At 44.0% G+C, this 70,768-nt stretch overlaps 1 protein-coding gene across 2 annotated transcripts; it reads right to left on the bottom strand.

The window, feature by feature from the left end:
* Window positions 1–17,644: 17,644 nt before the first annotated feature.
* On the bottom strand, window positions 17,645–50,953 carry CFAP206 (cilia and flagella associated protein 206). Of its 2 annotated transcripts, XM_056566066.1 has the most exons (12): window positions 50,708–50,951; window positions 48,392–48,475; window positions 47,726–47,816; window positions 46,078–46,266; window positions 45,406–45,564; window positions 41,887–42,095; window positions 35,972–36,091; window positions 33,703–33,901; window positions 26,190–26,330; window positions 25,093–25,286; window positions 21,657–21,800; window positions 17,645–18,034 (listed from the first exon to the last, which is right to left on the bottom strand). In XM_056566066.1, exons 1-12 carry the CDS (start codon window positions 50,813–50,815, stop codon window positions 17,801–17,803), a joined length of 1,872 nt encoding a protein of 623 aa, XP_056422041.1. In that variant the 5' UTR covers window positions 50,816–50,951; the 3' UTR covers window positions 17,645–17,800. The 2 variants fall into 2 exon arrangements, with proteins under 2 accessions (XP_056422041.1, XP_056422042.1); XM_056566067.1 differs by lacking the exon at window positions 45,406–45,564 and having other exon boundaries at window positions 50,708–50,953.
* Between the last annotated feature and the right edge of the window lie 19,815 nt (window positions 50,954–70,768).

Genomic DNA, 70,768 nt, shown 5'->3' with positions numbered 1-70,768 from the left:
TCGGGGGGCCATGTGCATTTACAAAGCCCCCCGTGGTGCCAGAACAGTGGACCCCCCCACATGTGACCCCATTTTGGAAACTACACCCCTCACGGAATGTAATAAGGGGTACAGTGAGTATTTACACCCTACTGGCGTTTGACAGATCTTTGGAACAGTGGGCTGTGCAAACAAAATTTTTTTTAATTTTTCAAAAAATTTTCATTTTCACTGACCAAGGTTCCAAAAATCTGTCAGACACCTGTGGGGCGTAAATGCTCACTGTACCCCTTGTTACATTCCGTGAGGGGTGCAGTTTCCAAAATGGGGTCACATGTGGGTATTTATTTTTTTGGGTTTATGTCAGAACCGCTGTAAAATCAGCCACCCCTGCGCAAATCACCAATTTAGGCCTCAAATGTACATGGTGCACTCTCACTCCTGAGCCTTGTTGTGCGCCCGCAGAGCATTTTATGCCCACATATGGGGTATTTCTGTACTCAGGAGAAATTGTGTTACAAATTTTGGGGGTCTTTTTTCCTTTTACCTCTTGTGAAAATAAAAAGTAAAGGGCAACACCAGCATGTTAGTGTAAAAAAATTTTTTTTTACACTAACAGGCTGGTGTAGACCCCAACTTTTCTTTTTCATAAGGGGTAAAAGGAGAAAAAGCCCCCCAAAATTTGTAGTGCAATTTCTCTTGAGTACGGAAATACCCCATATGTGGCCTTAAACTGTTTCCTTGAAATAAGACAGGGCTCCGAAGTGAGAGAGCACCATGCGCATTTGAGGACTAAATTAGGGATTGCATAGGGGTGGACATAGGGGTATTCTAAGCCAGTGATTCCCAAACAGGGTGCCTCCAGCTGTTACTAAACTCCCAGCATGCCTGGACAGTCAGTGGCTGTCCAGAAATGCGTGGAGTTGTTGTTTTGCAAGAGCTGGAGGCTCCGTTTTGGAAACACTGCCGTACAATATGTTTTTTCATTTTTATTGGGGGGGGACAGTGTAAGGGGGTGTATATGTAGTGTTTTACTCTTTATTAGGTGTTAATGTAGTGTTTTTAGGTTACATTCGCACTGGCGTGTTACGGTGAGTTTCCCGCTAGGAATTTGCGCTGTGGCGAAAAATTTGCCGCAGCTCATACTTGAAGCAGGAAACTTACTGTAAACCCGCCCATGTGACTGTACCCTGTACGTTCACATGGGGGGGCAAACCTCCAGCTGTTTCAAAACTACAACTCCCAGCATGTACTGACAGACCATGCATGCTGGGAGTTGTAGTTTTGCAACAGCTGGAGACACACTGGTTGGAAAACCTTCAGTTAGGTTCTGTTACCTAACTCAGTATTTTCCAACCAGTGTTCCTCCAGCTGTTGCAAAACTACAACTCCCAGCATGCACGGTCTGTCAGTACATGCTGGAAGTTGTAGTTATGCAACAGCTGGAGGTACGCAACTACAACTCCCAGCATGCCGAGACAGCTATTTGCTGTTTGGGCATGCTGCGATTTGCAGTTTTGCAACATCTGGAGTGCTACAATTTAGAGACCACTGAACAGTGATCTCCAAACTGTGGACCTCCAGATGTTGAAAAACTACAACTCCCAGCATGCGCAAACAGCTGTGTGGGCATGCTAGGAGTTGTAGTTTTGCAAGATCTAGAGGGTAGTATAGAGATCACTGTCCAATGGTCTCTAAACTGTAGACCTCCAGCTGTTGCAAAACTACAACTCCCAGCATGCCCAGACAGCAAACAGCTGTGTGGGCATGCTGGGAGTTGTGGTTTTGCAACATCTGGAGGGCTACAGTCTAGAGACCACTATAGTGGTCTCAGACTGTAGCCCTCTAGATGTTGCTAGGCAACTCACCGGCTTCCGTCGCATCCAGGGAGCCGTCCTCTTCTGCCGCACGCCGCCTGCAGATCTCCGTCGCTGCCGCCGATCAGTCGCTCCGTTGCCTCCGGACGGGTTAGTGATCTTCGGCGCCGTTCCTTTTCGTTTTCCCCATTCTGGCCCGCCTATTGTGGGTGGGCAGGACAGGGAAAACAAAAGTAACCCCCCGCCCCCGATCTGCTATTGGTGGTCGCGTCTAGACCACCAATAGGAGGGGTGGCACCCCTGCCACCTCACTCCTATCGCTTCAGGGGATCATGGGTGTCTTAGACACCCGCGATCCCCCTTATATTCTGGGTCACCATAGACCCGTAATGACCCGGAATCGGCGCAAATCGCAAGTGTGAATTCACTTGCGATTTGCGCCGATCGCCGACATGGGGGGGGGGGGGGGGGTCTAATGACCCCCCGGGGCATTTGCACGGGGTGCCTGCTGATAGATATCAGCAGTCACCCCGGTCCATACGCCCGTGGGAAATTCCCACAGGCGTATGGATACGTCCTTAAGTACCAGGACGCAAGGGCGTATGCATATGCCCTTCATCCCCAACAGGTTAAAGGGGTACTCCAGTGGAAAACTATTTTTTTTAAATCAACTGGTGCCAGTAAGTTAAAGGGTAGCTCCCACCATCCTATTTTATTTATTTATTTATTTTTTTTGCTAGCCCGTTTCACCCAAACCCCAAGCTGCGGCACTAGCCCGTTCCCTCAACCCCGCATACCCCGTTCCTTCATTACACTTGCTGTTACTGCAGAGTCCGGCAGCGGGCGTGCAGGGACAGCGGCGGCGATGTGCGGGAGGAGTGGCCGGGGAGCCAATGCGCTCGCTCCCGCCTGTCTGATTGACAGGCAGTGAGCGAGTGCAGCCTAACTGAAAAAGGACTGATTGCCACTCCAAAATCATAAGTACTACAACATATCAAAAAATAAAGTTAGTGACAGTGCCCATTTAAACAGATTTGTAAATTACTTTAAAAAAAAAAAATCTTTATCCTTCCAGTACTTTTTAGCAGCTGTATGCTACAGAGCAAATTCTTTTCTTTCTGAATTTCTTTTTTTGTCTTGTCCACAGTTCTCTCTGCTGACACCTGATGCCCATATCAGGAACTGTCCAGAGCAATATAGGTTTGCTATGGGGATTTTCTCCTGCTCTGGACAGTTCCTGATACGGGCATCAGGTGTCAGCAGAGAGCACTGTGGACAAGACAAAAAAGAAATTCAAAAAGAAAAGAATTAAAGGGGTACTCCGCCCCTAGACATCTTATCCCCTATCCAAAGGATAGGGGAAAAGATGTCTGATGGTGGGGGTCTGCCGCTGGGGACCCCCGGGATCTCGGCTGCGGCACCCCGCTGTCATTACTGCACAGAGCAAACTCGCTCCGTGCGTAATGACAAGCAATACAGGTGTCGGAGCATCGTCACGTCATGGCTCCGCCCCTTGTGATGTCAGGGTCCGCCCCCTTAATGCAAGTCTATGGGAGGGGGCGTGACAGCCGCCATGCCCCCTCCCATAGACTTGTATTGAGGGGGCGGACCGTGATGTCACAAGGGGCAGAGCCGTGACGTCACGATGCTCCGGCCCCTGTATCGCCCATCATTACGCACATAGCGAGTTTACTCTGTGCAGTAATGACAGCGGGGTGCCGCAGCCGAGATCCCGGGGGTCCCCAGCGGCTGGACCCCCGCGATCAGACATCTTATCCCCTATCCTTTAGAAAGAAGATAAGATGTCTAGGGGCAGAGTACCCCTTTAACCTTTCTGGCACCAGTTGATTTACAAAAAAAAAAAAAGTGTTCCACCAGAGTACCCCTTTAAGGATTGCTTCAGGGAGTATCATTTCCATGGAGCACTACATTTTTAATCATTTCCCTAATTTTAATTCCCCTGAATTTGACTCCAATGTACATTGTCAAAATTTTAAAACCAACCCCCCCCCTTCAAAAAAAAAAAAAATAATTAAGTATTTCCCAATACCCCTGATAATCACTTTTTTTTTTTTTTGTTTCCCCGCAAAAATGGGTCATGGGACACAAGAGTCAACAGCATTGGGGGTTTGCAGTTGCCTCCAATGCGCAGCGCTCTCTCTTCCCCACGAGCGGTGTGCGCATTTGAGGTAACAGAATAAGGACGGCCCCACACAGACGGCCCCTTCCCAGAATGATGATTCAGAGCATAGGGTTTGGGGCGGGCATCATTTTTACTTCTGGTTATAGTCTGTGTCATCATTCTGGGAACATAATTGGTATATCAGTACTAAAATTGCAATTTTCATTTTCCCCAAAATACCCTTCATCTATTCCTGGAAAATAAATTTAGGAAACACCCGTGCGTTTAAAATGTCCTCTTTAGCCGTATACCCATTCCTCAGGGTGGGTAGTTTCTGTAATTGTCTCACATGTGGGTGTTTAATTTTTGTATTTTCTTCTGAATGTATGTAACCGTCAGCTACTGATATGCCATAGACCTCAAATGCAAACAGACCTCTATGACTTCTGAGCCTTGTTGTGCACCTGCCCAGCACATTACCCCATATGTGGATGTATTTCCATAGTCAGGAGAAAAAGCCCTCCAAAATTTGTAACCCAATTTTTCCCATTACCCCTTGTGAAAATGTAAAAAATTGGTTAACCCCAGCATTTGTGTGAAATTTATGGCCCACTGTTCAAAAAAAACCTGTGAGGTGTAAGTACTCACTGTACCCCTTGTTACCTTCCTTGAGGGGTGTAGTTTCAAAATTGTGGTCACTTGCCGGGGTTTTTAATTTTTATTTTTTAGATTTTATGGCAGAACCTCAACCATTGCAGTGCAAAGCACCACTTTTGGCCTCAAATCTCATCGGTGCTGTCTCACTCCTAAGCCCTGTTTTGCACCCGCATAGTTCTTTACCGCCATATATGGGGGTATATTCTTATTTTGGAGAAATTGGGATACAAGTTTGTGGAGCTTTTTTTTTTTTTTTCTCTTACTACTTGTGAAACTAAAAAAAAATTTGGTTAATACCAGCAATTCAGTGTTAAAAATCAAATTTTTGGTGTTAAACATATCAAGTTTATTAAGGAAGCAAGAAGCACATGAGCTTAAAGCATAAAAAAACTTTTCGGGATGCAACCCGAAGCAGGTAAAGGTCAAATAAGAACATCAAAAGTAAAATACATACAAACTAGAACAGTCATTGGTCATTAAGCAATGTCTAAGTTCCCAGCTGCAGAGCAATAAGGACGAGTAAGTCAAAGGCTCAGTACGGTAGCACGGCTATGATAAGGACAACAAGTATTGCACATCAGGGCAATATAAGGAGGACTGCCAGGGGGACCACACATGATTATAGCTGTCGACGGTATCTGATCTCATAGCGTTAATTTTCTCTAGAACCATCATGGAGTTGACCCTCTCTACAACCCTATCTATAGACAGCATTGGGGTCTTCCAACTCGAGGCTATGTGGACACGAGCTGCTAGTAAGATGAATTGGCAAGGTATATTGACAACATCATTTTTGTATGGAAGGGATCAGCTGATGAACTTCAGACATTCATTGATGCTCTAAATGTTAATGAGCGTAATATCAAACTCACATACAAATTTGGCAGGCAAAACATGGAATTTTTGGATATCTTATTCCATGTTGATGACCAAGGTGTTCTCCATTCTGATCTCTACAGAAAACCAACTTCTACAAATGCCCTCCTTCATGCCAACTCTTCCCATCCAGCCAAACTAATACAGAGTATTCCGACCGGGCAGTTCCTACGAATTCGCCGAATCTGCTCCACCATGGAAACATTTGAATGTAGAGCCAAAGAATTAAGTATGAGATTTAGAGAGCGAGGCTACAACGAAAGATGCATCAGGAAGGCATACAAACGGGCCAAATATACGAATCGTGACCTTCTCCTCCAGACCAAACCCCCAAAAGGACGGGATAACCAGGTGAGGTTCATTACTATGTACCACTCACAATCAGATCAAGTTCGCAACATCTTGGCAAAGCACTGGGACATCCTATGCCTAGACCCCACACTGTCACTGTATCTGCAACCACATCCCTCCATTACGTATAAGAGGGCACCGAACCTCAGGGATATGCTCGTCCATAGCCATTATGGGGGCAAACAACCACCTAAACTGTTTGGATCCAAAGGTCCACAGTGGGGATGTAAACCATGTGGATCCTGTGTGGCATGCCCGAATATTCTCTTAAGCAATAGCTTTCTTGATTCTAGTGGGACAAAAGAATATAAGATCACACATGCAATCACATGCAGTACAGTCGGTGTCATATATTATGCTACCTGTCCCTGTAATTTGGTTTACATAGGCCTCACTTCACGAGAATTGAAGAGAAGGGTGCGTGAGCATGTCTTGGGGATTATATCAGCCAAGGAAGAAGAAGATCTATCCAGACTTACCACAATTCCACGCCATTTCAAACTTCAGCATTCATGTGACCCCACAAATCTACAGGTAAGAGGCATAGACAGAATTTTTTTAAGCCCACGTGGAGGAAACTGGAAAAAACTTTTAGCCCAAAGAGAAACACAGTGGATCCACCATTTGAAAACTTTACATCCATTTGGTTTGAATGAGAATCTGTCCTTTGCTCCATTTTTATAATACCTGATTCCATCTTCTTTCATGCGCTTGTTGAAGTTATTACTTTTATATTTCTCTTGATCGGATACCTCCTAGTGTTGTGACTAACCGTTTGGTTGTTCACTTTTTAATCTATATTATCTGCTTTTAATTTTCATCTTCTTTCCTCTTTTGTTTAGTATTGAGAGCTGGAAGCCTGTCTTGAATAACCGTTCTTTGGGAATCCTGTCCACGTTCTGTCCATCTTGATCGCATACATCCACTATTTTCCTTTCCCCCCCTCCCCCCCCCCCTTTTTTAACATTGTTTTATAATATTTCTAAAGGGTGCCAGACCATAACCTCACTTTTTAAAAAAAAAATGTTTTCCTTTGTACATATTGTTCACATATGCATATATTTGCACGTTTTGCACTTTATTCATGTTTACTATATACGCATGCACGCGTATGTTTACATACACACGAGTTATATACTCTATGTCATGACTCACATGCAATCATTCACATCTGCCTTTGTGCACTTTATTCATGTATATTATCTCTATACATACTTATATTTTCACACACATATCAGCTCATTTATTTAATTATATATACATCCTCTAATCATTTATCTTACTGTCTTCTTATTAATTCCTTTACACATTCATCTGTTTTATTATAATAATTTTATTTTAATTTATATACCCCATGAATTTGGTCACCAATCTAATTACTCTACACAAGTTATTATTTACACATACGATGGGGTTTCACTGTTCCCCATCTGCTATTGAATTAATTATATGTCTTCTTTCATTATTTTTATACATATTTATGATATATTTTTCTACCACACACTTAATTCATTTATTATTAATTTTTTACAATTTTTAATAATTTGATCATGTTTAATATCATTTTCTCTTTATTATTTTTAGGTATAATCATTATTGTATTCCCTATTTTTATTTTTATATCTATTTATTATTTATATTTAATTTAATTTAATTTATTTTATTTTATTTATATATTTTTTTCTTTTGGTTGTGGGTCATCATTTATTACATTCGTATGCCATAATAATTATTCACCATCACTTGTCACTTTTTGTCACTTTTATTTATTCACTAGTTTGTTTTGATTACTCACCTGGTGGTTTGCTATTGTTGGTGTCAGGTTTCTGCGCTTGCGATTATTGTCCACTATCAATAAAGTTACAATTTTGTTTCGACTGAGACCCTATCATGTGACTACATTTTGTGGTCACATGATATGCTGTCAGACCAGCTGCGCTGGAGATTTCTGGCTACCCCTGCTTGGTCTTGTGCCTCCAGCGATCTTGTGCTGACAGGTCATGTGACCGCATAATGCGGTCATGTGACATGTCACCATCACGGACGCACTAGAGACTTCCGGTTGCGCCTGCGCACCGTAGGGATCCTTGCGTTCCACACTGGAAAGCACGCCACGGAGATATGTGCTCATATGCACAATAGGAAGTGAGGTCAGTGGTAGCACCTGTGTCTTAACTATGGGCTATGCCACAATTGGAGTATATAGATGCCGATCATAATACTGAGGATCCCATTGGTTAGGGCAGGATATAAAGGTTACAGACTCTCTTAGGTTAGTCACGCCCCCTGAAGAAGCGGCATAACAGCGAAACGATCGTTGGGGTTCAGGTGTAGGTATGGTTTGGCACCCTTTATTGCATAGTTTTGGTTGGCAGCACCCTTGTATCCTACCAGCTATTGTGGCATTTACTCCTGATATTTGCATATTTTGATGTATTTGTGTCCTACCATTTCCCCACATCTTTGTATGTTCACCAGTGCCTATTCATTCTTTTCTCCAATTTTAATATTTGAAATTTTTTATTACTAAATTGTATTAATAAAGTTGATTTTGTATATTCTATTACTTTGCTGTGTACTCTGTGGTATGGTTCTCTTTTTGGTGTCATAATTACAATTACATACCTTTACCTACTATATATGTAGGGTTATATTTACCTTTGGTGACATAAGATGAATTGTGTGCCAAACTGAACTGGCCGTTGGGCATCCTGCACGGCCGCCTGCTTAGAAGACAAAAGGTGGGGTGGAGAGGACAGCGAAAGGTAAGGACAGAATGAAGGATAGCTAGGACAGAAGACCAAAAGGATTTAACCACCCTGCATGTCCAAAAGGTGTGTAGCATGTCGCCCAGGGAGTCACATCCCCGAAAACAGTTAGGTGAGGATGAGGGGTATATGGCGTGTTGACGTGCCGGAACATAGTAGGCCCTGTGAACGATTTTTAATGAGGTCTCCGTAAGGGAAACCTGCCAACTTCCCCTGCTCAAAGTGTCACAGCAAGCTTGCCAGGCAGCTATAGAGCTCCATCCGGAAATCAGCCTCCCACTTCAACATGAAAGGCAATTTAGAGTCAGACGGGGGAGCGTTCAACATGCCATAGATAATGGAAAGCAAACCCCTCCGGGTCGGGGCGTAAAGTAGGAGTTCAAACCTGGTGAGAATAGGGACAGTGCGGTTGGGGAATCTAGAGCGTAGGAATGAGAATACCTGGAGGGTCCATGGAATTTATTAGCAACAGTGAGATTATGATCCGTCCACCATGAGAAGCTCAACTGGTCCACCCCAGGTAGAAAAAAAGGGTTGCCAAGGATAGGGGTGAGAGGAGAAGAGCTAGATTGCAGAGAAAAGCGGAAGCGGACCAGTCGCCACAGGGAGAGAGAATGAAGGGTAAGCAATGCAGAGTATGGGACATGTTTTGCAACTGGAAGCGTGGACCACATCAGGGAGGGGAAGGAGTGTGGTGTCAAAAGGGAAGACTCTAGTTGGACCCATATCGGGACGTCACCCTCGGCCATAAACCACGCTAGTTGGCTTAGTCTGGCGGCATAATAATATTTCTGGAAATTGGGGACCGATAGGCCGCCCAACCGTTTGTGGTAGTACATGACCGATCGTGCAATTCGGGGAGGCCTGGAACCCCAGACAAACCGAAACACATCTGTCTGTAGGGACCTAATGTCCGCCATCAAGACAGGAACCGGCGGGGTACGGAACAGGTACAGCAACCTAGGTAAGACCACCATCTTCACAGTCTGCACCCTGCCGATCCAGGGCAGATGAGGCAGGTCCCAAGTGCGCAAGTCCTGCCTAATCACCTTATAGGCCGGGGGATAATTAGCCCTGTATACTGAGGCTATTGCAGGGGTAAGGCGTATTCCCAAGTAGGAGAGGTGAGGGGCGGGGTCTGGGAAGGCAAAATTCAAGGAGATCAATTTTTGGACATGTGAAGGGGTGTTGAGGTATAGGGTCTTGGATTTGGAAGCATTGACACGCAGACCTGAAAAGGTAGAGAAGGAAGCCAAGATACTGAACAAATTGGGTAAGGAAGACAGAGGGTGGGTCAGGGATAGTAGGAGATCATCAGTGAAGAGGCTCAATTTATGTGTCGAAGGACCGATAGTAAGACCCATAATTTCGGGAGTGCTCCGGATGAGAGTCGCCAGGGGTTCCATGGCCAAAGCAAATAATGGCGGAGACAGAGGGCACCCCTGGCGAGTGCCCCGCCGAATGGTTATGGGACAGGAAGTGGGAAGTTTTAGATATGCAGAGGGGGTGGAGTACAGTAATTGTACAACATGCAAGAAGGGCCCAGTGAACCCAAAGGATCTCAACACACCCCACAGATAGGCCCAAGAGACGCTATCGAAGGCTTTTTCGATGTCCAATGCCAGTAACATTAAGGGGGAGGAGTTGGAAGCCCAGTGGAGCACACCCAACACTTTACGAATGTTGTCGGCCGCCTGTCTGCCAGGGATGAAGCCGACTTGGTCGGCGTGAATTAAGCGGGGTAAGAACCTATTAACCCTGTGGGCGAGTATAGAGGTTAGAATTTTAGTGTCGAGGTTAAGAAGGGAGATGGGGCGGTAATTCGAGACAACAGAGGGATCTTTGAGGGGCTTGGGTATCACCGTGATCAGGGCGTCAAGGTATTCGGAGGGCAGGTGAGATGCCTGAAACAAACAGGGAAACTAAATGGGGAATAAATAGTAAAGAAAATTTTTTATAGTAGATGGCCGATAGACCATCGGGGCCAGGGGCTTTGCCTAATTTCAGGGACGCGATAGTGTCAGAGACTTCCTCGTAGGTAATTGGGGCATTCAGGGAGTCTGTGTCGGTGACGGAAGGGAGGTGAAGCGAGTGAAGATAGGAAAGCAGGTGAGAGGAGACAGTAGGCGACAGGTAGAAGCAGAATAGAGTTTGGAGTAAAAAGAGTGAAATGCTTCATGAATGCGGTCAGGGTGCGATGTCTTGGAACCAGGATGCGTCTGGACCGCATGAACATAATTAAGCCGCTGACGTTGCCGTAGCATGCTAGCTAGTAGCTTGTCAGGCTTATTAGCATACCGGTAGTAGGAGGCTTTAGTCCATCGCAGGGCTTTCTCGACCTCGCGTGACAGCACCGCGTCCAGCCGCAACCTGGTCTCCTTAATGGCCTGATAAAGGTAGAGGGACAGATTACGTTGGTGGGCCAAAGTGAGACGTGCTAGTTTATCTTGTAAAGTGGTCTGGTGTCTAGTGCGGTCCCTCTTCATCTTTGAGGCTAGGGAGATGAGACGACCCCTGATGAATGCCTTGTGGGTAGACCACACCCAGATCGGTCAGAGCTAGGGAAGGTGTTAATGGAGAAGTATGACGTCAGATCCTCCGTCACAGATTGTTTGACTACGGGCTTGGTCAGCATAGACTCATTGAGTCGCCACTTAAATGGAGAAATGGGTCCGCCCACAAAGTCCATCACAGAGTACACAGTGTCACAAGCATATGGGGTAAAGGGGGGGGGGCATTCAAAAGCAGCCAATCAATACGGGAGTAATGCCGCTGGGAGGGGGAGTAATATGTGTAACCCCGAGCCTGTCCGTTGTGTTCTCACCAAGCATCCACAAGCTGCAGTGAGCGAAATGCAACAGATAGACGCCGTGGCAGAGCTCGAGACCTAGTGAGCAGGGCAGGGGAAGATCTATCTAGCACCCCATTATACACAAAGTTAAAGTCCCCGGCCCACAGGAGAATATCGTAGGAATAAGACAGTAGCAGGGAGCAGAGTGAGAAAAAGAAGGGGTAGGAGCGTAAGAATTGAGCAAGCAGACTTGCTTACCGTACAGGACACCCAACAGCAGCACGTATCTACCATCTTCATCATGATGTACTCGCTGTACCTCTAGGGGAAAAGAGTTATGAAAACAAGTTAAAACACCTCTACATTTAGACTGGAAAGTAGACATACACACTCTAGAGTATTGCGGATGAATATGAGTGGGGTGGGAGGAGGAGGAGAAATGGGTCTCCTGTAGGCAGATAATGTCCGGCTTAAGTCTCTGATAGTCCCTGAGAGCTTTTTTTCTCTTGGCAGGGGAGTTGAAACCCCTGACGTTATGGGACAGTAGGCGACACATGGAAAGACATAAGGAAGTCCATGAATGTGGCGCATCCGACTGCACAGCGAGTTCTGCATGGAGACCATGACCCACAGACAAACAAACAAACAACACAAACTGGAACAGGAATAGTCACCAGGAAAGAGTCGCATATTAGGGCGACCCTACATATTTCCATCCTCTTGAGAGGTTTGCAGTGCACAACAGTCCAATCTCACCTGCCTCTAGAAAAAAGAAAGGTGAGTCCAAACAAAGGGTACGTAGGTCCGACAGGTCCCGTATATATCAAGGGTCAGCCGGAGTGCAAAGACGGCGTCGGGATCTGTGCTGCGGAGAGGGCACCGTAATCCAGGTCCTAGTCGGGGGACCTGGGGGAGAGCGTCCAATGGCAGAGGTGTGGGGGCTCCCCAGCTGATCCCCCTCTTTAGTCAGGGCCTCCGGTAGGGTGCGAACCTGGTAAGAGCGGCCTTCAATCTGGTACATGAGGGAGAAGGGGAACCCCCATTTATATTTCACGCCCTCACGGCTGAGTGCTAGGGTGATATGGCGGAAGGCGCGACGGTGCTCAAGGGTCGAAGGTGACAAGTCCGAAAAGAGGCGGACCTCTGCGGGCATGCCGGGCAGGGACGTAAGATTCCGGGCTGCAAACAGGAGGAGGTCTCTCACCTCCGGGTAATGTAGGCAAAGCACCACGTCTCTAAGGATATCAGGAGACCTGGGTTTACCCAGCGCTCTGTGGATGCGGTCCATCCGCAGCAGCTCCAGCTCGTACTGTGGGAGTAGCGCTTGGAACATGGCGTCCACCGCAGATTTGAGATTCGTCTCCGACTTGGGTAGGCCGTGGATATTCGCCCGCCGAGACCGGTTCTCCAGATCTTCTAGCTTTAGTTCTAGAGAGGTAAGTTTGAGCGCTTGTGCATAGATATCTTTGCGGTCAGCGTCGGCCGTGTCCGCCAGCTCGTCCAGCTTGTTCTCATTGTCTGAGACCCTTTGGCCCAGATCTTGGATCTGAGCGGAGAAGTCAGACACGGCCTTCTGAAGTTGTCTGGAACATCCGCTTAATCTGTCGTAGCATGTCGGAATTGGACAGCTGCTCCGGTGCGATCTCCTCCTCACCCTCTGGTGCCATCTCAGAGCGCTGTGGAGACGCAGCGGCCACCATGTTGGGGAGAGGGGAGGCCTTGAAAAAGTCCGGGATAGACTGAGAAAGACCCTTGGAGAGCTTCTTGTTCTGCTTCTGCGAGGACTGGGGCATATCAGACAGCTGTATCGGCAGATTTCACCGCTGTAGGAGCCTTTAGGGCGCTAAGAGAGGCTTTAGAAGGCGAGACCGGCGCGGAGCTCACATCACCTACGTCTGTTCCGGTGAGCCGCGCGCATGCGCCCCCAAAAATCAAATTTTTTACTTTTACGGCCCACTGTTCAAAAAAACCTGTGAGGTGTAAGTACTCACTATAACCCTTGTTACGTTCCTTGAGGGGTGTAGTTTCCAAAATGGTGTCACATGTGGGGGTTTCTGTTGTTCTGGCATCATGGGAGGTTAGAAAATGCACATGACCCCAGACTTCAATTTCAGCAAAATTCTCTCTTCAAAAGACCAATGGCGCTCATTCTGTTCTGAGACCTGTAGAGCGCCAGCAGAGCACTTAACATCCACATATGGGGTGTTTTTTTGTTTTGTTTTTTTTTTTTGTTTTTTTTTTTAATCAGGAGAAATTGGGCTTCAAATTATGGGGTCCATTTTCTCCTATTACACCATGTAAAAATGGAAAATTTGGAGTAATGCCATAATTTTAGTGTCAAAAACCGAACTTTTTGTTTTCTTGTCCAAGTTCAATGCAAACCCGTCAAACACCTGTGAGGTGTTAAGGCTCACTGTACCCCTTGTTACATTCCTTGAGGGGTGTAGTTTCCCAAATATTGTGCCATGTGTGTTTTTTTTTTTTTTTTTTTGCTGTTCTGGCACCCTAGGGACTTGCTAAATGCAACATGCCCCCCAAAAACCATTTCAGCAAAATTCTCTTTGAAAAAGCCAAATTTTGCTCCTTCTCTTCTGAGCCCTGTAGTGTGCCAGCAAAGCACTTTACATCCACATATGGGGTATTTCCATGCTCAGGAGAAATGTGGTTTTAGATTTTGGGGGGCATTTTATCGTATTACCTATTATTTGGGGTAACACCATCATTTTAATGTAAAAAATAAAATTTTCCATTTTTACGTCCAACTTCAACGCAAAGTCGTCAAACACCTGTGAGGTGTTAAGGCTCACTATACTTGTTACGTTCCTTGGGGGGTGTAGTTTCCAAAAAAGTACACCATGTGGAGTTTTTTTTTTTTTTTGCTGTTCTGGCATCATAGGGGCTTACTAAATGCAACATGGCCCCCAAAAACCATGACAGCAAAATTCGCTCTCCAAAATCCCACAGTTCCTATTTTCCTATTGAGCCAAGTTGTGAGCCTGCAGAGCACTTTATGTCAACATATGAGGTATTACCATACTCAAGAGAAATTAGGCTACACATTTTGGGGGGCTTTTTCTCCTTATACCACTTTTAAAAATAAAAATAAATATGAAGAACATGTTCGTGTAAAAAATGCGGATTTTGATTTTTCTCCTCCACTTTGCTGCTATTCTTGTGAAACACCTAAAGGGTTAGCAAACTTTCGGAATGTAATTTTGAATACTTTGAGGGGTGCAGTTTCTATAATGGGGTCATTTATAGGGTATCTCTCACAGAAAGGCCCCTCAAATCCACTTCAAACTTAACTGGTCCCTGAAAACTTTAGATTAAAATTTTCGTGAAAATTTAGAAAATTGCTGCTGAACTTTGAAGCCCTCGAATGTCTTCAGAAAGTAAAAACCTGTCAACTTTATGATGCAAACATAAAGTAGACAAATTGTATAAGTGAACCAATATATAATTTATTTGGCATGTCCATTTTCCTTACAAGCAGAGTTTCAACCTTAGAAAAATGCAAAATTTTCATGAAATTTTGGAATTTTTCACCAAGAAATGATGCAAGCAAGGATGAAAATTTACCACTAACATAAAGTAGAATATGTCATGAAAAAATTATCTTGGAATCAGAATGAAAAGTAAAAGCATTACAGAGTTATTAATGCTTAAAGTGACAGTGGTCATATGTGCAAAAAAGGGCTCAGTCCTTAAAGGGGTAGTCCAGAGGTGAAAAACTTATCCCCTATCCTAAGGATAGGGGATAAGTTTGAGATCGCGGGGGGTCTGACCGCTGGGGCCCCTTGCGATCTCTCTGTACGGGGCCCCGGCTCTCTGCCCAGATAGCGGGTGTCGACCCCCGCACGAAGCGGCGGCCGACACGCCCCCTCAATACATCTCAATGGCAGAGCCGGAGATTGCCGAAGGCAGCGCTTCGGCTCTGCCATAGAGTTGTATTGAGGGGGCGTGTCGGCCGCCGCCTCGTGCGGAGGTCAACACGCCCCCTTCCCGCGGGCTGTCGGGGCTCCGTACAGGAGATCGCAGGGGGCCCCAGCGGTCGGACCCCCCGCGATCTGCAACTTATCCCCTATCCTTAGGATAGAGGATAAGTTGTTCACCACTGGACTACTCCTTTAAGGTGAAAATGGGCTGAGTCCCTAAGGGGTTAAGGGGTGTAAATATGAGACTAAAGGGCTGTGATTCAGGTTCACACACCCTGAGCTTAGCATTTACACCCCTTTATTTAAAACAAAGTTTTTACCTGACTGCTCAGAGAAAGGTGCAGATAGTCAACAACATTCCTAGCTCTCTGGAGCAGTGTTGGTGTCAAGGCACTTGAGGCTACAAAATGGTATTTAAAAAAATAAATAAAAAAAAACTATTTTTTATACTTCCCTCATGTCCTCCTTAGCTTTACAGTATGCAGTAATTGAGAAACAGACCATACATCAATAAATCAATTTTTTTTTATACTTCCCTCATGTCATCATAGCTTTACAGTATGCAGTGATTGAGAAACAGGAGACCAGACGTCACTTTACTGGAATTCCGGGCAATGCATTAAGGGAGGAAACCTTATGATTAAAAAATTCAGGTCAATGAACCTGTATATGAACCTATTTTACCTCATTGCAGTAATCTCACCCCGAGGCATATACTGTAAATAGGAAAGATATGAACTGCGGGATTTAAAAATGGTGTTGTCTTTGTTCTGGGGAAAAAGCAAATGTTATACAACAACTAGCACTGATCATCCTCAATGTCCCACCGAGCACTCCACAGGTGTATGTTTACAAGCTGGTAGCCATGATGTACCACATTGGTGAATGGCTGTAGCACTTATGTGCTGATATGCCTCCTCATCATGGCTTGTGAGGAGAGATTTGTGGAGTTCCGCTGGGGCATCAGATTAGCAGGAGACTAAAGAGGTGCCCCAATGTTTATTTTTCCCAGCATACAAAATGAGTGTCGTCTCAGGTTTTCCCAGATTACAGTGCAGCCTTATACATTACATCACTAGTCAGGTGTTGAAAGGAAGCCTGTCTGCTTCAATGGGTGGAGCAACCCCTGGGTGGGAAGGAGATTATTCTCCACAGGGCTGCAGGGAATTGTAGTTTCATGTTTCATGAACAGCATGCATAGCTGAGGTGTGCTGCAAAGGGTGGGGTGACTGATGTGTGGGAGGGAGAAAAGTGAACTCGCACTTACAAACAAGGGATCCTGGAACTTGTAGTTGGACGGAGGGAACTCCAACAAATAGCCATTTCACAAAAAGAAAGCAGCAACGTTATAGTGGACTCACAAAATAGCCAATTAGCCCCAAGGTAAGCATGGATCCTTCCTAAGCATGTTCGTTACTGTCTGGCAGGTAAGTACTAAAGTCACCTTATGGTGGATAACCCCCTTAATTCTGCTTTTTTTATGTACAGGAGTCCTACTCAGTGACTGTCCTGTATTAGTGTGCATACAGAGATAGCTGTCAATCACTAAGTAGGAGCGCCCACTAGCCTCCTAAGCAAAGATTTAAATGTATAGAATATAAATTGGCCTAGGGCTGATTTACACACAGTAAAGAACTGTAATAAGTCTTATTGTAACCCCCCTTATAGTGCTATTTTTACCCCCCACAATTATTCAAAGGCTAAGTGGCAGTTACTTGGCTCCACCACTATATAATGAACAGTGCAGGGCTTTTAAGCCCCATTAACCCTGTAGTGTGTGGCACTGAACAGCTGATCGGAGGGGGTGCCAGGTGTCTGCACCTATGCCGATCAGTAAATGATGGCCTATCATGTGGATAAGCCATCAATAATATTGTCCTGGAAACCCCCATTAAAGGAAATCTATCGGCTCTATTTAATGCTAAGAGCTGCAGACACTGCTGTATAGCTGTTTGGGTATAAAAGCACAGAACCTTATACAGTTAAAGGAAAAACGCACTGAACCTTTCCTGGAGCTGATGGTGGTTGCCAAGCAGTAATGCCTGGGCAACTATGTTCCGCCTCCTTGACACTTGGCTTATAAATAAAAAGGTAATATGGCAACCACCATCAGCTCCAGGAAAGGTAGTTTGTTTTGATACACTTAGAATGCAGTCTGCAGCTCTTAGCAACAAACAGCTGACAGATTCCCTTTAAGTAAGTAGCCAGATCAGAGAGACTACATAATGTTAATGGAAAGGGCACCACACCACAAGACTAGTCATAGAATGGATTTTGGGTTAACACATACACATAAATCAGAATGCGTATTGTGAAATGATAAGCTTTTCTTTGTACTTTTTACCTAGAGTCTTTATATCACTGAAGCAGACAACATCAGACATTATGTAAATCAGACAACAATCTCAGGTATTCTTGATAATAATTTACAATATTTTAGCACTTGTGCCTCTTTGAAGGCTCAAGATGATGTGTCTAACTAGAAAATGTATACTGGATAACATTTACGATTCCTCCACATCTCTTGTCAGATTCACTTTAACCATGTTTGTAGGTTGTGATAACCCACAACCTCGAAGCCCTGACAGGAAGATCTGAGGTTTAGGCACATTGCTGGCACCATCCCGTTTTGTTTGTGTGCCCACTTGTTTGGGTAGATACACTTGACTGAAATTTTCCCGTCTCATGTGGCTGCCATGTGTTTGCATAGAATGAGTTACTTTCTTTCGTAGATTTGTCTGTGAGAGAAAAAGAAATATGAGAATTTTCATAGAAATCACTATACAGTTTATTTTAGATCAGATATGCATCCGTGATCCACACCTTCCATAAGTATTTTCACAGTGTTTTATTTTAAAGGGGTGAAAAGGTGCACAATATTGATAAAGTCTGCCAAATCATCTTTGTTAAAAAAAATTGGACCACTTTAGGCAGCTATATGGGTCCGTGGAAGTTCTTTAGCTTTTCTCTGGCTGACACAGTGCTTTATACTGCCATGGATGTTCATCTCCCCCCTTTCAGCGAATGACAGACCCTCCAACTCCATCTCTGAATCAAGAGACAGTGGTCTTTGTTTATTGTACCGTATATTCTCGAGTATAAGCCGAGTTTTTCAGCACGATTTTTCGTGCTGAAAACACCCCCCTCGGCTTATATTCGAGTGAACTCTCCGCCCTCAGTGGTCTTCAACCTGCGGACCTCCAGATGTTTCAAAACTACAACTCCCAGCAAGCCCGGACAGCCATTGGCGTTCATGAGCAACGTCCCTGTGCGTCGTCGTCAAGGCAACGCCATTATTCTGGGGCCAGGCCCGAAGCGCGGAGAAGAGGCACCCCCGGTGAAGATGTACAGCCCGGAACGACTATCCCTCCCCACCGGACGGTCCCTGCAGCACAGATGGCCTGGACCAGCTCACCCTAACGTCCCGCCGAGTGGAGGTGAGTACAAAACTAAAGGGGGGGGGGGGAGGGGGTCTGGATGACGACGAAGGCCCGGGCAGTGGTCTTCAACCTGCGGACCTCCAGATGTTTCAAAACTACAACTCCCAGCATGCCTGGACAGCCGATGGCTGTCCGGGCATGCTGGGAGTTGTAGTTTTGGAACATCTGGAGGTCCGCAGGTTGAAGACCACTGTTAAATCAGACATTGACAAGCGGTGATGATGAAGGGGGCGGTGTGGGATGATGACAGGGTAATGATGAAGGGGGGGGGGATGATGACAGGGTAATGATGATGAAGGGGGGATGATGACAGGGTAATGATGAAGGGGGGGATGATGACAGGGTGATGATGATGAGGGTGTTAATGACGGGGGTCTGGATGATGACAGGGGGGGATGATGTTTTTCCCACCCTAGGCTTATACTCGAGTCAATAACTTTTCCTGGGTTTTTGGGGTGAAATTAGGGGCCTCGGCTTATATTCGGGTCGGCTTATACTCGAGTATATACAGTACTTGTCAGTTCAGAATCCTTACAGTATGTCACTGAACCATAGTTTTACTGTCTGCTATCTGCATGCCACCTGATTATGTCACCATAGTTAGCCAAGAGGAGACAATGACGCACTACTCAGTAGTGTAGATTGCCGCAGTGCCCATGCAGCTGCCTAAAGCAGGAGAACTGTAAATACAATTTAGGAAGTTTTATAACTTTTCGGCACCTTTTTTACTTTTCAAAAAAAAAATATTCTCTGGAATATTACAGCAATTACCAAATTTCAAATACAGTATATCACATAAGTGAGTACACCCCTAAGTGACAATGTACAAATTGGGTGCAAAGTGTCAAGACTTTGTGTTATCACCATTATATTCCACCACTGCCTTAAGCTTAACAGGTTGCCACTGGTATCCTCTTCCACTCCTCCATGCTGACATCATGGAGCTGGTGAATGTTAGAGACCTTGCGCTCCCCCACCTTGCATTTGAGTATGCCCCTCAGATGCTCAATAGGGTTTTGGTCTTGAGACATGCTTGGCCAGACCATGCTTTACCCTCAGCTTCTTTAGAAAGGCAGTGGTTGTCTTGGAGGTATGTTTGGGGATATTATTATGTTGGAATACTGTCCTGTGGCCCAGTGCCCAAAGGGAGGGTATCATACTTTGCTTCAGTATGTCACAGTACATGTTGGCATTCATGGTTTCCTCAAAGAACTGTAGCTTCCCTGTTCCAGCAGCACTCATGCAGCCCCAGACCATGACACTCCCACCAAAATGCCTGACTGTAGGCAAGACACACATGTCTTTGTATTGCTCACCTGGTTGTCACCACATGCTTGACACCACCTAAATCAAATAAGTTTCTTGGTCTCATTTGATCACAGGACATGGTTCCAGTAATCCATGTCCTTAGTTTGCTTGTCTTTAGCAAACTCTTTGCAGGCTTTCTTGTGCTTAATCTTAAAGGAGAACTCCATAATATAAAAATTGGCCTCCATACTGCCGGCAGTAAAAAAAATAAAGATCTACATACCTTCCTCCGCTCCCCCGGGGCCTCCGGTAACCAGCCCCCGGTCTACGCCGCGATCCACTTCCTGGTTGTCAGTGGTCGGGGAATCATACTGCGCTCAGCCAATCACCAGCCGCAGCTAAGTCTGACTCGGCCGGGGATAGGCTGAGCGGCAGTGTGAGAACGCTTCAGGACACAAAATTCTTCACTACACCGGCACCTGCTGTCGGGGCCGAAAACGTCACACTGCCGCTCAGCCTATCGCCGGCCGAGTCGGGACTTTGCTGCGGCTGGTGATTGGCTGAGCGCAGTAAGACTCTCCGACCACCGGCAACCAGGAAGAGGATCGTGGCGGAGACCGGAGCCGATTACCGGAGGCACTGGGGGAGCGGAGGAAGGTATGTACGTATGTACATCTTTATTTTTTTTACTGCTGGCAGTATGGGGAACAATTTTTTTATATTCTGGAGTTCTCCTTTAAGAAGAAGCTTCCTTCTGGAATAACAGCTTTGTAGACCAATTTCATGCAGTGTACAGCATATGTTCTTAACACTGACAGGCTGACTGCCCCATCCATCAACATCTGCAGCACTGCTGGCAGCACTCATACGTCTTTTTTCCAAAGATCTCTGGATATGACGCTGAGTATGTCTTGGCCACCATGCTGCACTCAGTTATAGGGTATGGCAATCTTCTTATAGCCTACGCCATCATTATGTAAAGCAGCAAGTATTTTTTTTTTAGTTTCTTATTTAGGAGACAACCCTGTTTATATACAGTAGTTGAAACACAAGAGACAGCTGCCGAGAACTTGGTTTAGGGTAAGTTTTTATAGGGAGCCTTGATTTACCTTTCAAGGGCAGTGTAAGGCCTCTGTAAGAACAAGACAGGCTCACAGGTATACCACTCAGCCTTTCTCCCCTTCCCTTAAACATAGTGCTAGTTAAGTCCCGCACCTGGGGTAAGGAGTCATTATTAGTAAATTAAGAGAATCACAAATATGTTAGCCCATTTTGTCTTTGAGGACATAGCCAATTTTCATTTTTGCAGATTCCACTTGCAGCAGCCTCCCACTGGTCTCCATGGAAGGCTGCTGCTCCGTTCAATTCCTTCTGGACAAGAAATTTGATTCTGATGAAAGATTGAACATGTTCATTCTCTCTGTGGATCTGCCCAGAAAAGTCCATTAGTCAACAGGACTTCAGCTTACATGCCGCGCGGATTGACTGAAGATGTTTTTCTCATGGATCATCTATGGGACGGGAAAACAAGTCCCCCTCAATGGAGGCCCTACCCCATAATTTACAATTCATGTCCCCACAAACACAATAATGAAGCAATCTATGCTGCTGTGTCCTTTTTTTTTTTTTTTTCTTTTACAGTGACATTTTCAGAACATGTTTTTATACTTACCAGTTTTATTGCTTTTCTCCGTAGTTCCCATTCGTTCCACTCATACGACTTCACAATGTTGGTTTCCAGAATGTGAGTATCGGTTTGTGTGCTGCTATTGCATTTAGTGATTGGTTTCATAAGTAGTTTTTCAGAAGCTTCAGCCTGGTAGAAAAATAACATTAACAAGGTATAATACTAGTCACACCCTTCATTTTACCATATACACTGAAGTCTTCTTGAGAAGTCACCAACAATTGCATTGAAAAGGGGTCTTCTTAAAGAAAATGGCCACTATAGTGGACTGAAGATCCATCACACAAAACCTGGTCTAATAAGGGGGTGAGAGGTTTTACTGTAATGTATTACAAAACCAGAGAAAAAGTATTTGTGGGGCGAAATTGAAAATAAAAAATTTGGCACATTGTGCCACAAGTCGTGTCTGTGCCAGAATTTGCGCCAAAAAATGTAAAAAAAAATATAAAAATTTGAAAAAGGGGCGTGGTTGCTGACAAATGGGGGCGTGTTCCCAACATTTACAAAAAAAAAAAAATCCCAACATATTTACTAAGGTTTCCACAGAAAATGTGGTGGATTTGAGCTCTGGAAAACCCCACGGCTCAGAGCAGTTGTAAAAGAAGCAAAATGTAGGGAAAAGTGCAAAACGTAGGGAAACCTGTGGAAAAATATCTCTTGGGGGAAAAAAAAACCACAAACAAAACTCAACTCCACTCTGGGCCATAATGTTATTTACCTTTGCTTCTAGTATTGGTCTATTCGAAAAACATTGAAAGGATAGTTGGGGCCCTTTCACACAAGTCAATTTGTAGCTGAATAGACCATTTATATCAATAGAGAAGGCCTATAAGTCATATTCTGTTCGGATGCAAATTTAGATACAGAAGTGCCTGAATTACCCTGTGATTTTGTGGACTAAAATTGGTAAACTGTGCTGATGAAAATAAAAATAATTAAATGTTAAATATATTCTCTTATCTGGATCTATAGTTTCCATCTAATTTAATATGTAAAAACAGAAGGTGCAGCACAACTGGATGAATAATACACTTGAGTCATTCTTCTAAAATGCAAGGCTTGTGAAGTGACATGTAAAAATCCTTCTCATAACCTAGATGAAAAATATGTGAAAAAACAGGGAGGTGAAAAATAAAAAAAACTCAAGTCTGAAGGTATCATGTGGAAACAACTAGTACACTAAAAATGTGGGGTTGACTAAGATAAGTAATTAAAGAGGCAGTGTCATTATGAAAAAACTTTTTATATTTTGCAGTACTACTGATAAGAAGATGACTTTTTTCAATATACATTTATTTAAAAAAATGTCAATTTTACTAAAAAATGTAAAATGAAAATAGCCGCCACTAGGGGTCATCTATCTTTATGCAGACAGACTACTCTGTATTTTGCAGCATACTGGATACCGGCCGTAAAGTGTGTTGGTATCCAGTATAGGAGATCACCATTGCACCACTACAGCCTTCAGCTGTTCCTAAACTACAACTCCCATGATGGGAGTTGTAGTTTTGCAACAGCTGGGGGTACAATCTTTGTAAAACTCTGTTTTAGAGCTGTGTATTCTCCAGCTGTGTGCCTCCAGCTCTTGCAAAACTACAGACAAAGGATGTGTGGGCATGCTGGGAGTTGTAGTTTTGCAACAGCTAAAGGCAACACTACTCTAAAACAATGCATTACAAATCTTTCTACTGTAAACACTGAATCCCCCAATTCTCACCGGCTTTGAAGCAAGCTTAGCTCCTGCGCTCCCTTTAAAGTCCCTTAAAGGGGTTCTCCATTGTTAGACATTTTGGGGGAAATTCATCAAAACCTGTCCTGAGGAAAAGTTGCCCATAGCAACCAATCAGATTGCTTCTTTCATTTTTAGAGGCCTTTTCAAAAATGAAAGAAGCCATCTGTTTGGTTGCTATGGGCAACTGGTCAACTTTTCCTCTGCACAATAGCTGATGAATCTCCCCCCTTATCCCCTATCCACAGGATAGAGGATAAGATGTCTGATCGTGGGGGTAAGACGTCTAGCAACGGATTACCTCTCTAAAGTACTTGCGACATACATCACGTCTCCTTTTGGAGTTAAATCACACAGTTTACCTTGAAAGACCCCAGTGAAAAGTTAATTTTTACTATTGCACTCCTTATGGTAAATAAAAAATCTTTCTAATTTACTTTGTTTTCTATGTTTTATTTGGGTTTAAAAAAGCTGCCACTAGGTGTCTCCCTACTTGCCCAGAGCACATTTCCCCCCCATCTCTTGCACAGACTTTGGACTCCTGCTGGCCTGGCTGAAGTCCAAAAGCAGGAAATGCTGAAGGGGGGGGGGGGTGCAGCCTTATCCAATCATAGCTCATCTCACAATGAACTGCTCTGGGCTGTGTGTAGCAGAGTAAGGGAGGAAGTTCTCCCCTGTATGGCTTCGGATGATGTCACGCCTGCTGGGTAAAGCCCCTGTGTGTGTGAATCTGACAGAGACTGAGCAGAAAATACAGAGCAATATCAAGGTAGAAAACTGCTGGGTAACGCCCCTGTCTGTGAATCTGACAGAGACTGAGCAGAAATATCAAGGTATAAAACGAAACAATAATAAAAATAAAGGCAGGGGGTGGTTTAGCATGATGAGGGCAGTGATCATGACAGGTTCTCTTTAAGTGTTGAATTAGAGTATGATGCCTATAGCAACCAGTCAGATGACCTATTTAGTTAACGTATGCACTTGAAAAACCAGTCTTAATTATTTATGTCCTTTTGCCGTTTCTATACACTGTAAGTCTGAGAGCGACTACCAATCCAAACCAATAAGCGTCAGTGCTTTTATACCCAAACAGCTATCCAACCGTCTCTGTTCCAGCAAAAAGATATGAAAGATTCCCTTTAATTTGTCTGTCTTTTTTTTTTTTTCAACTTTAATGTACTTTTCCCTACACTTGCATGTATGAGCCTTTAACTCAATAAGCATTATCTGAAATAAAAAAAATGTAACAGTATTTATATGCATCACATATAAAATAGAATTGAGGAGAATTATCAAACCCTGTGTAGAGGGAAAGTTGACCACTTTCCCATAGCAACCAATCAGATTGCTTCTTAAAAGGCAGCAATTTGGCATCTACTATTCTTGAGCAACCATCCTGGCATGTTTATAGATCATGTGTGCATTATATGTTGCCATGTAACGCTTTTCTATTCAGGTAACGATACAGAAATGATTTTCACATTTTTTTTTTATACTTATGACTGCTATATAATCAGCATTTGCTTTTCAATTTTCCCTTTAGCAATTCTTGAGATTTTAGTCCTAGATAAATGAAACCTCATTCTTACATGTCCTTAACGCATAAACTTTTAGACAATAAAAATAAATTTCCCTTGCCTGTGAGACATCTAAGTGCCATCGACTTGATGTCACACCGTGAACGCCACCTACCTGTGAATAGGGTGTGATGGATGAAAACTGCTGGTGTAGCTCTAATAACTGGATCAGCTCTGCACACTGTTTGGCTTTTTCTCCAATTAAGTTGATATAGTGATCTGGATCCTGAGCGAACATATACGCAGCTTCCTTACAGCTGAAGATGTAGTATCTTTCTCTGTGCTTTAGTATGCCAATGCCAGGGTCCCCTGAATAAATGTAACAGAATAAGGCAGCTTATCATCTGTAGATCTGTAAAGTTAAATACAGTTAAAGGGATTCTCCGGTGGAAAACATTTATTTTATTTTTTTAAATTAACTGGTGCCAGAAAGTTAAACAGACTTGTAAATGACTTCTATAAAAAAAAATCTTTACCCTTCCAGTACTTTTTAGCAGCTGTATGCTAGAGAGGAAATTCTTTTCTTTTTGAATTTCTTTTTTGTCTTGTCCACAGTGCTCTCTGCTGGCACCTCTGTCCTGGACAGTTCCTGATACGGGCATCAAGTGTCAGAAGAGAGCACTGTGGACAAGAAGTCATTAACAAATCTGTTCAACTTTCTGGCACCAGTTGATTTAAAAAAAAAAAAAAATGTTTTCCAATGGAGTACCCCTTTAAATTTATTCAGGAATAAAATTTTTTTTAAAGGAGCTCATTTCTTTCAAAAACAGCTCCACGTCTCTCCTCAGGTTGTGTGTGGTATTACAACATGGCTTTATTCACTTTAATAGAACTGAGCTGCAGAACCACACCAAACCTGGAGACAGATGGGGAGTGTTTTTTGAAAGAAATTAGCTCTCTTTTTCTATATCTGGATAAACCCTTTAAATGCCACCTTTTCACACTGAAATCAATAATGGAGATGGCAATTTCTAGGCAAAGACACTATGCAAATAATAAGAAAAAACGAAAGAACACAGATTGCTTTCAGCCACCGCGTGGTAACAATACCTACAATGGCACATCTGCCACAAAACTACAGCAGTGACCGACCAGTATATATAATAAGAAAGAAAGCCCAGAGGAGTAAGCCCTAGGGCTTATATTCTATAACATAAGAATTGTCACGGCCAAAGTGACACAGATTTATCAATTTGAGTATATATATAGTACCAGGTAAGAGAAGCCCATCTCTTGTAGCAATAGTGAAACCACAAAATCCATGATACTGAATCGGGAGTCGATCATAATTTGCGGTAGTTTCTGGAAAATACCATTCTTGAGTACGAAAATCTGAGGGATTTACTTGCATTCCTGCATAGAAGAAAACAATGAACAAGCTAAATATTTTACAAAAGAGAAAACTATTTTATAAATGTACCATAGATTGATTCAAGCATACCCGCTGTACAGTTTATACCAACAAAATGCATAAAAAATGTCACCATTGTTAAAGGGTGGCAAACATCAGATGGAACCAGACTGTTTATGGATATTATTACAAGGGCGAAGCACGGTCTGCTCCTCTTTTTGGATGCGGAGAAGGCATTCGACAGAGTACATTGGGGATACTTAGAAGCAGTTTTACACAAATATCATCTCCCCCCAGAATTTATTAAGTCCACTATGGCAATGTATTCAGAACCGTCTGCAAGAGTCTTTAGTGGAGGGGCTCTTTCTAACAATCAAAATCTATTACTGAACCAGACAAGGTTGTCCCCTTTCCCCCTTGTTATTTAGGGTATGTTCACACTGAGGAATTGGAGAGGAATTTCCACGAGTAATTCTGCTCGCTTTTTCCTCTCCAAATCATTCAGCAGTGAAAATCCCCATAGAGCTGTACAGAATTTCTGCCCCTCAGTTCACACTGAGGAATTTCCTCAAGCAGAATTCTGACCAGGAAGTATGTTCCGCTTGAAGAAAGAACATGTTCTTTCTTTCAGGCGGAATCAGCGTCGTTCTCCCATAGAGATCAATGTTATTTTTTTTTTTTGAGTCAGAAGCATTTCCACGCGGAATCCGCTCGGAATTTACGCATGAAAAAAAAAAAATTATGAATAGAAATACTTGATACTCCTCCTCCGCATGAAACCTGCATTTCCGCGTGGAATTCTGCGCGATTTCGGTGCCAATTCCGTGCAAAATTCCGCACGAAATCTCTGAGAGTTCTTGTGGAAAAGTAACACTATTTTGAGGCAAAAAAATTTCTGCTTGATTTCCGCCCCAATTCCTCAGTGTGAACATACCCTTACTCTATTCATGGAGCTCCTCGCGGAATATTTACTTGAATATTATATCAAGTAGAATTTCAGGAGTCAGGATTGGAGGCATAGATCATAAAATCTGCTTATTCACAGACGATGTGCTGATGGCATTAAAGGGTTACTCCGGTGAAAACCTTTTTTCTTTTAAATCAACTGGTGGCAGAAAGTTAAACATATTTGTAAATGACTTCTATCAAAAAATCTTAATCCTTCCAGTACTTATTAGCTGCTGAATGCTACAGAGGAAATTCCTTTCTTTTTGGAACACTGATGACATCACGAGCACAGTGCTCTCTGCTGACATCTCTGTCCATTTTAGCAACCATGCATAGCAGATGTATGCTAAGGGCAGCATGGTGGCTCAGTGGTTAGCACTGCTGCCTTGCAGTGCTGGGGACTTGGGTTCAAATTCCACTAAGGGCAACAATAAATAAAGCGTTGTTATTATTATTATAATAACAACGTCAGCAGAGAGAACTGTGCTCGTGATGTCATCAGAGAACATTCCAAAAAGAAAAGAATTTCCTCTGTAGTATTCAGCAGCTAATAAGTACAGGAAGGATTAAGATTTTTTAATAGAAGTAATTTACAAATATGTTTAACTTTCTGCCACCAGTTGATTTAAAAGAAAAAAGGTTTTCAACGGAGTACCCCTTTAGCATCTTCACTCCCAGTTGTCATGAATTTTATTACATTATTTTCTAATGTTAGTTATTTTAAAGTAAATATTAGTAAGTCACTTTTATTACCAATACTGATTTAAGAAACCTTAAAAAATGAATAAGCTATTAAATATACACTGAAATGGGCAAAAAATAGTATTACCTATTTAGGCGTTGAGCTATCGACAGATTTTATAAACCTTCCTCTGTTAAATATAAATCCACTTATTTCCATTATCAAAGAAAATGCTGGTCTTTACTCTAAACTTCCCATGTCATGGATAGGCCGAATTTCAGTGGCAAAAATGTCCTTCCTGCCTAAGATTTTATAAATATTTTAAAATCTGCCTATTTTATATCCAGTATGGGCTATGAGGCAATTATAATCTATTATATGGAGTTATTTATGGAAGGGACAAAAGGCTAGAATAGCTGCTAATATATTACATGCACTGATCGCAATGGGGGGGATGGGCTATCCGGATCTTGGTGTGTACCACAAGGCAGTAATACTTAATCAATTAAAATCATGGTGGCAGTGTCATTATGACAAGACTTGGGTTTTAATAGAAACCACCATGATGAAACTACCGGATGTGGATCTGGCCTTGTGGTCCACAGTAATTTCTCAATATAAAATTATTATAAACACACCGACAGTAAAAGCAGGTATCAAGATATGGAAAGATATTTTATCTAAAAATATTCTGAGCCCTGTAAAATACCCAGAAATACCATTTAGAGTTTTTCAACATTTTCTACCACAAACAGACTTGACACAATGGAGCAAATTAGGTATTCAAAAACTAGCAGATATTATCATAGGAGGGAGGTTGATCCTCTTTTCTGATTTGTGTTGTAAACTCAAGATTCTGAATAAAGATTTTTTTTTTTTATATTTACAATTACGACATCTCTTGACCTCCCTTAAACAATGTAAATTAATGAATTGCTCCCCATATGGGAAATTCTTTCTGAGTAGTGACAATATGGAGAAGGGGACATCACGGGCATATAACCATTTGGTTTCTGTCAGAAAATTAGATAATTTCCCATTTCAAAAAGATTTAGGCTGCAGTTTTTCAGTAGAAGAATGGTATTTTGTTTTAAGCTTGCCATCTAGAGTCTCTCAATGCTCCAACCATTTGGATATTTCTAGGAAAATAATGTATAGATGGCATTGAGTACCATATTGACTCAACCAAATCTCATCTAATTTTCCGGAACTCTGCTGGAGGTAAGGTGGAAGTGCTTTCCTTTTTTCATATGTGGTGGGAATGTCGAGAGATTCAAAAATACTGGAAACAGATATTCTCATATCTAGTAGTATTGTAGGTCACTCTATAAATGGGAGCCCAGAAGTGGCATTATTCTCTCTAACAACCAAATTCTGAACTAACAGTAATAACACATTCTGTTTGTGGCAGAAAACTGATGCAATCCCTACCATTTGTGAATTATTAAACATTGTACATAGGAATTATAAGATGGAGGGCCTAGTGGAACAAAAAATGTTATCCACCATGTTATATGAACAAAGATGGAGATTGTGGAAAGAGTTCAGGAGCAATACTCAAATTCTATTTTAGGTAGTTTAGAAAAGGCAGTTACAATGGAGTGGCTAGGAATAGATCAATAATGGAATAACCTCTACTACAGGAATAGATTGATATGAATCTTTTGTGAGTGGGGTTTTCTTTTATTTGTTGTATGTATATATGTTATGCCTTAAAAAACAATAAAAGAGACTTTGAACAAAAAAAAACAACAAAAAAAAGTCACCAGGCTGCACATGTAAACTCAATGTGGTCGACTGCTAATATAAGAAGGCCAAGCTCAAACAAAGCCATTTGGAAAATACTGCATTTAGGCACTCTATATAAGGCAGCTGATCAATGTGAAAAATCATTTAGGCCATGTATACACCTTGCATATTTGTTGCTGGTATTTTTGTATAAGGGTAGGGTCACACATGCAGGGTATATACAGCATATTTCAAGGGGGTGGGCACGAGCCTACCTCCAAACCTCGCTGCACACACAGGGCCCTCGCTGCACACACAGGGCTGCAGAGGGGTAGCCCTGTGTGTCTGCTCAAAAGAGAATAGGGATGCACACCTCCATCTCCCCCCTGCTGCTGCGGAATGTCTGTAGAAGAATTCAACACGGAAATTCCACCATGTTAACATAGCCTAAGAGATAGAGGAGCTCTGACACTTGAGCTTAAGGCATGACCTAGAGCTAACAGATTCCTTTAAATGCATATGTTGTTAAGGCATTTCCAAGATCAAAAGGCATAATATAGTAATTAAAGGGGCCCCACCAGGTTCATCATTCCTCTGGTGTCTGGATGACTGTTGTCTCAGGACTTTATCAGGTTCCTATTCGTCTGGAGACAACAGCTGATCACAGGGGGCTTGGCTTTTTCTTGTCTTCCCTGACAATCCACCCCCTGATGACTTGTCCGGTGGTCCACCCCTATGATCAGCTATTGGCTCAAGCCAAACAGGATCCTGGGAAACAACAGACATCCAGACACAAGAGGAATGCTAAACCTGGTAGGACAATGAAATTCCAAATGTGTATATTTTTGGGTGAAAAAATGCTGTCCCTTCAGCTACTGCCTGTGTCTCTGTACAGGAAGTGAGGGCGGGACAAGCAGGGCTCTGTGCAGCCTCCTGACTTGTCAATCATCCTGCTGTGTGAGCCAGGAGCATGTCATAGAGCCTCACTGCACAGAGCCCTGCTTGTCCTCGGTGCACAGAGCCCTGCTTGTCCTCGGTGCACAGAGCCCTGCTTGTCCTCAGTGTACAGAACCCCGCTTGTCCTCGGTGTAGAGAGCCCCACTTGTCCTCGGTATACAGAGCCCCGCTTGTCCTCGGTGTACAGAGCCCCGCTTGTCCTCGGTGCACAGAGCTCTGCTTGTCCTCAGTGTACAGAGCCCTGCTTGTCCTCTGTGCACAGAGTTCTGCTTGTCCACCCTTACATCCTGTATTTGGTCTCCTTACAGAGACACACAGGCAGTAGCTGCAGGGACAGAAATATACACATTTTGTAATTAATGTATATTACAAATATACATATAATGTTATTTTCTACATTATATATATATATATATATATATATATATAATTGCTAATGACAAGTACTCTTTAAAGTAAAACGCATCCACAAGGTGTGGGTATGTACTTGGTCGCGATCCTCCATCCAGCCTAATGGTCCAGACACCTGCGGGGTGCAATGTACCAAGTGTAAAGAAACTGATTACAATATAACAGAGGAGCAATTACGTGCACTCACTGCATAATAAGTGTCTTCAATCTTGGAGGCTTAAGGACCAGGAGACGTCCATGGATGACACCGAAGTGCTTGGAGGCAACGCCAGCCGTTTCGCACGGTACTCCGTGCTTCTTGGAGGCCGGAAGAAGCACGGAGTACCGTGCAAAACAGCTGGCATTGCCTCCGAGTGCTTCGGTGTCATCCGTGGACGTCTCCCGGTCCTTCAGCCTCCAAGATTGAAGACACTTTAAAGTTACTTGATTTCTGAATGGAAACTGGAGCCAATAACATATTAGTAAAAGAAAAAAAGATTCCTGCACTTGGATAAATGCTTGAGAACTGTATTAAAAATATGTAAAACACCATACAGGTATAAATGCACAGCTAAAAAAAAAGGGTAAAAGGGAACGATCAATGCATTTTCGGCTGTCAGCCCTTAGGCTGCATTCACATCTCGTTTTGTACATACGGGCGCCGGATCCGGCTGGGGGAGGGGCAAACCGGGCGCTCCCGTACCCCGGCCGGATCAGCCCGTGACTCCATTTACTTTAATGAGCCGACCGGAGTCAAACAGTGACTCCGATCAGCTCAGTTTTGACCCGTATGTGGTTTTGGACCGGACCTAAAACCGTAGTATACTACGGTTTTAGGTCCGGTCAGGAAATCGCATACGGGTCAAAACTGAGCTGACCGGAGTCACCGTTTGACTCCGGTCGGCTCATTAAAGTAAATGGAGTCACGGGCTGATCCGGCCGGGGTACGGGAGCGCCCGGTCTTCCCCTCCCCGGCACCCGTATGTACAAAACGAGATGTGAATGCAGCCTTAGTCATGATCTATATAATGTTACAAACGAGTAGTGTGTATATATATATATAAATATATATATATATATATATTTGATAACCGCGCTGATAACATCTGTTGCATAATTAAAGGGTAACTGACAGATGGATCAACCACACTAACCTTAATAAACAGGCAGATAGTGTGGTTGCTCCTGAGTAAAAAGATGAATGGTTACCCAAATCTGTCCAGGGGTTGTAGAGATAAAGACAAAGGTTATTTTATGTTAATGAAGGTTAAACCACCGGTGAGTTTTTAGGCTAACTGCAACTATGGCGCCATCCTCTGGGCCCTGTCCACATCAACCCACTTGTCCTAATTCATCTGCCCCAAATGCTATGTGACTTCCTCCCCTCGATCCTTCGCCCTCCCATGTCATGCTGAAAGAACAGGTGGCTTGGACATTGGTGCTCTTCCTCCTACCTTCGCCTCTGCTCCTGTCTACTTCTGCGCTACTCTGCTCTTTAACGTCTCCATGACAGCTCATGTGACTGCCCTCACTTAGCTCTGCCTGTGCACAATAAATGTAATACAGACGCCCCCAGTACCAGTACACCCACCAAGCTGATGGACTTCTCACTCAGTCAGTCTCATATCTCGGGAACAGGGGTCCCAATCAACATGGGGTAAAAAAAGGGTATGTGTTCAGGGCATAATAGCCTATCTATGCTATACAAACAACATTTTCCTTTTGACCACAGCTCCTCTTTACCATAATTTCTAATACTATTTACAGACTTAGGGACGAAGTCTAATTGAAAACATTTTCGATGATCAACAAAAAGCTTCTATTATTTTCTGAAGGATTTCCTTTTAAAATGTCAGACAGAAGTATGTTTTTTACAGATGAATTGGGTCTGATTTCCTTTCATTTCTTCTAGCTGGAGTCACATATTGACATGCCATTCGACATTTTCTGTAGTATCACAGTATACATTATATGGACAGAAGTATTGGGAGACACTTCCTAAGCGTTGAATTTAAATGTTTCATTCAGTCCCAATGTCACAAGTGTATGAATCCCAGCACCAGCAAATGTAGTCTGACTTTACAAACATTTTTGAAATAATGGGTCATCTGACCACAGATGCTCCTCTGGATGAATGGGCATAAATTCCCACAAACACACTACAAAATAGTATAAAAAGTCTTCCCAGAAGAGTGAAAGCAGTTATGCAAAGAGGTGACCCACTCTATATTAATGTGTATGGATTTAGAATAGGATGTCCTAAAAGCTCCTGTAAGTGTAAAGCTTAGGTGTCCCAATACTTCTGTTAATATAGTGTATAGCTGTAGCTTATCATTGGTGAAGAGGTAACTGCACTCCAAACTAGAGATGAGCGAACTTACAGTAAATTCGATTCGTCACGAACTTCTCGGCTCGGCAGTTGATAACTTTTCCTGCGTAAATTAGTTCAGCCTTCAGGTGCTCCGGTGGGCTGGAAAAGGTCGATACAGTCCTAGGAAAGAGTCTCCTAGGACTGTATTCACCTTTTCCAGCCCACCGGAGCTCCTGAAAGCTGAACTCATTTATGCAGGAAAAGTCATCAACTGCCAATTTACTGTAAGTTCGCTCATCTCTACTCCAAACCTCTGATTTCACAAGTAATACATTACCCATGGTGCCTCTGAAGTTACCTGCACTTTCTTTAATTCTGTCTTCATCAGATTTTACTGTTAAATCGCTGAGAAGTGGCTGGATGACGTGTTCAGGGAAAAGCTCTTCATGGAGACTCAGAAATGGTTGCAGATTTGCCGTCATATTACTAAGGACACTTAACAGCACAATTTCATCTTGGAAGCTGTTCCACAGCTTAGACAATGAGATAAAAAGTGGCTGAAAGAGACAAATGCAGCTGCTCTCTATATACTGTGCAACATGACTTCATCTTTTAACTGTATAGGATATAGTGTAATTACACAAAAGTACTACAAACAGTATATTAAGAAATAAGTGGGGTTGTCTTACAAAGACATCCACCCAGCAAAGAGCTGATTGACCTGATAACAAATAGCTTAAAGGGGTACTCCACTGCTCAGCGTTTGGAACAAACCTTTCCGAACGCTGGAGCCTGCGCCGGGAGCTCGTGACATCATAGCCCCGCCCTCTCAATGCAGCTCTATGGGAGGGGCGTGACTTGCATTGAGGAGGAGGGGCGTGACATTATGAGGGGGCAGGGCTATGATGCCACGCCCCGCCCCCTCAATGCAAGTCTATGGGAGGGGGCGTGACAGCCGTCACGCCCCCTCCCATAGACTTGCATTGAGGGGGAGGGGCGTGACATCACAAGGGGGCAGGGCTACAATGTCACGAGCTCCCGGCGCCGGCTCCAGCGTTCTAAACAGTTTGTTCCAAACGCTGAGCAGCAGAGTACCCCTTTAAAAACAACTACCCTGACATTTAACGGGAGGAATTATATGAAGTATAATATTATAGAATAATACTACATTATTTTCGTTTAACTTTATATTTATTTCCTAAAATGTTCACCGTGAAACAAGCTCACACATTGTAAAATATACTGACGTATTTTATTTTACAATGGCAATTTCGTCCATAATAGGCCAAAAATTTACTGTATTCTTTTTACAGACTTTTTGTGATGATTATGGCCACAAATACATGTGTAAAATGAAATACATCAGTAAATTATACTATGTGTGAACTTAACCTAACACTGATTAGGTCTAAAAGTGGCTTTCTAATGACTCCAAATACTGTACTACCTGTCATATCTGCATCTGTCCTCCAGTAATGTTCAGAGTTGTACAATTTCCTGCTACAGGAAAAACAAAGTATAGTAACCCTCTGGGGATTAAGCATTCTTGTGTACATTTAACATAATTTAGAAATAGAGTCTCTAGCCTGACAATGGTAATAAGATACTGGTCCATATTTATTTATCAGCCAGAAACCCGAATTGTCTGTTTTTTCCCATAACAACCAATCACAGCTTGTTAAGATATGACAGCTGAGCTGTGATTGGTTATTATGGGAAAAAAACAAAGAACTAGGTTTTCAGGTTAATAAATCAGGGCCATTGTAAAGAAAGTTTACCTTACGGCAGCTTTCCATATCCATAACAGCATGGTGTCACTGCTCAAAATCCTACTTCCATTTACTTCAATGGGAATGGGGAAAAACGTACTGGCCCAGCTCCCCCACGCTGCCCACAGCGCTTCATTTTGTGCCTGTGGGCAGCGTGGGACGTGACAGTTTTTCATTCAGTAATCGAGACAGAAGTGGATTTAGTGAGAATAGGAAATATAAAAGAAGGACTTAAAGGGGTACTCCGGCGCTTAGACATCTTATCCCCTATCCAAAGGATAGGGGAGAAGATGCCTGATCGTGGGGGTCCCGTTAAAATCAGTCCCCAGAGCGTGTTTGCTCCGGGTCTGATTACTGTCAATCTCGGGGCCGGAGCATTGTGACGTCTTGGCTCCGCGCCGTGTGATGTCACACTCCGCCCCCTCAATGCAAGCCTATGGGAGGGGGCGTGACATCTGTCACGCCCCCTCCCATAGACTTGCATTGAGGGGGCGGGGCGTGATGTCACACGGGGGCGGAGTCGTGACGTTACAATCTTCCGTTCCCGTGGTCGGGAGCCAGAACCTCCACCGCTGCCGGAAGCAGATACAGGTGGGTGCTGCATGCTATATTGCGGGGGTCCCCAGCGGCGGGACCCCCGCGATCAGACATCTTATCCCCTATCCTTTGGATGGGGGATAAGATGTCTAGGGGTGGAATACCCCTTTAAATCCCTTCTGCTGGAACCACTTCTGGCTCACAAAAAGCTGTGTGTTAAACCACTGTAGTTGTAAGCAATATTTTCTTCTTGTATTTATTTTAATAAAACAATGCATTTGGAAAATGAAAAGTATTATACTCTGTGTGATCTCCACTTACATAGACCTGTGCAGTAGGGATTGCAGTCTTTGACTGAACGGTAGCTTTTAGTTGTTCCATCTGAGCTCCATACTGTTTATCCATAACTTCCAGTTGTTGAGCGCATGTGATGACATCCGACTACAAAACAGTAGATTAGAAATGTATAGTCGCCTTATGATATCATGCTGCAAGTAATGGAATGCTTATTTCTTAAAGGGGTACTCCAGTGGAAAACCTTTTTTTTTTATCAACTGGTGGCAGAAAGTTAAACAGATTTGTCAATCACTTCTATAAAAAAAAATCTTAATCCTTCCAGTAATTATCAGCTGCTGTATACTACACAGGAAGTTGTATAGTTATTTTCTGTATGACCGCAGTGCTCTCTGCTGACACCTCTGTCCATGTCAGGAACTGTCCAGAGCAGGAGAGGTTTGCTATGGGGATTTTCTCTTACTCTGGACAGTTCCTGTTTAAACCCCTATAACTTTTTATTATTCCACATACAGGGCTATATGGGGGCTCATTGCTTGCGCCATGGTCTGTAATTTTTATTGGTATCATTTTTGTTTTGATGGGACTTTTTGATCCATTTTATAAATATTTTTATGATATATGAAGTGACCAAAATGCACATTTTTGGACTTTGGTATTTTTTTTACATGTACGCCATCGACCATGCAGTTTAGCTACCATTATATTTTAATAGTTCTGACATTTACGCACGCGGCGGTACCACACACAATTATTTTTATTTTTTATTACATTATTTTATTTAAAAAATGGGAAAAGGGGGGTGATTCACACATTTATTATGGGAGGGGTTAACCCCTTAAAGGGGTTCTCCACCATAAGGTGATTTTAGTACGTACCTGGCAGACAGTAATGGACATGCTTAGGAAGGATCTGCGCTTGTCTTGGGGCTAAATGGCTATGTTGTCAGTCCACCATAACACTGTGCCTAGCTTTTTGTGAACTGGCATTTCCTGTTTGAGTTTTCTTTTTTGCCTACAAATTCCATAATTCCATTTTCCTCCCTCCCACCCACCCATCAGCCACCCCACCCATTGAAACATAAATGATCTGCATCCATTCAAAAGACCTATGGTTTTCAATCAGGGTGCCTACAGCTGTTGCTTTAGTTGCAGATTGATCTCTCTCCCACCTAGCGATCCCTCCACCCATTGAAGCAGACAGGCTCCCTGTCATCAGCTGACTAGTGAGTCAGGTCTCGGCCGCACTGGGAAAAGCAGTAATTTTGTATACTGTTAAAAATAAATATTGGGGTGAAAATCACATAAGAATTGTGAGAAAACCGTCACACACAGGTACAGACACTATATTCTGAACTACACTAACTTTACAGCCCCTGTAGCATAGTCAAATAAAAAAAAAATCCTGGAATACCTACGGACCAGGCCCATTTTAGCCTTAAAGGGGTTATCCAGGCCAAAACTTTTTTTTATATATCAACTGGCTCCGTAAAGTTAAACAGATTTGTAAATTACTTCTATTAAAAAATCTTAATCCTTCCAATAGTTATTAGCTTCTGAAGTTGAGTTGTTGTTTTCTGTCTAACTGCTCTCTGACGACTCACGTCCCGGGAGCTGTGCAGTTCCTATGGGGATATTCTCCCATCATGCACAGCTCCCGGGACGTGACATCATCATTGAGCAGTTAGACAGAAAACTTCAGAAGCTAATAACTATTGGAAGGATTAAGATTTTTTAATAGAAGTAATTTACAAATCTGTTTAACTTTCCGGAGCCAGTTGATATATATAAAAAAAAAGGTTTTGCCTGGAATACCCCTTTAATCCTTCCAGTACTTATCAGCTGCTGTATACTACAGAGTAAGTTCTTAATTTTTTTTAAGTCCCCATAGGGGGTTATAACATGCAATCTTTTGATTGCATACACTGCTCAATGCTATTCCATAGCCAAAAAATGCCTAAAAAATAAGAAGAACAACAACAGCAAAAGACTCCACTGTTTTCATAGAAATTAAGAAGCCAAGTGCTGCAAAATAAATGCCCTTAATAACTGACCATCCGCAAGTGTGATCACCTCTATAAAAGCAGACGTTTTGGCAGTTTGTTGGGTCTGGAGCATTCAGGACACTGGGGGGAGATTTTTCAAACCTGTCCAGAGAAAATTGCCGAGTTGTCCATAGCAACCAATCAGATCACTTCACTCATTTCATTTTTCAGAGGCCTTTTCAAAAATAAAAGAAGTGATATGACTGGTTGCTATGAGCAACTCAGAAACTTTTCCTCTGGACAGGTTTTCATAAATCTCCCCCGTGTTAGCAGAATGCAAAGGAGCAAAGATATCAGAGGAAAAAAAATTCCAGAAGAATTTCCTTTGGACAAAAGGGAACAATGTGGAGATGTTTGGCCATAACGCACAGCGGCACTTTTGGTGAAAACAAAAGCACAGCATATCAATGCAAAAGTAACAAATAAGGGTCGGCACTCGAGTCCCTTGGTGGTGCACGTGGAATAAATGGCAATAGTAGAAAGAACAATCCCGGCACTCACTATAATCTTCTGCCAAGTGAAATGTGTTTATTGAAAAACACTTTGCAAATACAATTGGACGCGTTTCGGCCAAAGCCTTTATCAGACTGACTGGTATGTCAGTCTGATAAAGGCTTTGGCCGAAACGCGTCCAATTGTATTTGCAAAGTGTTTTTCAATAAACACATTTCACTTGGCAGAAGATTATAGTGAGTGCCGGGATTGTTCTTACCATCAATGCAAACACCTCATATTGATTTTCACGCATTGTGGTGAATGAGGGGTATTGGGGCTTGTTTTACAGGCACTTGCACATAAACAGCTCTAAATACAGATATATTATAGCGTCATACAGCTAAACTTTGCTGAATATGAGTCATACAACACCAACAAATCTACAATAGAATAGCTGAGAATGAAAAGAATCAAGGTTGCAATAGCCCAGTTAAAGGGGTTATCAGGAAAAGAAAAACAGAGCTACTTTTTCAAAAACAGCTCCACGTCTGTCTCCAGGTTGGGTGTGGTTCTGCAGCTCAGTTTCATTGAAGTGAATGGAGCCAAGTTGTAAAACCACACCCAACCTGGAGACAGACGTGGAGCTGTTTTTAAAAGAAATTTGCTCTGTTTTTCTATTCCTGGATAACCCCTTTAAAGTCCAGACATTATTGCACGCCCACAGACCTCAATGAACTGAAGCAACATGGTAAAGACCATTACTTCAAGTTACTGTTACTAAAGATGGTGCTACAAGCTGTACATTAGAGTTGTACTGTACTGTGGTATTGTAGCTTTAGATACATGGATTTTCCATTTTGGATTCATATGTATTACATTCATAGAGTGAAATCTGCTGTGCATTGTTCATCTGAGGTTGTATTTACAACATTTTAAGACCTTTTAAGGACAAGATGCTCTTATTATGTCCTGATATGTAAAACTATAGAATTCGAAGAGGATGTGCGTTCTTTTTTCTCAAGACAGGTTCAGGCTTCCGCGAGTACTGCATAGCCGTCAATGGTGACGGCGCAGTGCCCCGCGGTCCTACCGCCGAAGTATTTTCGACGGAATTATGCGAGAGGAGATTCCGCAGTGTGAACATACCCTTATGCCATAGAATCACATTACACAGGGTCTCGCTCTGGCTACAGGTGCTATGGAGATGGGAAGCTCTGTCTCCTTATGCACAGTTACAAGCGGCAGGGAGTGGGGAGAACAACACTCACTAAATATATTTTGGCGCCTAATTCAAAATTAAAGTGATTAAAGGGTAGCTCCCACCATCCATTTTTTTTTTCTGTCCCTGCCTATTGCCCATCTATCCCTAACCCCCTCCCTGCCTTTACATTTTTTTTACTATATTAAAATGCCTTTTTGTCTGCCTGGTAGTGTGCTCACTACCAGGCAGACTTCCCCAGCATGCACCACGTCACTGATGCCTGCTGGGGCCGGCACTTCCGCCCTTAGCTCACTATACAGGGTGCCTCCAGCTGTTTCACCACTACAACCCCCAGCTTGCCCTGACATCTACTGGCTGTCAGGGCATTCTGGGAGTTGTAGTGGTGAAACAGCTGAAGGCACCCTGTGGTGAAAACAATAACTTTGTTTAACCAGCGCAGCAGTGCTACTTCGGGAGCAGCGGCGGCGGCGCTCTCCCGAACCCCACCCCCATGCCTCTAGTGCTGAGCGGCGGCGCTCCCCCGAACCCCGCTTCCCCCACCCCATTCCTCCAGTGGTGAAGACTTACCGGAGGATCAATGAGCTGCCTCCGGACAGGGTAACGGGGGCGGGCGGGGCCGCGCGCGAGGCCAGTGGAGCTGGCCAATGCGTGCAGTCCCAGCTATCAGTGTGCTCGCTCTCGCCTGTTTGATTGACAGGCGTGAGCGAGCACCGCAGTGACTGGATTTCGACTCATTGCCAGGCTTAAATGAGTCGAAATCCAGTAGTGACGTCACTGCAGAATGCATTCGGCCACTAGGAGGGCGACCGCTAGTGGCCAAATTTAAAAGTGATTTTAAACTTGTTTAAAATCACTTTTTTTAATTAAAGTATATTAGAGATATGTTGTAGTACTTAAGTACTACAACATATAAATTTTTAGATTTCATGCCAGTGCCCATTTAAGAAAAATTACTATGGTGCACAGTACGCCACTATAGTGGTGATTTTTTTTTTATTTGATTTTTTTTTTTTTTTACGTCACTTAAAGTCATACAGTGACCTCATCTATTCTTTTATTTATTTATTTCTTATTAAATTAAGACACAGGTTTCAGTACTGATCCTCCATATTGCAGATATTGACACCTGTACATATTGATTGTGGTAACACAGTATATATAGGTCTGTGATCTAAAGATTACTTCATGTATAGCTGGGTCATGGTCGCTCATTTAGCATCCTAACATATTCTGCAGCAGGATCTTAGTACCAATATTTATTTTTACTCCTATTTTGGAGATGTTCCATTGGTTATACTTATTAGGCAACTTTTTGCTGCATGCATGTTCGTATAAGGTAACATTTATCATTGTTCCTTTGGTAACAAGTTCTGAAGGAATGTTTTGCTTTAGTTTTGCTTATGTGCTACATATTTATCAGAATTTTGATAAATTTGGAGCTCATAAGCATAACAAAAATGTTGCAGCTGAGACTTTTGTGAGACTTTTTTTTTGCAATTTTTTAAATTTGCTCACGTACGGGAGTTTTGTACTCCAGGTCAGACCTGGAGCAGACTTGCGACTTTTTGTAAGGGGTTTGCGACTTTTGTTTTTGCCTAGGTGCGACTTTTACGCACATTATAAATTTGTGACCACTGCAAAGTGAAAACTGAAACTGCTTAGGTAAGGCTGTTTGTAACTTTTTGCTTACCCCCAAAATTCGCACAAAAAAATGATTGGGCGCACGTGCGACTTTTTGTGCGCCTGGAGTAAGCAATAAAAGGCTTCAAATATTTTGATAAATGTCCCCCATAGAGAATTGATTATATATGCAGATTGAAACTACCAGGATAGTCAGTCAGCCAGCTGTAAATTTATAGTAGTTTGCCACTAATCCTTCTCTCCAAACAACACAACGACATGGGAATGGGCTAGTGATCAATGGGGTATCAGCAGCTAGAGCCTAACTAAAAGTTTCGCCATGTCAAAAAAAAAAAAATCAATTATAGTAATAAAAAATCCACTCAAAAACATATATTTTTTTTTTAATTGTGAAATTTTTCCTAGTTTTCTGTGTCTATAATAAAAAAAATAATAATAATCTTGCCATTTTCACACCGACCGCTAAGCCTCACCATAGTTGACACCTGTTCTTTAGAGGTCACTTCTCAGCAGTTCTATTATAATCACAAGATTATAATACAATCCTTACACTTCTATTGCCGCACACTTAGTACAGCTAGTGGAATTTCACTTTCTTACCAGAATAATATTTAAAAGAGCCTCATGCTGTCTGACATTGAAGAGCGCTTCTTTCAGCTGGATTAGGTTGAGCACATTGCCTTTCTGTCGTTTACCATCCATTTGTTCAATGAGAGCAGTGTACTTATAGATCATATCCCGAGATGACTGAAGCTCTGAATCAATATGCTTTGTGGTGGCGGGTATGGCCTCTTTCAGAATAGTTGGCACTGCCAAGACAAGAACATTTTGGTCTCAAAATGATGTAAAGTTGTATGTGACATAATAAGAAAGACGGAAAATTTGGAGAAGATTTATTAAAGGGGTACTCCGCTCACCCACATCTTATCCCTTATCCAAAGGTGAGCCAGCTTTAACAACCTACGGGTATGCAGGATCTACAGGCCCAGCTGCCTGTGGCCAAAAGTACAGCAAGATGGCATAAGTACGGTGTCCATTTTAGGACATCGTCAGCCGCACCTCCGTCCTCCATCAGGCAAAACAGCGTCCCGCCTCCTCCCACAGACCAATCGCCGTCGGCCGTCAGCCGCAACTCCGTCCTCAGTCAGGCAAAACAGCATCCCGCCTCCCCCTTCGGACCTATCAACGTCAGTCATCAGCCGCAACTCCGTCCTCCGTCAGGCGAAACAGAGTCCCGCCTCCTCCCTCACACCAATCGCTGTCATCCTTCAGCCACAACTCCCTCATCCGAAAGTCCCTCATCCAAAACGCTGTCATGCCTCAGACGATTCTCCCTTAGACGCAACTTCCTGCCGCATAGCAGAGCCAATGCTGCACAGCACTGTATAGCAGAGCCGACATTGAATAGCAAGTACAGCAGAACCCGTATAGCAGAGAGCCGACACTGACTCGGCTCTGCTACACGGCAGGAAGGTATTTCGTCTGAGGGATGACAGAGTTTTGGATGAGAGACTTTAGGATGACAAAGGAGGGAAGAGGGAGTTGCGGCTGACGCCTGACAGAGATTGGTCCGAGGGTGGAGGCGGGACGCTGTTTTCCCTGACTGAGGACGGAGGTACCGCTGACAACTGATGATGTCCTAAAATGGACACCGTACATAAGGAACTTGTATGCCTCCATGCTCAATCATATTTGTTCCAAACGTTGAGCAGCGGAGTTCCCTCATCACCTTCTAAAAATCATAACGCTTTAAATTTTGCGCCTACAAGCTCATATGAGGGCTTATTTTTTGTGTCACCAATTTTACTTTGTAATGACATCAATCATTTTACCACAAAATTTACAGCGAACCCAGAAAAAAATATATTTGTAGCAAAATTGGAAAAAAAAACGCCATTTTGTAACTTTTAGGAGCTTCTGATTCTATTCAGTGCACTTTTCAGTAAAAATGACACCAAATCTTTATTCTGTAGGTCCATATAATTAAAATGATATCCAATTTATGTAGGTTTTCTTTATTTTACTACTTAAAAAAAAAAATTATAACTACCGTACATGCACCAAAATTTGTATGTTTAAAATTGTCATCTTCTGACCACTATAACTTTTTTGACCCATGTCATATCTGGTCGGTCCCGGCATGTAACTGAAGCCGGGACCCGGGGCTAATAACGTGCGGCAGCGATCGCAGTGCCGCGCGCTATTAACCCTTTAAACGTGGCATTCAAAGTTGAACGCCACGTCTAAAACTAAAGTAAAAGCTTCCCGGCTGCTCAGTGGGGCTGATCGGGACCACCGCAGTGAAATTTCGGTGTCCCGATCAGCTAGGATGCGAGCAGAGGTCCTCTTACCTTCCTCCGGCATGTCCGTTCGGCGTTTGATTGCTCCAAGCCTGAGATGCAGGCTTGAGCAATCGACCGCCGATAATACTGATCAATGCAAAGCTATGGCTTTGCAGTGATCAGTGTAAAAGATCAGTGTGTGCAGTGTTATAGGTCCCTATGGGAGCTATAGCACTGCAAAAATTTTTTTTAAAAAAAGTTAATAAATGTGATTTAACCCTTTCCCTAATAAAAGTCCATATCACCCCCCTTTTCCCATAAAAAAAAACGTGAATAAAAATAAATATAAACATATGTGGTATCGCCACGTGCGTAAATGTCTGAACTATAAAAATATATAATTAATTAAACCGCACGGTCAATGGTGTACGCGCAAAAAAAGTCCAAAATAACGTATTTTTGGTCACTTTTTATATCATGAAAAAATGCGATCAAAAAGTCAGATCAATACAAAAATGGTACCGCTAAAAACTTCAGATCACGGCGCAAAAAATGAGGCCTCTTGCCGCCTCATACACGGTAAAATAAAAATGTTATAGGGGTCAGAAGATGACAATTTTAAACGTATAAATTTTCCTGCATGTAGTTATGATTTTTTCCAGAAGTACGACAAAATCAAACCTATATAAGTAGGGTATCATTTTAATCGTATGGACCTACAGAATAAAGATAAGGTGTCATTTTTACCGAAAAATGTACGGCGTAGAAACGGAAGCCCGTTCAATTTTGTTGCAGAATGATTTTTTTTTCCGTTTCACCGTAGATTTTTGGGTAAAATGACTGATGTCACTGCAAAGTAGAATTGATGACGCAAAAAATAAGCCATCATATGGATTTTTAGGTGCAAAATTGAAAGAGTTATGATTTTCAAAAGGTGAGGAGGAAAAAAGGAAAGTGCAAAAACGGAAAAACACGTGGTTCTTAAGGGGTTAATGGTTTACAAAGTGACCAAAAATACGCAATTTTGCACTTAGAATTTTTTTTATGTGTACACCATTGACCGTGTGGTTTAATTTACCTTATATTTTTATAGTTTGGACATTTACACGTTTATTTTTATTATGTTTATATATTTTTTATATGGAATTTGGGAAAAGGGGGGTGATTTAAACTTTTAATAAGGAAGTTTGTGTTTTTAAACTTTTTTTTTCTTTTTTTACACTTTTAGTCCCCTTAGGAGACTTTTAGGAGGAATCATTAGATTCTTCATACAGAGCAATGTGGTTCCATAGAACCACATTGTTCTGTGCGCTCTGCACTCGATTGATAAAGCCCGGTCCTGCCAGGCTTTATCATTGTCAGAGCCGCAGCCAGCACAGGACGTGAGGTAATCCCTCCGGCTACCTCAACAGTGGATCGTCCCCCCACAATAGTGCTGCGTGGGGGCAATCCACCCCACTAGTACACCAGGGAGCAGTTAAAGGTACCTTTAGACGCCGCTGTCAGCTTTGACAGCATCGATCTAAAGGGTTAATAGGCGCCCGCGGCGATCGCCGCATGTCGGCTGTTAACGCCGGTCCTCAGCTACAAGAATCAACTGGTGGAAAACAGAATGGGGGGAAAAAGCTGATTTGCTTACGTGTGACAAATTTATAAAGGCCGTGTGACTTGTTAATGTTTTGCTTTCGTGCAATAAAAAAAAAATACATAAGCAAGTTTTTATAAATGTCCCCCATTATCTCTAACTACTGCAGATTATTTATCACCCAACTAACATTCATCTGCCCAGATGAACCACAAGGTCAGGGGCAGAAATACAAAAGAGCCACATACTTACAGTCATCAATACCCTCTCCACCTTTTCCACAATCTTTGTTAAACAATCGGATCCCGGTTACAATCATGGTGAGCTCTTTCAGCTGCCGTTCTTTGTCTTTTTTAACAAGGGATAGGAAGGTACCAAGTTCTGTGTGTGGGAAGACACTCTGAAGGGCAGCTGCGAAAAGACACAGAAACAAGTAACAATGTATTCTATGAACCCCCCCCAAAAAACTATCTTTACAGGGGTACTCCACCCCTAGACATCTTATGTTACGTCACGCCCCGCCCCCTCAATGCAAGTCTATGTGAGGGGGCCATAGACTTGCATTGTGGGGGCGGGGCGTGACGTCACACAGGGCGGAGTCGTGATGTCGCCATCTTCTGTTCCCCTGGTCCGGAGCCAGAACCTCCAGCGCTGCCGGAAGCAGATACAGGTGGGTGCTGCATGCTATATTGCTGGACGATGATGGTTGGGTCAACAGTCACCAGCTGTCCCAACTGATAAATCTTTATTTTTTTTCATGTTTATTCATGGGTCATGAGTGTGTGCTCCGATGTGGATGAAACCATGCCCACATTTTTGCTGGTAAAATCACGCATCCATTCCCTATGAATATGGTTTTATCCACATGCGGCAGACTTAATATGCTAATGCACTCTTACTGTTATCTAGTGTTGCTTTGCTGACCTGTAGCTTCTCTAACAACCCTGATATCAGTAGGAGATCCAAGACCAGATCTCAGTAGAACATAGCTGACGATCTTGCGGTAAAGGCTCTCTAGCTCCTCAGCTGTGCGCGCTCGACTGTCAGTGATCTCCCTGCTCACTGTTGCCAACCTTGACTCCAGGACACGATGATGTTCATCAAGAAATTCACCTGCAAAGGAAATGTCCACAATAGTTATCACAGGTCACCTACTCACAAAACCTATCTGCCTTTATTAAATTACAGTGTACAGTGAAAACTCTCTAAAAGACCACGGCCACAATTTCTAAAATTTCTCTTTTCACATACACCAAAAAGCTAAGCTAAGTCTGGGCTGGTGTCGTTTTAGAGACTTTTCAGTGGCTTTGCGCCTTTTTTGTGCCTTTTCACAAAAAGGCGCAGTTCGTAAAACTCTTCCATATCATGTGTATTGCCAAAATCAGTGGATTGCAACTCAACATCAGCAGAAATGTGTAAACCAAAAGGCGCAAATAAACCCTGCTTGTGTCTTTTTTAGATACAAAAACAGTCTAAAGACAATGATAAATGTCGTCCCACCACTTTGAGAGGACCACCCATTATCCATACCAGATTTTGTGTAATAATATGTGATTTGAGAAGAACACCCTCACAGAAAACCATTTTTTGTGTGGTCATCTCATAGAGGCTCTATAGGCTCTATAGGACGTGAACGCTCTGAAAAGGTTATGCGTATTCAGCAATGGGCGGGCATATGGCAGCTGGGGGATGGAGACAGAGAAGCTTGGAGAGCCAGTCCCGCCTCCACTGTGCAAAGGAGAATATTTGAATATTAGCAACAGGGGCTCTAAGTCAACAACAGGAGAGTAATACATCACTTTACTCTGGTTCACCAGCACAATAACCCTGTGTACTGGGTTTAGTGTGAGTGAACCAGCTGTCAGATTTACTTTAAACCAAAACATGTTGATAGTGATGCCAATGTGTAACTTAAACTAGGCAAAACTGTAAAAGGGAACCCGTCAGCACATTTAAAAGGGGTACTCCCCTGCTCAGCATTTGGAACAAACTGTTCCGAACGCCGGCGTCGGGAGCTCGTGATGTCATAATCCCGCCCCTCATGACATCACACCCAGACCCCTCAATGCAAGTCTATGGGAGGGGGCATGACAGTTCTTCCAAATGCTGAGCACTTTAAGGGCATGAGTGAGGTCTTAAAGGAGATCTGTAGTGCTCTGAACTTTATCCCCTATCCCCAGCGCTGGGGCCCCCCACAATCTCCTGTACAGGGCCGCAGCAATGTACAGGAAAGGGGGTGTTCCATCCCCACATGACGCAGCAGCCGGCACGCCCCTCCATGAATCCAATACAGATACATGGAGGGGGCGTGCCGGCTGCCGAGTCATGCGGGGACGGAACGCCCCCTTTCCTGTACATTGCTGCGGCCCTGTACAGGAGATTGCGGGGGGCCCAAGTGCTCGGACCCCCCGCGATCTAAAACTCATCCCCTATCCTTCAGTAGGGGAAAAAAGTTCAGAGCACTACAGATCTCCTTTAATAAGGGCAGAAAATGTGCAACGTAAATGCCTAAAAAAAAATACTTTAAATATGGCAAACAGGGTATGCTGGTGAATGCTAAGTAGTCACTTACCTCTTGTTGTATAATTCATGTCAAAATACACTTGCATCTTTATAGTTTCCAGGGAAGGGCTCTTTGTGTCAAGTAGTCTATCCACGCAAAGCTTCAAAACAAACAAAATGTACATAATTTATAGAGCAGATACAAACATAACCTCACTGAATAAACAAAGGGCCATTTAAAGGGGTATTCCAGGGAAAAACTTTTTTTTATATATCAACTGGTGCCAGAAAGTTAAACAAATTTGTAAATTACTTCTATTAAAAAAATCTTAATCCTTTCAGTACTTATGAGTTTCTGAAGTTAAGGTTGTTCTTTTCTGTCTAAATCCTCTCTGATGACACCTGTCTTGGGAAACGCCCAGTTTAGAAGCAAATCCCCATAGCAAACCTCTTCTAAACTGGGTGTTTCCCGAGATAGGTGTCATCAGAGAGGATTTAGACAGAAAAGAACAACCTTAACTTCAGAAGCTCATAAGTACTGAAAGGATTAAGATTTTTTAATAGAAATAATTTACAAATCTGTTTAACTTTCTGGAGCCCGTTGATATATATAAAAAAGTTTTTTCCTGGAATACCCCTTTAAATAATAAAGCAGGAATAAAGACTATTTATCCCAGGCTGCGGCTGACAACTTAGTTATGTAAATGTGCAGATATGTCAGATGCTGGCTGGTTACCTTGATAAGCTTCTGTACATCATCCTTTGTCAGAGTTCGATCAACGTTAAATCCATTTCTGGGGTCTAAAACTATAGCTTTAACCTACCATTGAAAGTAAAAACACAAATTAAAATGTTTTAAATCTTATTATTTCATTCTAGTTATTGTATTTTGATAGGCTTTTTAGGGTGACATTAGGCTCCGACTACAATTATTAACTGAACCCTAAAATAGTAAAGACAAGGCTAGATTTATATAGCTGCCAGGTCGCAGTATAAGGGGGGCATGCACTTAATACTTCTGCCACTGTTCAACAATAACATCTATAAGGCATGGACATCTGATGGTGTCTGGCAGCCTCTGTACACAGTCAACATATATATGTCCCATTTCAAGGAAAAAAAACATATGAATCAATGTATACTGTATGGCCGAAATATGTACCAGAGCCCGGACTCCCATCAATATACTGACAGGAGTCCCTGCTGTGCCAGCGGCTATACAGTCACAGAAACATCTTAAGCTGGGCAGGAGATATACACTGTACGGTCACTGGAGGAAGTACTACATATGAAGATAACTAAGCAGGAATGAGGAGTCAGGCTCTGTTCATACTATGCAATTTTAACATGCCGTTTTGATTCCCTTCTGTAGTTCTCCCTGGGGCTACAGATGAGGAGCAGGAATGAGGTGGGGAAGTGGACGTCTACCCAAACTGTACACAGTATACAGACACCAAAATAGATGGCTGCATACTGTATACCCCAAGGAGTTTACTAGTAATGCTCAGCATCGCTAGTTAATGCCTTCTTGCTGGGCAGGCGCAGAGCACTCAGTCCAGAAAAGCTCATGTTAAACTAACATGGCATACTTCTTGGCATTTTACCCTCCCATAGACCTCTATCAAAAAATGCCATAGTCTAAACGTGCTACAATTTTGAGAAACTGCCAGTGAACCCAAAAACACCCAAACCAGAAAATAAATACCAAACCCAAAAACACAATATGCCATATCATCAGGACATGGGAACTAATACTATTCAAAAGTTAGAATGTGAATATTAATGTAAAGATCTGTACCTGGGATAATACTGGTTGTAATAAAAAGCTTTAAGAGATCACAAGAGGATGCATTCGGTGGTTCTCCATAAGCTATGTGCACGAATTTATGGCCAATACTTTATGTCCCATTAATACAGCAGAATCTCCACTGCCGCAATTCAATTGAAGTGAATTGGCTATAAATTCATGCAGAAATTTCATGAAGAATTCCATGCAAAATTTAATGTGAACAAAGCCCTAGACCACATGCACACAATGGAAATTACGCATTCATTTTTTGTGCGGAATTCTGCCTAAATTTATTGGCAATTAGCTTTAATGGAATTCTGCAAGGATATTTACACAGCAGAATTTTAGCAGTGGGCGTTCCGCTGCAGAAATCCCGCATTCCGTGGTCCGGAAAAATGGAAGTCTGTTCTTCAGCTGCAGAATCCCATTGAAGTCAACGGGGCTTGATCGCTGCCGAATGTGTGTAGAATTTGCGCGGAATGCATACTATGACAGTCCTATTAAATAAAGTCTTTCTTTTACTGAGCTGCGGAATCATGTGGAATAATTTCCGCACGTATTCCGGACTCATTCCGCAAATGATAAATAAAATTGCGGCATTCTGCACAGAACCAATGCACATGCAGCATTCACGCAGATATGTGGATTTTCTGCTGTGCAAACGGGCTTGTACGCTCTGCAGAATTCCGCTTGCAGCAGAGTCCCACTGTTTGCAATGAGATTCTGCTGCTCAGTTCAGACTGCAGAATCGCTGTAGCGGAATTCTGCCGGGGGAAAGTATGTCCGCTCAAGAACACATTTCTACCCTGTGTGGCCATATCTTTAGGATACGTTCACACAAGTGGGTTAAGAGCTGGTTTTCTGCTGCGGGTTTGAGGCCATGTGTGATTGTATGTACCCCACTATACAGTATTTTAGTGTTTCCCAGCCAGGGTGCCTCCAGCTGTAGCAAAACTACAACTCGAAACATGCTTGGACAGCCTTGGGCTGTCCGGGCATGCTGGGAGTTGTAGTTTTGCAACAGCTGGAGGCACCCTGGTTGGGAAACACAACAGTATGTGCAGGACATACACATGCCTGGGCCAATGACACAAGGCTAGTAAAGGCTCCAATTTCATTGTAAAAAAAACATTCTATATGTTCCCCTACAACTGGTGGCTCTTGGGGTGAACTACAACTCCCAACATTCCTTGACCATCTGAGGTTTATGGTTTCACACTGGCTTGAAGCCCATGTACCTGCTATTCCTCCAAGGCTACCTACCACAAATGCCACCATGGTCTCTGACACCGTGTTGCCCTTTGCGGCACATTCTTGGGCGATTTCCCTTATAATGTTCTTGATCACACTCTCGGCTTGTGTATGCGGCATCCTAGCGGTAACGCAAGATGTGCACCCGGCTCACAGCGCCGATCCCTCTCACGAGCGCAAGTTGTGTACACTTCCGTTGCTATGGAGATTACACGCGCAGCGACGCACGTCTAACTGCAGAGTGGAGCTCCACTTTCTACAGGAAACATGTGACCTCCGGTTCAGCCCCACCTACTCTACGTCATGTGATCTCCACTCCATTTATAGCCCTACCACTTACTCACGTAATCATCACAGGTCCTTCAGCCGTAATCCCTACACTTGACCTCCACTCGATGTACTGGTCACGTGATGGTGACATACTCACAGGTGCTTTATCTCCAGCATCTACAAACAGAGGCACCCTGTCCTTTCTGAGGATAAAGAATGGTTTGTTTAATTTGAGGGAGCTATTTTTTTAATTCTATAAAACAGTGTTTCTCAACCAATGTGCCTCCAGTTGTTGCAAAACTATAACTCCCAGCATGCACGGCGAGAGCTGGTTTAGCAACAGCTGGGGCCCACTGGTTAAGAAACACTGCCCCTAGTGGTCAGGTCCTGAATAGGTATTGGAACTATCCAACTCACACTGAGAAAGCTAGTTCCTAATAGAAACCAGTCAGGTCACAGTGAGAAATCTAGTCCCTAGCCAGCAGATAGGGCCCGTCCACACTGATATATCATGGCTGTCTGGGCATGCTGGGAGTTGTAGTTTTGAAACATCTGGAGGTCCGCAGGTTGAAGACCACTGCTCTAGAGATATCAATCACTAGGGAAGTGATGTAACATTTAAAAAAAAGCAATTCTAGCATTTTTTGTTTTGTTTACGCCATTCAACATGCTTTTTCAGTATGTTTTATATTTGAATAGTTTGGACAATTCCGCACTTGTACAAAATATTATTTTTGTTTTATGTTTTTAGAATTTTGGAGAAAGGGGGAGGGGTGATTTAGGTACTTATGGGAGGGGTTTATGTTTAAAAAAAATTTATATATATATTCATTTATGTATTTTTACACCTTTTAGTCCTAGGAGACTTGTATGAACAATCATTCAATTGCTCATTCAGATCAATGCAGGATATTGGAGTCAGCAAGCACGTACCGCTCGCAAATAAGCACAAATGATGATGAGGCCAAAAGGTCATGTTTTTTTTTAATCATGTTTAAAATGACTGTTCTCTGCATCACTCCCCTCTATCCTTGGCCATAACATCGCTCCCCATATGATTCATAGACCCCATCAAGTGTACTTATTTCATTACCCAATACACAGCATGGCTCCCCATTATAGATCTCTATCAAATTCCTGGTCCCCGGCATGGCTCTCTATGTCATCCCTAGTCACATGAATGGCTTCCCTTCTTATTCCTGGTTACATGCATGGCTCTCTATGTCATTCCTAGTCACATGAATGGCTTCCCTTCTTATTCCTGGTTACATGCATGGCTCTCTATGTCATCCCTAGTCACATGAATGGCTTCCCTGCTTATTCCTGGTTACATGCATGGCTCTCTATCTCATTCCTAGTCACATGAATGGCTTCCCTTCTTATTCCTGGTTACATGCATGGCTCTCTATGTCATCCCTAGTCACATGAATGGCTTCCCTTCTTATTCCTGGTTACATGCATGGCTCTCTGTCATCCCTAGTCACATGAATGGCTTCCCTTCTTATCCCTGGTTACATGCATGGCTCTCTATCTCATTGCTAGTCACATGAATGGCTTCCCTTCTTATTCCTGGTTACATGCATGGCTCTCTATCTCATTCCTAGTCACATGAATGGCTTCCCTTCTTATTCCTGGTTACATGCATGGCTCTCTATCTCATTCCTAGTCACATGAATGGCTTCCCTTCTTATTCCTGGTTACATGCATGGTTCACATCTCATTCCTAGTCACATGAATGGCTTCCCTTCTTATTCCTGGTTACATGCATGGCTCACATCTCATTCCTAGTCACATGAATGGCTTCCCTTCTTATTCCTGGTTACATGCATGGCTCACATCTCATTCCTAGTCACATGAATGGCTTCCCTTCTTATTCCTGGTTACATGCATGGCTCTCTATGTCATCCCTAGTCACATGAATGGCTTCCCTTCTTATTCCTGGTTACATGCATGGCTCTCTATGTCATCCCTAGTCACATGAATGGCTTCCCTGCTTATTCCTGGTTACATGCATGGCTCTCTATCTCATTCCTAGTCACATGAATGGCTTCCCTTCTTATTCCTGGTTACATGCATGGCTCTCTATGTCATCCCTAGTCACATGAATGGCTTCCCTTCTTATTCCTGGTTACATGCATGGCTCTCTATGTCATCCCTAGTCACATGAATGGCTTCCCTTCTTATCCCTGGTTACATGCATGGCTCTCTATCTCATTCCTAGTCACATGAATGGCTTCCCTTCTTATTCCTGGTTACATGCATGGCTCTCTATCTCATTCCTAGTCACATGAATGGCTTCCCTTCTTATTCCTGGTTACATGCATGGCTCTCTATCTCATTCCTAGTCACATGAATGGCTTCCCTTCTTATTCCTGGTTACATGCATGGTTCACATCTCATTCCTAGTCACATGAATGGCTTCCCTTCTTATTCCTGGTTACATGCATGGCTCACATCTCATTCCTAGTCACATGAATGGCTTCCCTTCTTATTCCTGGTTACATGCATGGCTCACATCTCATTCCTAGTCACATGAATGGCTTCCCTTCTTATTCCTGGTTACATGCATGGCTCTCTATGTCATCCCTAGTCACATGAATGGCTTCCCTTCTTATCCCTGGTTACATGCATGGCTCTCTATCTCATTCCTAGTCACATGAATGGCTTCCCTTCTTATTCCTGGTTACATGCATGGCTCACATCTCATTCCTAGTCACATGAATGGCTTCCCTTCTTATCCCTGGTTACATGCATGGCTCTCTATCTCATTCCTAGTCACATGAATGGCTTCCCTTCTTATCCCTGGTTACATGCATGGCTCACATCTCATTCCTAGTCACATGAATGGCTTCCCTTCTTATTCCTGGTTACATGCATGGCTCTCTATCTCATTCCTAGTCACATGAATGGCTTCCCTTCTTATTCCTGGTTACATGCATGGCTCACATCTCATTCCTAGTCACATGAATGGCTTCCCTTCTTATTCCTGGTTACATGCATGGCTCTCTATCTCATTCCTAGTCACATGAATGGCTTCCCTTCTTATTCCTGGTTACATGCATGGCTCTCTATCTCATTCCTAGTCACATGAATGGCTTCCCTTCTTATTCCTGGTTACATGCATGGCTCTCTATCTCATCCCTAGTCACATGAATGGCTTCCCTTCTTATCCCTGGTTACATGCATGGCTCTCTATGTCATTCCTAGTCACATGAATGGCTTCCCTTCTTATTCCTGGTTACATGCATGGCTCACATCTCATTCCTAGTGACATGAATGGATTCCCTTCTTATTCCTGGTTACATGCATGGCTCACATCTCATTCCTAGTCACATGAATGGCTTCCCTTCTTATTCCTGGTTACATGCATGGCTCTCTATGTCATTCCTAGTCACATGACTGGCTTCCCTTCTTATTCCTGGTTACATGCATGGCTCTCTATGTCATTCCTAGTCACATGAATGGCTTCCCTTCTTATTCCTGGTTACATGCATGGCTCACATCTCATTCCTAGTCACATGAATGGCTTCCCTTCTTATTCCTGGTTTCATGCATGGCTCTCTATCTCATTCCTAGTCACATGAATGGCTTCCCTTCTTATTCCTGGTTACATGCATGGCTCTCTATCTCATTCCTAGTCACATGAATGGCTTCCCTTCTTATTCCTGGTTACATGCATGGCTCACATCTCATTCCTAGTCACATGAATGGCTTCCCTTCTTATTCCTGGTTACATGCATGGCTCACATCTCATTCCTAGTCACATGAATGGCTTCCCTTCTTATTTCTGGTTACATGCATGGCTCACATCTCATTCCTAGTCACATGAATGGCTTCCCTTCTTATTCCTGGTTACATGCATGGCTCTCTATGTCATTCCTAGTCACATGAATGGCTTCCCTTCTTATTCCTGGTTACATGCATGGCTCACATCTCATTCCTAGTCACATGAATGGCGTACCTTCTTATTCCTGGTTACATGCATGGCTCACATCTCATTCCTAGTCACATGAATGGCTTCCCTTCATATTCCTGGTTACATGCATGGCTCATATCTCATTCCTAGTCACATGAATGGCTTCCCTTCTTATTCCTGGTTACATGCATGGCTCTCTATGTCATTCCTAGTCACATGAATGGCTTCCCTTCTTATTCCTGGTTACATGCATGGCTCTCTATGTCATCCCTAGTCACATGAATGGCTTCCCTTCTTATTCCTGGTTACATGCATGGCTCTCTATGTCATCCCTAGTCACATGAATGGCTTCCCTTCTTATCCCTGGTTACATGCATGGCTCTCTATCTCATTGCTAGTCACATGAATGGCTTCCCTTCTTATTCCTGGTTACATGCATGGCTCTCTATCTCATTCCTAGTCACATGAATGGCGTCCCTTCTTATTCCTGGTTACATGCATGGCTCTCTATCTCATTCCTAGTCACATGAATGGCTTCCCTTCTTATTCCTGGTTACATGCATGGTTCACATCTCATTCCTAGTCACATGAATGGCTTCCCTTCTTATTCCTGGTTACATGCATGGCTCACATCTCATTCCTAGTCACATGAATGGCTTCCCTTCTTATTCCTGGTTACATGCATGGCTCACATCTCATTCCTAGTCACATGAATGGCTTCCCTTCTTATTCCTGGTTACATGCATGGCTCTCTATGTCATCCCTAGTCACATGAATGGCTTCCCTTCTTATTCCTGGTTACATGCATGGCTCTCTATGTCATCCCTAGTCACATGAATGGCTTCCCTGTTTATTCCTGGTTACATGCATGGCTCTCTATCTCATTCCTAGTCACATGAATGGCTTCCCTTCTTATTCCTGGTTACATGCATGGCTCTCTATGTCATCCCTAGTCACATGAATGGCTTCCCTTCTTATTCCTGGTTACATGCATGGCTCTCTATGTCATCCCTAGTCACATGAATGGCTTCCCTTCTTATCCCTGGTTACATGCATGGCTCTCTATCTCATTCCTAGTCACATGAATGGCTTCCCTTCTTATTCCTGGTTACATGCATGGCTCTCTATCTCATTCCTAGTCACATGAATGGCTTCCCTTCTTATTCCTGGTTACATGCATGGCTCTCTATCTCATTCCTAGTCACATGAATGGCTTCCCTTCTTATTCCTGGTTACATGCATGGTTCACATCTCATTCCTAGTCACATGAATGGCTTCCCTTCTTATTCCTGGTTACATGCATGGCTCACATCTCATTCCTAGTCACATGAATGGCTTCCCTTCTTATTCCTGGTTACATGCATGGCTCACATCTCATTCCTAGTCACATGAATGGCTTCCCTTCTTATTCCTGGTTACATGCATGGCTCTCTATGTCATCCCTAGTCACATGAATGGCTTCCCTTCTTATCCCTGGTTACATGCATGGCTCTCTATCTCATTCCTAGTCACATGAATGGCTTCCCTTCTTATTCCTGGTTACATGCATGGCTCACATCTCATTCCTAGTCACATGAATGGCTTCCCTTCTTATCCCTGGTTACATGCATGGCTCTCTATCTCATTCCTAGTCACATGAATGGCTTCCCTTCTTATCCCTGGTTACATGCATGGCTCACATCTCATTCCTAGTCACATGAATGGCTTCCCTTCTTATTCCTGGTTACATGCATGGCTCTCTATCTCATTCCTAGTCACATGAATGGCTTCCCTTCTTATTCCTGGTTACATGCATGGCTCACATCTCATTCCTAGTCACATGAATGGCTTCCCTTCTTATTCCTGGTTACATGCATGGCTCTCTATCTCATTCCTAGTCACATGAATGGCTTCCCTTCTTATTCCTGGTTACATGCATGGCTCTCTATCTCATTCCTAGTCACATGAATGGCTTCCCTTCTTATTCCTGGTTACATGCATGGCTCTCTATCTCATCCCTAGTCACATGAATGGCTTCCCTTCTTATCCCTGGTTACATGCATGGCTCTCTATGTCATTCCTAGTCACATGAATGGCTTCCCTTCTTATTCCTGGTTACATGCATGGCTCACATCTCATTCCTAGTGACATGAATGGATTCCCTTCTTATTCCTGGTTACATGCATGGCTCACATCTCATTCCTAGTCACATGAATGGCTTCCCTTCTTATTCCTGGTTACATGCATGGCTCTCTATGTCATTCCTAGTCACATGACTGGCTTCCCTTCTTATTCCTGGTTACATGCATGGCTCTCTATGTCATTCCTAGTCACATGAATGGCTTCCCTTCTTATTCCTGGTTACATGCATGGCTCACATCTCATTCCTAGTCACATGAATGGCTTCCCTTCTTATTCCTGGTTTCATGCATGGCTCTCTATCTCATTCCTAGTCACATGAATGGCTTCCCTTCTTATTCCTGGTTACATGCATGGCTCTCTATCTCATTCCTAGTCACATGAATGGCTTCCCTTCTTATTCCTGGTTACATGCATGGCTCACATCTCATTCCTAGTCACATGAATGGCTTCCCTTCTTATTCCTGGTTACATGCATGGCTCACATCTCATTCCTAGTCACATGAATGGCTTCCCTTCTTATTTCTGGTTACATGCATGGCTCACATCTCATTCCTAGTCACATGAATGGCTTCCCTTCTTATTCCTGGTTACATGCATGGCTCTCTATGTCATTCCTAGTCACATGAATGGCTTCCCTTCTTATTCCTGGTTACATGCATGGCTCACATCTCATTCCTAGTCACATGAATGGCGTACCTTCTTATTCCTGGTTACATGCATGGCTCACATCTCATTCCTAGTCACATGAATGGCTTCCCTTCATATTCCTGGTTACATGCATGGCTCATATCTCATTCCTAGTCACATGAATGGCTTCCCTTCTTATTCCTGGTTACATGCATGGCTCTCTATCTCATTCCTAGTCACATGAATGGCTTCCCTTCTTATTCCTGGTTACATGCATGGCTCTCTATCTCATTCCTAGTCACATGAATGGCTTCCCTTCTTATTCCTGGTTACATGCATGGCTCACATCTCATTCCTAGTCACATGAATGGCTTCCCTTCTTATTCCTGGTTACATGCATGGCTCACATCTCATTCCTAGTCACATGAATGGCTTCCCTTCTTATTCCTGGTTACATGCATGGCTCTCTATCTCATTCCTAGTCACATGAATGGCTTACCTTCTTATTCCTGGTTACATGCATGGCTCACATCTCATTCCTAGTCACATGAATGGCTTCCCTTCTTATTCCTGGTTACATGCATGGCTCACATCTCATTCCTAGTCACATGAATGGCTTCCCTTCTTATTCCTGGTTACATGCATGGCTCACATCTCATTCCTAGTCACATAAATGGCTTCCCTTCTTATTCCTGGTTACATGCATGGCTCACATCTCATTCCTAGTCACATGAATGGCTTCCCTTCTTATTCCTGGTTACATGCATGGCTCACATCTCATTCCTAGTCACATGAATGGCTTCCCTTCTTATTCCTGGTTACATGCATGGCTCACATCTCATTCCTAGTCACATGAATGGATTCCCTTCTTATTCCTGGTTACATGCATGGCTCACATCTCATTCCTAGTCACATGAATGGCTTCCCTTCTTATTCCTGGTTACATGCATGGCTCACATCTCATTCCTAGTCACATGAATGGCTTCCCTTCTTATTCCTGGTTACATGCATGGCTCTCTATCTCATTCCTAGTCACATGAATGGCTTACCTTCTTATTCCTGGTTACATGCATGGCTCACATCTCATTCCTAGTCACATGAATGGCTTCCCTTCTTATTCCTGGTTACATGCATGGCTCACATCTCATTCCTAGTCACATTAATGGCTTCCCTTCTTATTCCTGGTTACATGCATGGCTCTCTATCTAATTCCTAGTCACATGAATGGCTTCCCTTCTTATTCCTGGTTACATGCATGGCTCACATCTCATTCCTAGTCACATGAATGGCTTCCCTTCTTATTCCTGGTTACATGCATGGCTCACATCTCATTCCTAGTCACATGAATGGATTCCCTTCTTATTCCTGGTTACATGCATGGCTCTCTATCTCATTCCTAGGCACATGAATGGCTTTCCTTCTTATTCCTGGTTACATGCATGGCTCACATCTCATTCCTAGTCACATGAATGGCTTCCCTTCTTATTCCTGGTTACATGCATGGCTCACATCTCATTCCTAGTCACATGAATGGCTTCCCTTCTTATTCCTGGTTACATGCATGGCTCACATCTCATTCCTAGTCACATGAATGGCTTCCCTTCTTATTCCTGGTTACATGCATGGCTCACATCTCATTCCTAGTCACATGAATGGCTTCCCTTCTTATTCCTGGTTACATGCATGGCTTACATCTCATTCCTAGTTGTTACGCCGAGCGCTCCGGGTCCCCGCTCCTCCCCGGAGCGCTCGCTACACTCTCGCTACTGCAGCGCTCCGGTCAGATCCACTGACCCGGTGCGCTGCGATACCGCCTCCAGCCGGGATGCGATTCGCGATGCGGGTGGCGCCCGCTCGCGATGCGCACCCCGGCTCCCGTACCTGACTCGCTCTCCGTCGGTCCTGTCCCGGGGCGCGCGGCCCCGCTCCCTAGGGCGCGCGCGCGCCGGGTCTCTGCGATTTAAAGGGCCACTGCGCCGCTGATTGGCGCAAGTGGTTCTAATTAGTGTGTTCACCTGTGCACTCCCTATGTATACCTCACTTCCCCTGCACTCCCTCGCCGGATCTTGTTGCCATTGTGCCAGTGAAAGCGTTTCCTTGTGTGTTCCTAGCCTGTGTTCCAGACCTCCTGCCGTTGCCCCTGACTACGATCCTTGCTGCCTACCCCGACCTTCTGCTACGTCCGACCTTGCTTCTGTCTACTCCCTTGTACCGCGCCTATCTTCAGCAGTCAGAGAGGTTGAGCCGTTGCTAGTGGATACGACCTGGTCACTACCGCCGCAGCAAGACCATCCCGCTTTGCGGCGGGCTCTGGTGAAAACCAGTAGTGACTTAGAACCGGTCCACTAGCACGGTCCACGCCAATCCCTCTCTGGCACAGAGGATCCACCTCCTGCCAGCCGGCATCGTGACAGTAGATCCGGCCATGGATCCCGCTGAAGTCCCTCTGCCAGTTGTCGCCGACCTCACCACGGTGGTCACCCAGCAGTCACAACAGATAGCGCAACAAGGCCACCAGCTGTCTCAACTGACCGTGATGCTACAGCAGCTACTACCACAGCTTCAGCAATCATCTCCTCCGCCAGCTCCTGCACCTCCTCCGCAGCGAGTGGCCGCTTCAGGCCTACGACTATCCTTGCCGGATAAATTTGATGGGGACTCTAAATTTTGCCGTGGCTTTCTTTTTCAATGTTCCCTGCACTTGGAGATGATGTCGGACCAGTTTCCTACTGAAAGGTCTAAGGTGGCTTTCGTAGTCAGCCTTCTGTCTGGAAAAGCTCTGTCATGGGCCACACCGCTCTGGGACCGCAATGACCCCGTTACTGCCTCTGTACACTCCTTCTTCTCGGAAATTCGAAGTGTCTTTGAGGAACCTGCCCGAGCCTCTTCTGCTGAGACTGCCCTGTTGAACCTGGTCCAGGGTAATTCTTCCGTTGGCGAGTACGCCGTACAATTCCGTACTCTTGCTTCTGAACTATCCTGGAATAATGAGGCCCTCTGCGCGACCTTTAAAAAAGGCCTATCCAGCAACATTAAAGATGTTCTGGCCGCACGAGAAATCCCTGCTAACCTACATGAACTCATTCATCTAGCCACTCGCATTGACATGCGTTTTTCCGAAAGGCGTCAGGAGCTCCGCCAGGATATGGACTTTGTTCGCACGAGGTGTTTTTTCTCCCCGGCTCCTCTCTCCTCTGGTCCCCTGCAATCCGTTCCTGTGCCTCCCGCCGTGGAGGCTATGCAGGTCGACCGGTCTCGCCTGACACCTCAAGAGAGGACACGACGCCGCATGGAGAATCTCTGCCTGTACTGTGCCGGTACCGAACACTTCCTGAAGGATTGTCCTATCCGTCCTCCCCGCCTGGAAAGACGTACGCTGACTCCGCACAAAGGTGAGACAGTCCTTGATGTCAACTCTGCTTCTCCACGTCTTACTGTGCCTGTGCGGATATCTGCCTCTACCTTCTCCTTCTCTACTATGGCCTTCTTGGATTCCGGATCTGCAGGAAATTTTATTTTGGCCTCTCTCATCAACAGGTTCAACATCCCGGTGACCAGTCTCGCCAAACCCCTCTACATCAATTGTGTTAACAATGAAAGATTGGACTGTACCATACGTTTCCGCACGGAGCCCCTCCTAATGTGCATCGGACCTCATCACGAGAAAATTGAGTTTTTGGTCCTCCCCAATTGCACTTCCGAAATTCTCCTCGGACTACCCTGGCTTCAACACCATTCCCCAACCCTGGATTGGTCCACTGGGGAGATCAAGAGTTGGGGTTCCTCTTGTTTCAAGGACTGCCTTAAACCGGTTCCCAGTTCTCCTTGCCGTGACCCTGTGGTTCCCCCTGTAACCGGTCTCCCTAAGGCCTATATGGACTTTGCGGATGTTTTTTGCAAAAAATAAGCTGAGACTCTACCTCCTCACAGGCCTTATGACTGTCCTATTGACCTCCTCCCGGGCACTACTCCACCCCGGGGCAGAATTTATCCTCTCTCTGCCCCAGAGACTCTTGCTATGTCTGAGTACATCCAGGAAAATTTAAAAAAGGGCTTTATCCGCAAATCCTCCTCTCCTGCCGGAGCCGGATTTTTCTTTGTGTCCAAAAAAGATGGCTCCCTACGTCCTTGCATTGACTACCGCGGTCTTAATAAAATCACGGTAAAGAACCGCCACCCCCTACCTCTCATCTCTGAACTCTTTGATCGCCTCCAAGGTGCCCACATCTTTACCAAACTGGACTTAAGAGGTGCTTATAATCTCATCCGCATCAGAGAGGGGGATGAATGGAAAACGGCATTTAACACTAGAGATGGACACTTTGAGTATCTGGTCATGCCCTTTGGCCTGTGCAACGCCCCTGCCGTCTTCCAAGACTTTGTTAATGAAATTTTACGTGATCTCTTATATTCCTGTGTTGTTGTGTATCTGGACGATATCCTGATTTTTTCTGCCAACCTAGAAGAACACCGCCAGCATGTCCGCATGGTTCTTCAGAGACTTCGTGACAATCAACTTTATGCCAAAATGGAGAAATGTCTGTTTGAATGTCAATCTCTTCCTTTCCTAGGATACTTGGTCTCTGGCCAGGGACTACAAATGGATCCAGACAAACTCTCTGCCGTCTTAGATTGGCCACGCCCCTCCGGACTCCGTGCTATCCAACGTTTTTTGGGGTTCGCCAATTATTACAGACAATTTATTCCACATTTTTCAACCATTGTGGCTCCTATCGTGGCTTTAACCAAAAAGAATGCCAATCCTAAGTCATGGCCTCCTCAAGCGGAAGACGCCTTTAAACAGCTCAAGTCTGCCTTTTCTTCGGCTCCCGTGCTCTCCAGACCTGACCCATCTAAACCCTTCCTATTGGAGGTTGATGCCTCCTCAGTAGGAGCTGGAGCGGTCCTTCTACAAAAAAATTCTTCCGGGCATGCTGTTACTTGTGGTTTTTTTTCTAGGACCTTCTCTCCGGCGGAGAGGAACTACTCCATCGGGGATCGAGAGCTACTAGCCATTAAATTAGCACTTGAGGAATGGAGGCATCTGCTGGAGGGATCAAGATTTCCAGTTATTATTTACACCGATCACAAGAACCTCTCCTATCTCCAGTCTGCCCAACGGCTGAATCCTCGCCAGGCCAGGTGGTCTCTGTTCTTTGCCCGATTTAATTTTGAAATTCACTTTCGGCCTGCCGATAAGAACATTAGGGCCGATGCTCTCTCTCGTTCCTCGGATGCCTCGGAAGTAGAGCTCTCTCCGCAACACATCATTCCTCCTGACTGCCTGATCTCCACTTCTCCAGCCTCCATCAGGCAAACTCCTCCAGGGAAGACCTTCGTCTCTCCACGCCAACGCCTCGGAATCCTCAAATGGGGTCACTCCTCCCATCTCGCAGGTCATGCGGGCATCAAGAAATCCGTGCAACTCATCTCTCGTTTCTATTGGTGGCCGACTCTGGAGACGGATGTTGTGGATTTTGTGCGAGCCTGCACTGTCTGTGCCCGGGATAAGACTCCTCGCCAGAAGCCCGCTGGTCTTCTTCATCCTCTGCCTGTCCCCGAACAGCCTTGGTCTCTGATTGGTATGGACTTTATTACAGACTTACCCCCATCCCGTGGCAACACTGTTGTTTGGGTGGTCGTTGATCGATTCTCCAAGATGGCACATTTCATCCCTCTTCCTGGTCTCCCTTCAGCGCCTCAGTTGGCAAAACAATTTTTTGTACACATTTTTCGTCTTCACGGGTTGCCCACGCAGATCGTCTCGGACAGAGGCGTCCAATTCGTGTCAAAATTCTGGAGGGCTCTCTGTAAACAACTCAAGATTAAATTAAACTTTTCTTCTGCCTATCATCCTCAATCCAATGGGCAAGTAGAAAGAATTAACCAGGTCCTGGGTGATTATTTACAGCATTTTGTTTCCTCCCGCCAGGATGACTGGGCAGATCTTCTACCATGGGCCGAATTCTCGTATAACTTCAGAGTCTCTGAATCTTCCTCCAAATCCCCATTTTTCGTGGTGTACGGCCGTCACCCTCTTCCCCCCCTCCCTACTCCCTTGCCCTCTGGTTTGCCCGCTGTGGATGAAATATCTCGTGATCTTTCCACCATATGGAAAGAGACCCAAAATTCTCTCTTACAGGCTTCATCACGCATGAAGAAGTTTGCTGATAAGAAAAGAAGAGCTTCCCCCATTTTTTCTCCTGGAGACAAGGTATGGCTCTCCGCTAAATATGTCCGCTTCCGTGTCCCTAGCTACAAATTGGGACCACGCTATCTTGGTCCTTTCAAAATTTTGTGCCAGATTAATCCTGTCTCTTACAAACTTCTTCTTCCTCCTTCTCTTCGTATTCCTAATGCCTTTCACGTTTCTCTTCTTAAACCACTCATCATCAACCGTTTCTCTCCCAAACTTGTTTCTCCCACTCCTGTTTCCGGCTCCTCGGACATCTTCTCCGTAAAGGAGATACTGGCCTCCAAGAAGGTCAGAGGGAAAACTTTTTTTTTGGTCGATTGGGAGGGTTGTGGTCCTGAAGAGAGATCCTGGGAACCTGAGGACAATATCCTAGACAAAAGTCTGCTCCTCAGGTTCTCAGGCTCTAAGAAGAGGGGGAGACCCAAGGGGGGGGGTACTGTTACGCCGAGCGCTCCGGGTCCCCGCTCCTCCCCGGAGCGCTCGCTACACTCTCGCTACTGCAGCGCTCCGGTCAGATCCACTGACCCGGTGCGCTGCGATACCGCCTCCAGCCGGGATGCGATTCGCGATGCGCGATGCGGGTGGCGCCCGCTCGCGATGCGCACCCCGGCTCCCGTACCTGACTCGCTCTCCGTCGGTCCTGTCCCGGCGCGCGCGGCCGCGCTCCCTAGGGCGCGCGCGCGCCGGGTCTCTGCGATTTAAAGGGCCACTGCGCCGCTGATTGGCGCAAGTGGTTCTAATTAGTGTGTTCACCTGTGCACTCCCTATGTATACCTCACTTCCCCTGCACTCCCTCGCCGGATCTTGTTGCCATTGTGCCAGTGAAAGCGTTTCCTTGTGTGTTCCTAGCCTGTGTTCCAGACCTCCTGCCGTTGCCCCTGACTACGATCCTTGCTGCCTGCCCCGACCTTCTGCTACGTCCGACCTTGCTTCTGTCTACTCCCTTGTACCGCGCCTATCTTCAGCAGTCAGAGAGGTTGAGCCGTTGCTAGTGGATACGACCTGGTCACTACCGCCGCAGCAAGACCATCCCGCTTTGCGGCGGGCTCTGGTGAAAACCAGTAGTGACTTAGAACCGGTCCACTAGCACGGTCCACGCCAATCCCTCTCTGGCACAGAGGATCCACCTCCTGCCAGCCGGCATCGTGACACTAGTGACATGAATGGATTCCCTTCTTATTCCTGGTTACATGCATGGCTCTCTATCTCATTCCTAGTCACATGAATGGCTTCCCTTCTTATTCCTGGTTACAAGCATGGCTCACATCTCATTCCTAGTCACATGAATGGCTTCCCTTCTTATCCCTGGTTACATGCATGGCTCACATCTCATTCCTAGTCACATGAATGGCTTCCCTTCTTATTCCTGGTTACATGCATGGCTCACATCTCATTCCTAGTCACATGAATGGCTTCCCTTCTTATTCCTGGTTACATGCATGGCTCTCTATCTCATTCCTAGTCACATGAATGGCTTACCTTCTTATTCCTGGTTACATGCATGGCTCACATCTCATTCCTAGTCACATGAATGGATTCCCTTCTTATTCCTGGTTACATGCATGGCTCTCTATCTCATTCCTAGTCACATGAATGGCTTACCTTCTTATTCCTGGTTACATGCATGGCTCACATCTCATTCCTAGTCACATGAATGGCTTCCCTTCTTATTCCTGGTTACATGCATGGCTCACATCTCATTCCTAGTCACATAAATGGCTTCCCTTCTTATTCCTGGTTACATGCATGGCTCACATCTCATTCCTAGTCACATGAATGGCTTCCCTTCTTATTCCTGGTTACATGCATGGCTCACATCTCATTCCTAGTCACATGAATGGCTTCCCTTCTTATTCCTGGTTACATGCATGGCTCACATCTCATTCCTAGTCACATGAATGGCTTCCCTTCTTATTCCTGGTTACATGCATGGCTCACATCTCATTCCTAGTCACATGAATGGATTCCCTTCTTATTCCTGGTTACATGCATGGCTCTCTATCTCATTCCTAGTCACATGAATGGCTTCCCTTCTTATTCCTGGTTACATGCATGGCTCACATCTCATTCCTAATCACATGAATGGCTTCCCTTCTTATTCCTGGTTACATGCATGGCTCACATCTCATTCCTAGTGACATGAATGGCTTCCCTTCTTATTCCTGGTTACATGCATGGCTCTCTATCTCATTCCTAGTCACATGAATGGCTTACCTTCTTATTCCTGGTTACATGCATGGCTCACATCTCATTCCTAGTCACATGAATGGCTTCCCTTCTTATTCCTGGTTACATGCATGGCTCACATCTCATTCCTAGTCACATTAATGGCTTCCCTTCTTATTCCTGGTTACATGCATGGCTCACATCTCATTCCTAGTCACATGAATGGCTTCCCTTCTTATTCCTGGTTACATGCATGGCTCACATCTCATTCCTAGTCACATGAATGGCTTCCCTTCTTATTCCTGGTTACATGCATGGCTCACATCTCATTCCTAGTCACATGAATGGCTTCCCTTCTTATTCCTGGTTACATGCATGGCTCACATCTCATTCCTAGTGACATGAATGGATTCCCTTCTTATTCCTGGTTACATGCATGGCTCTCTATCTCATTCCTAATCACATGAATGGCTTCCCTTCTTATTCCTGGTTACAAGCATGGCTCACATCTCATTCCTAGTCACATGAATGGCTTCCCTTCTTATTCCTGGTTACATGCATGGCTCACATCTCATTGCTAGTCACATGAATGGCTTCCCTTCTTATTCCTGATTACATGCATGGCTCTCTATCTCATTCCTAGTCACATGAATGGCTTACCTTCTTATTCCTGGTTACATGCATGGCTCACATCTCATTCCTAGTCACATGAATGGCTTCCCTTCTTATTCCTGGTTACATGCATGGCTCTCTATCTCATTCCTAGTCACATGAATGGCTTCCCTTCTTATTCCTGGTTACATGCATGGCTCTCTATGTCATTCCTAGTCACATGAATGGCTTCCCTTCTTATTCCTGGTTACATGCATGGCTCTCTATCTCATTCCTAGTCACATGAATGGCTTCCCTTCTTATTCCTGATTACATGCATGGCTCACATCTCATTCCTAGTCACATGAATGGCTTCCCTTCTTATTCCTGGTTACATGCATGGCTCTCTATGTCATTCCTAGTCACATGAATGGCTTCCCTTCTTATTCCTGGTTACATGCATGGCTCTCTATGTCATTCCTAGTAACATGAATGGCTTCCCTTCTTATTCCTGGTTACATGCATGGCTCACATCTCATTCCTAGTCACATTAATGGCTTCCCTTCTTATTCCTGGTTACATGCATGGCTCTCTATCTCATTGCTAGTCACATGAATGGCTTCCCTTCTTATTCCTGGTTACATGCATGGCTCTCTGTCATTCCTAGTCACATGAATGGCTTCCCTTCTTATTCCTGGTTACATGCATGGCTCTCTATCTCATTCCTTGTCACATGAATGGCTTCCCTTCTTATTCCTGGTTACATGCATGGCTCACATCTCATTCCTAGTCACATGAATGGCTTACCTTCTTATTCCTGGTTACATGCATGGCTCACATCTCATTCCTAGTCACATGAATGGCTTCCCTTCTTATTCCTGGTTACATGCATGGCTCACATCTCATTCCTAGTCACATGAATGGCTTCCCTTCTTATTCCTGGTTACATGCATGGCTCTCTATTTCATTCCTAGTCACATGAATGGCTTACCTTCTTATTCCTGGTTACATGCATGGCTCACATCTCATTCCTAGTCACATGAATGGCTTCCCTTCTTATTCCTGGTTACATGCATGGCTCACATCTCATTCCTAGTCACATGAATGGCTTCCCTTCTTATTCCTGGTTACATGCATGGCTCTCTATGTCATTCCTAGTCACATGAATGGCTTCCCTTCTTATTCCTGGTTACATGCATGGCTCTCTATGTCATTCCTAGTCACATGAATGGCTTCCCTTCTTATTCCTGGTTACATGCATGGCTCTCTATCTCATTCCTAGTCACATGAATGGCTTCCCTTCTTATTCCTGATTACATGCATGGCTCACATCTCATTCCTAGTCACATGAATGGCTTCCCTTCTTATTCCTGGTTACATGCATGGCTCTCTATGTCATTCCTAGTCACATGAATGGCTTCCCTTCTTATTCCTGGTTACATGCATGGCTCTCTATGTCATTCCTAGTAACATGAATGGCTTCCCTTCTTATTCCTGGTTACATGCATGGCTCACATCTCATTCCTAGTCACATTAATGGCTTCCCTTCTTATTCCTGGTTACATGCATGGCTCTCTATCTCATTGCTAGTCACATGAATGGCTTCCCTTCTTATTCCTGGTTACATGCATGGCTCTCTGTCATTCCTAGTCACATGAATGGCTTCCCTTCTTATTCCTGGTTACATGCATGGCTCTCTATCTCATTCCTTGTCACATGAATGGCTTCCCTTCTTATTCCTGGTTACATGCATGGCTCACATCTCATTCCTAGTCACATGAATGGCTTACCTTCTTATTCCTGGTTACATGCATGGCTCACATCTCATTCCTAGTCACATGAATGGCTTCCCTTCTTATTCCTGGTTACATGCATGGCTCACATCTCATTCCTAGTCACATGAATGGCTTCCCTTCTTATTCCTGGTTACATGCATGGCTCTCTATTTCATTCCTAGTCACATGAATGGCTTACCTTCTTATTCCTGGTTACATGCATGGCTCACATCTCATTCCTAGTCACATGAATGGCTTCCCTTCTTATTCCTGGTTACATGCATGGCTCACATCTCATTCCTAGTCACATGAATGGCTTCCCTTCTTATTCCTGGTTACATGCATGGCTCTCTATGTCATTCCTAGTCACATGAATGGCTTCCCTTCTTATTCCTGGTTACATGCATGGCTCACATCTCATTCCTAGTCACATGAATGGCTTCCCTTCTTATTCCTGGTTACATGCATGGCTCTCTATGTCATTCCTAGTTACATGAATGGCTTCCCTTCTTATTCCTGGTTACATGCATGGCTCTCTATGTCATTCCTAGTCACATGAATGGCTTCCCTTCTTATTCCTGGTTACATGCATGGCTCACATCTCATTCCTAGTCACATGAATGGCTTCCCTTCTTATTCCTGGTTACATGCATGGCTCACATCTCATTCCTAGTCACATGAATGGCTTCCCTTCTTATTCCTGGTTACATGCATGGCTCACATCTCATTCCTAGTCACATGAATGGCTTCCCTTCTTATTCCTGGTTACATGCGTGGCTCACATCTCATTCCTAGTCACATGAATGGCTTCCCTTCTTATTCCTGGTTACATGCATGGCTCACATCTCATTCCTAGTGACATGAATGGCTTCCCTTCTTATTCCTGGCTACATGCATGGCTCACATCTCATTCCTAGTCACATGAATGGCTTACCTTCTTATTCCTGGTTACATGCATGGCTCACATCTCATTCCTAGTCACATGAATGGCTTCCCTTCTTATTCCTGGTTACATGCATGGCTCACATCTCATTCCTAGTCACGTTAATGGCTTCCCTTCTTATTCCTGGTTACATGCATGGCTCTCTATCTCATTCCTAGTCACATGAATGGCTTACCTTCTTATTCCTGGTTACATGCATGGCTCACATCTCATTCCTAGTCACATGAATGGCTTCCCTTCTTATTCCTGGTTACATGCATGGCTCACATCTCATTCCTAGTCACATGAATGGCTTCCCTTCTTATTCCTGGTTACATGCATGGCTCTCTATGTCATTCCTAGTCACATGAATGGCTTCCCTTCTTATTCCTGGTTACATGCATGGCTCACATCTCATTCCTAGTCACATGAATGGCTTCCCTTCTTATTCCTGGTTACATGCATGGCTCTCTATGTCATTCCTAGTCACATGAATGGCTTCCCTTCTTATTCCTGGTTACATGCATGGCTCTCTATCTCATTCCTAGTCACATGAATGGCTTCCCTTCTTATTCCTGGTTACATGCATGGCTCTCTATGTCATTCCTAGTCACATGAATGGCTTCCCTTCTTATTCCTGGTTACATGCATGGCTCTCTATCTCATTCCTAGTCACATGAATGGCTTCCCTGCTTATTCCTGGTTACATGCATGGCTCACATCTCATTCCTAGTCACATGAATGGCTTCCCTTCTTATTCCTGGTTACATGCATGGCTCTCTATGTCATTCCTAGTCACATGAATGGCTTCCCTTCTTATTCCTGGTTACATGCATGGCTCTCTATGTCATTCCTAGTCACATGAATGGCTTCCCTTCTTATTCCTGGTTACATGCATGGCTCACATCTCATTCCTAGTCACATTAATGGCTTCCCTTCTTATTCCTGGTTACATGCATGGCTCTCTATCTCATTCCTAGTCACATTAATGGCTTCCCTTCTTATTCCTGGTTACATGCATGGCTCTCTATCTCATTGCTAGTCACATGAATGGCTTCCCTTCTTATTCCTGGTTACATGCATGGCTCTCTATGTCATTCCTAGTCACATGAATGGCTTCCCTTCTTATTCCTGGTTACATGCATGGCTCTCTATCTCATTCCTAGTCACATGAATGGCTTCCCTTCTTATTCCTGGTTACATGCATGGCTCACATCTCATTCCTAGTCACATGAATGGCTTCCCTTCTTATTCCTGGTTACATGCATGGCACTCTATGTCATTCCTAGTCACATGAATGGCTTCCCTTCTTATTCCTGGTTACATGCATGGCTCATATCTCATTCCTAGTCACATGAATGGCTTCCCTTCTTATTCCTGGTTACATGCATGGCTCTCTATCTCATTCCTAGTCACATGAATGGCTTCCCTTCTTATTCCTGGTTACATGCATGGCTCTCTATCTCATTCCTAGTCACATGAATGGCTT

Source organism: Hyla sarda, chromosome 3 (genome assembly GCF_029499605.1).
Source record: "Hyla sarda isolate aHylSar1 chromosome 3, aHylSar1.hap1, whole genome shotgun sequence".
NCBI lineage: Eukaryota > Metazoa > Chordata > Amphibia > Anura > Hylidae > Hyla > Hyla sarda.
Note: the sequence above shows the minus strand (reverse complement) of the source record. Positions and strands in the feature narration are given on the sequence as shown.

What these genes read in the sequence shown, in the direction of transcription:
- CFAP206 (XM_056566066.1), bottom strand. Translation starts at nt 50,815, where the DNA reads ATGCCGCATACACAAGCCGAGAGTGTGATCAAGAACATTATAAGGGAA. An exon ending in AGACCATGGTGGCATTTGTG is followed by an intron (nt 48,476 to 50,707) that starts GTAGGTAGCCTT and finishes TTTCAATGGTAG; the next exon opens with GTTAAAGCTATAGTTTTAGA. An exon ending in GGAGAAAAGCAATAAAACTG is followed by an intron (nt 18,035 to 21,656) that starts GTAAGTATAAAA and finishes TTTCTCTCACAG; the next exon opens with ACAAATCTACGAAAGAAAGT.